Consider the following 72089-nt stretch of genomic DNA (forward strand, 5'->3'; position numbering starts at 1 on the left):
TATATAATTTTACATCACTAATATATATTAACTTGAGCTAAATATCCATATCTTGAATGTGTTTTCTCTTTACAGAACAAATAATGCATCCTTGTGATGAGATGTATTTTTCTATATGCAAATATCATACATACAAAAAAAAGTAGTTTAACCTGAAGTGAGGACTCATTCAGTTCAATTCATTTAGTCAATAACTTTACAGTGAATGTAGATTTATTGAGATGCTTGCTAATCTATACTATTTGTACTATATATAAATCATGAGTGTCATAAGTAGAAATATGACTGTACTTCCGGTGGGTAACAAGAAATGTGGCTTGTGCTCAAAAAACTTCCTCTGTGTAATGTGACAGGTGCAAGAATAGCAGCACATGTTCCGTAGTGCATCAACTACATAGAAACGGTTTACATCTTCATTCTTAAAAGATTTCTGGAATCTAATCTGTATATTAACTAATACTGAAGAGTTTTTGTGTCTCTTTTGGAAGTCTGAGCAGCTATGGGAGGTATTGTAGAAGATCGAGAGACGGCAGGTGCCCCAGATGGTGGATGGGGCTGGGTTGTTCTTTTAGGAGGTTTTGTCATCACCGGCTTTTCATATGCCTTCCCAAAAGCTATAAGTGTTTATTTCAAAGAACTGATGCATGACTTTGGCTGTGGATATAAAGACACAGCCTGGATTTCATCAATAATATTGGCTATGCTCTACGGTTCAGGTGAGATAATGTAAATTTATTGTTTTCAGATGTCAGAAGTCCTTTATTTCTAATGGTAAATTCATATATTGGATTTAACTCAGGTCCCATTTCCAGCATCATGGTCAACAAGTTTGGATGCCGTCCAGTCATGTTGGTTGGAGGATTACTGGCCTCACTTGGGATGATAAGTGCATCTTTTGCTACTAGCATTATCCATCTTTACATCACTGCAGGTGTCATCACAGGTAATTTAAATATGTTTATTATTTGATGATTAGTTCCAGGTCTTAAACTGATTGTTGAGTCTTTGTATTTCATTAACATAACACATTACTGTCTAGTAAGTCATTGAAATGTTCATTTAGCTTCATTGCTCATTTAGTTTGTTTATATACACAGCTCAAAATAATTGTTGTTTCATTTCTGCATAAATATATGAATGACAATAAAACACTGTTTCACCCTTTTTTGGGTGTGGTGAAACAAGTTCTTAAATTTAATGGGTTTAATAATAAATAAGTTATCCTATATTTACGTTTTTTCTTAATCAGTCTAATAGAAACATCACAGTCACAAATTTAATGATAAAATCTCTCTCTCTCTCTCTCTCTCTCTCTCTCTCTCTCTCTCTCTCTCTCTCTCTCTCTCTCTCTCTCTCTCTCTCTCTCTCTCTCTCTCTCTCTCTCTCTCTCTCTCTCTATATATATATATATATATATTTTATATATATATATATATATATATATTTTATATATATATATATATATATATATATATATATATATATATATATATATATATATATATATATATATATATATATATATATATATATATATATATATATATATATATGGCCTAATAAAGTGGCTACTCATGGGCCACTTTATTAGATAAACCCTACTAGTACCGGATTGAACCCCCTTTGCTTTCAGAACTACCTTAATTCTTCATGGCATAGATTCAACAAGGTACTGGAAATATTCCTTAGGGATTTTGGTCCGTATTGACATGACAGCATCACGCAGTAGCTGCAGATTTGTCAGCTGCGCACCCGTGATGCAAATCTCCCGTTCCACCACATAATTTTCTAATCTTCGATTGCCCAATCTTTGTGAGCCTGTGCAAATTGTAGCCTCAATTTTCTGTTTTTAGCTGACAGGAGTGGCACCTGGTGTGGTCTTCTGCTGCTGTAACCCATCTGCCTCAAGGTGTGATGTGTAGTGCATTCAGAGATGCTCTTTTGCATACCTCGGTTGTAACGAGTGGTTATTTGAGTTACTGTTGCCTTTCTATCTTCTGGAACCAGTCTGGCCATTCTCCTCTGACCTCTGGCATCAACAAGGCATTTGCGCCTACAGAACTGCCACTCACTGGATATATTCTTTTTTTGGTCCATCCTCTAGAGATGGTTGTGCGTGAAAATGCCAGTAGTACAGCAGTTTCTGAAATACACAGACCAGCCCATTTGGCACCAACAACTATGCCACATTCAAAGTCACTTAAATCACCTTTCTTCCCCATTCTGATGCTCTGTTTAAACCGCAGCAGATTGTCTTGATCATGTCTACATGACTAAATGCATTGAGACTGAGAATGATTATGTGCTGAAGGGTCCTCATCCTGTTCTCAAGGACTGGTATTTTATTCCATCCAATTTCTTAAGCAAAGATGCTGATGCCAAATTGTACGCCATTACATATTACTGACATTGTGCAGTACACTGTATTCAATGACTTCGTGGACTTGCTCCCAAATATTTCCATGCCATTTGTCTGTTATTTTCTTTATGTGTGCGTAATTTTCATCCATACTCTAATCATTGACCACCTTCTCAATCAATATCCTGTTCTGATCTCAAGCCTAGGCAAACAACTGAGAAAGCATCAATCTGAGGCCGCATTTTAATGATGTCATCATGTTCTGTAGACAAAATATTCAGCCATTTTTTATAAACCCTATCAAATACTAATTACAAAATACTATTTTGTATTTGAAATTCGTATTTGAAATATGTGTATCATAAATACTGCCTATAACTGAATGTAATATTTCTCATCTAACAGCATGACATGCAAACATATTAAAAAGGGATAAAGGTGTGCTAACAATCATGATAAAGACTGCAGCCTCTAAAATCAATAGCTTATGAGCATTTTAAGCCAGAGGAGCAGGTTAACCTGCACTTCTTATATTAACTGCACCGTTCCAGGTCACAGCACCAATGTTCTTATCTGACAAGATGGGAGTCAAGCATTTTAACAAGGATGCTAAAAACCGCAGTCAGTGGTGTCATGAGTTAGTATGCCTCTTGATCACTAAGAATCACTAACAATAACCACATTTGATACACTTTTGTATGTATTTGACCATTTAGACACACACCTTAAGCTAAAAGATAACTTTACATGGATGTGTTCTGCTAATTTCTGAGGCTGAGAGCATGCACACTCTAGTACAAGCACTTTTTTGTGCTTTTAAAAACATGAATGAATCAAATACACTTCACCAAAAATCAAGCATGTCCCATGATGCAAAAGTCACATCAAAGGATACAAGAAGGGGTGTGGGATATGATGCAATAATCTTTTTATCTCGATTAATGTTTTTCATAATCATTGTAAGTCCAAAATCTAGATTGAAAGTCATGTCATTGCACATCCTTACCTCACCAAGTTGTTGATGTCAGTTTCTTTGCTTCTGTTTTTTAAATAATGTGTCTCTTTAAAGGTCTTGGACTGGCATTGAACTTCCAACCATCACTGATTATGCTGGGGTCTTATTTTGACAAGCGCAGACCACTTGCCAATGGACTGGCTGCAGCTGGAAGCCCGGTATTTCTGTCAGTCCTGTCTCCGTTAGGACAATTACTGCTCGATCAGTATGGATGGAGAGGAGGCTTTCTCATTACCGGTGGTCTTCTGCTCAACTGTTGCACATGTGGTGCTGTTATGAGACCATTGAAGGTTAAAGAAAGGAAAGCCTGTAATCAAGAGCTGAAGGAAATGCTGCCTCATGAGGCTGGACAGGAGAATATAGTTTGTGAAAACAATAATGATAAAAAGCCCAATAAAAAGAAGCTTCTGGACTTCAGTGTACTTTGTGACAAAGGGCTTATTATCTATATTATCGCAAAATTCATAGTCGTTCTTGGTTTATTTGTTCCGACTATTCTGTTAGTCAACTATGCTAAGGACCAAGGAGTGCCTGACAAGGAGGCTGCCTTTTTGTTGTCTATTATAGGATTCATTGACATCTTTGCTCGTCCTACGTGTGGCGTTGTGGCAGGTTTAAAATGGGTCCGACCCAAGATGTCGTATTTCTTCAGCCTGGCCTTGCTCTTCAATGGCCTGACAGATGTGTGTTCAGCTACGAGCACAGACTATAAGGGGCTGATTATCTTTTGTGTGTTTTTCGGCCTGTCTTATGGCATGGTGGGAGCTCTACAATTTGAAGTGCTGATGGGTATTGTGGGAACAAGCAAGTTTTCTAGTGCACTAGGCCTAGTGCTCCTCTTTGAGGCAGTGGCTGTGCTGATTGGACCTCCCTCTGCTGGTGAGTCAGGCATTACAGTGAACCGTGTGTTAGAAAATGGTAGTTCTATCATAATTTGATCAATCTTTTGTTCTTTTTTTTCACCCACAGGTTATTTGGTGGATAAATACAAGAACTATGAACTGATTTTTTACATGGCTGGGGGAGAGCTGATCACTGCTGGAATATTTCTGGCCCTTGCTTCATTCTGCTGTATTAGCCAAAAGAAACGCAAAGACTCACCACAAACACATCAGACAGATGTGGAAGTCAATCCTAAAAGATAAGCAGTAAAGAGAGAGATTGTTGTTGTTTTTTGAAGTGGGACATTTTGTTTAGCTATTTATGTTATTGAAGTGAGTGTCTTGTTACATGAGCGTGTTTATGTTTTCTAATTCCTGCATATTAATTTGTACTATTTCACAAATCAGTGGAAACATATTGAATTATGGGTCAACGAATAAAATGTCTAAGGTAATAAAAATAAAAAAGCAAGAGTGCCATGTTCTTAGAAACGTGATTTTATATTTATGTTGCTTTGATATTCTGTATGTATAATATAATTTAATATACATACTTTAACATGGCCTAAGAGTTAGGCCCTGTTAGATTATGTGTTGCTATTGTAAAATAACAATTGGTTTGGCAACTAGACCTAAATGAAATAAGATTGTTAAAACACTAAAATAAAAAACTGGAGAAAAAAAAACACCCAGAAAAATGAACAAAATAATAAGACTGAAAGTCTCTCTCTCTCTCTTTCTCTCACTTCTATTTTATTTTATTTTATTTTATTTAAAAATTGCTTTATTGGCATGACAAATGTTACAAATGTATTGCCAAAGCATTTATAAAGTTTACATTAAAAAGAACTAATATGATAATAAATAAATAAAAATACAAAATAAATAATTAAAATAATAGATCAGAATATACTATACACTTAACAATCAACGTTTATGGATAAAACAGTAATAATAATAATATATTTGCGATGACTGAAATCTTCTAGATGTATGTGCGTGTGTTTGTAAGCGCATCACTGAGGTTTTCTCTGTTTCACTGACATGTTGTGGGATATCAGAGTTTTCATGGCACGAGAACAAGTTTAGTGGTTAATAGTTTCAAATAACAAAATGCTCTTTTGCAGATATACAAATATACAGTGCTCAGCATATATAAGTGCACCCTTCACAAAAATATCTTTTAAATTAATATTTTTAATAGGCTTTAATAAGCTTTACAATATTATATTTGTGCATATACATTAGATTAGTCCGTACTGAAGCCAAATCTGGAGCTTATCTAACAAAATGACTTCCAAAAGCCAAAAAACTAGTACAGCTAAATTTATATGTATTAGAAAATATTAAATCAAGAGTATTAAAAAATGTGAAAAATTTAGTTGAAATTTCATAGATTGTCTTTTTTTGCACTATTTTGCTTGAATTCAATTGTATTATCTTTCAATTTCTAAATATGTTTGGTGACTAAAATATTATTTTAATAAATAAATCTGTTTAATAAATCTGTCTTGTTTAAATGCACAAAAATACATTGCTTATTTCACTGAGAAATGGATAAATATATTCATTTTTAAAATGGGGTGTTCTCAATTATGCTGAGCACTGTAAATAATCAATAAATCAATCAATATAAATTGTCATTACTGATTTTAATTACATAACATTACGCAAATAATTTGTTTCTACCATCATAGATATAAAGAACTAAAGATCCAAAAGTAATACAAAAAATTCAAAGAATTCAAAGAATAGTCCAAGATAACAATATTGCACATATTACATTACCTGGATAAAAATAACATACTTTAAGTATGCATAAAATCAGCATGTAATCATTTAATATAATGGTAGGCTATTTAAATAATACTACAATACTTTGCATAAAATAAATTCAATACCATAAACGATTTTTTCCACTTTATTAATTGAATGCCACAAAAGCAACAGGTATTACATATTCAAATACAATACACGAATTTGGACAAACAACACTGACGTAGAAAGCGTCTTAAATTTTGATTGGCTAGTCCAGCAGTCAATCATCGCCAGTAAATTCGGCTGACGTCACTCAGGAAGCGGCAAAATAGTGCTTTCACGGTCAGGTTTTGCGTCAGCGAGGTTCAGTCACATTTTACTTTAAAACAGCCCAATTTTTAAGGAGTTGACAGAGTATAATAAAGTTATTTAATCCTTACGGCTATATGCAATTATAGGAGCGGAAATTATATTTTTCCTTTGAGTATTTTCATCGCCACAGACTATTTGCACAATGCCGAGAGGAGGTGAGTGTCGTTTGGCTGCGTGGTCGCTAAATTGTCTTTTCCAGCACACCAGCAGAGCCGGGGTTTTTGTAAAAAGACTTACGGAACGATTGAATGAGATTGAAGGTGAATTTAAGGACACCATTAGTGTTTACAGCTTCTCTATAATGTATAAATCACAGTGGAAGAAGCAAGTATGCTAAACTCAGGCCATGCTGGAGCAGAGCAGCCACATGTGATTGTCTGATAGTTTCAACGACTAAGTTACCGTTGTTCTTGTTTAACACAATAGTGTTATAAATAACCGTATATGTTGAATTAAGTGTGTTCGGGTTTTAAGGTGTTGCTCACTTTTCTTATTCTTAGGTAAAAAGGGTCACAAGGGCCGTGGAAAGCAGTTCAGCAACCCCGAGGAGATTGACCGTCAGATGAGAGCTCAGAAGGAGTTGGTGAGTTTATTGATGTTCAACGTTTCATTTACAGTTAGTTGTTACATTACTGTGATGTTTGCTCAGCATCAGTGTGTATGATAGAAACTGATTTTTTTGGATGCAGGAGGAGAATGGAGGGGCTGAACGTGGAAGTTCATCAGAATCTGAGGAGGAGACCAGCAGTGATGATGAAGTGAGTCACTGTAGTTGATTCTGGTAAACTAATATAGTAAATGGAGCTTTCTGACATTCACAAACACATCAACTTTTGTTTGAAATACAAATAAAGTCTGTGTTAATGAAAATGATCACTGTATCAAATCAGTCCATTCTTTAACTCTAGGTGATGAATTTTACCCTTTTTTGTAATTACTTTACTAGTTACTAGAAGAATAAATAACAGTTTCTTGTCTTTATTAATCCATCCATTTAAATTTATATTACCTAAATATAAAGATTCACAAGTGAGAGCAATCTCTACTTCAAAATGCTGTCTAAATGTATCTCTTTCCAGTATGGGGTTAATTTCTGACAGTCCAAAAAAAACATGATGGTTTTTAGCAACTTTTCCCCCACACATTCTCCAGCAGCTGATGCCCTTTCCTCTGTGTGATGAAAAACCTTAGAACATTTTCCCAACAGTATTCTCTCCACATGGTTGAGCTGGTCTATTCCATTGAGTTTTACAAATATTCCCCCAATCCTCATTTGAGATACTCAGATTTTCTTCCATTTATCTCCAACATATAGAAGAGACCCTCTTAATAAAGTAAATATTTATTTTGGGTTTGTGTTCACCTTTTAAATATTTTTAATATGTCCCTCTTCATTCAATTGGACAGGTTTACGCTATAATATGTCATGAAACATTGTTTCATGACAACATCTAAATTATTTTACTTTGTTCTAAACATTTGTGTGTAAATGTATCCTTTATAGGGTCCTATGGAATTCTTATTATTTCCAAGCTACTATTTTGCTCTGGGGTTATAGTAATCAAAAAGCATGTCTGACACTTTATTTTGATGACCCCTTTAACATTTTGTTGATTTATAGGATTCATTGGAATGACATACCAACTAATTCTCAGAGTATTAGTTTAGGAGACTGTAAGCAAAGTATCTATTAGTTAATTGGATGTCTGTTGGTGGAGCAGTGTCTGTAGACGTCTACTATTGATGATTAGTTGGCATGTAGTTAAAATGTAACTTGTCAAAAGGGACCATCCTAATAATGGGATACCAGCATTTCCAGTTAAGTGAAATCATGAAACTTCTATTTAACAATATATTTAGAATACAAAACATTAAACCTGAATTAGTTGTTCATAAACTGTTTTACTTTGTGATTGCTAAAAGAAGCTTTGTGTGAAGCTCAGGGGCTTTCTCATCAACTGTATGGAAAAACTAGAAAGGTTAATTACCTTACTATGCAATATGACATGCCTTACACTTGCTGTTTACACTTGATTCTGGTTCATCTTTTTTGTGACGTACACAAACAAAATAGTTCAAACATGTATTTAACCTTTAAAATGAACTATAGCTATAAATATATGTAAGTGTATTTGTGTTAAACAACATTACAGATTTTTATTCTTGTAAGAATCAGTCTTTAGAATATGGGAAGTTTTTATTGCTTTGAGAAGTACGTGCTGCTGATAAATTTCTGTCACGGTTTCATCAAAATATGCTGATCCAGTAATGATAGATCATACATTTTAATACAAATTATACCATGATCATTTTTTCTAATATTTTCTAACTGTTTCATATTAGGTTATGATTGTACTGTGGAGGCTATTCCTGATTTTTTTTAAATTCTTTTAATGTAATGATCCGATTTATTTATGTATTTTATATGTGTATGTGTGTATATATATATTATCATTCTCTTTTGAAGCAACCTAAAAGGAAAGGTGTCGAAGGATTAATTGAAATAGAGAATCCCAATAGAGTTTCCCAGAAGAGCAAGAAGGTTGTGGAAATCGATGTCAATGCACCTAAAGAGCTCTCGCGACGAGAAAGGTATGTGAGATAGCATATACTTAACCTCAAAACAATGAATTGAAAGGATTATTTGAGTCTGTGTATGTGTTTCCCTGTGGAGGGAGGAGATTGAGAAGCAGAAGGCTAAAGAACGATACATGAAGCTGCATCTCGAGGGGAAGACGGAGCAGGCCAGGGCAGACCTCGCCAGGCTGGCCATTATTAAAAAGCAAAGAGAGGATGCAGCTAAGAAGAGAGAAGAGCTGAGGAAAGGTGAGCTGGGCTTCTGAGGAGGGCGCAATCAACAACAACCTGTATAATGGATCAAATCGTTTAAAATTCTCTGTAGCTGTTTGTACATTAAAATGTGCTCAAGTATGTCAGTGGAGAAAATCTATATTTTAACCCATGCGAACTGCATTGTTGTCAAAAAATGCTGTATCATGCAAACCAAGCATGTAAAACACTATGCACATGTGCACATTATGGCCCTTTAGTTTGCAGATTACATTATTATTTCCTGTTTGTCAGATTTTTGCACACATCTAATCACTGAACACTTAATATGCATCTGCAGGATGTCACAGTTTCACAAAATAGCTTTCTTATTGTTTGAGATGGTGTTGTGTGCTTTTTTTAAAAGGTGAACCTGTCTTTAATCTTTTTCAGAAAAAGAAGCAGAAGAGGCAAAGTCGAAACGCTAACCTGAGCATCATGACACCGGACAGGGGCTTTTCTGGGGAGGGAGGGAGGGAGGGGTGCTAGATATTTAGAGGAAACAGCTCAGGGGTATCCATACATGTCATCCTTCCTCCATCCATTCATTCAATGCTGGAGGAAGATTTTGACATTTATAGGAAGTTAGATGGGAAGTGGTGTATGGTGTTGGAGTTTGGAGTAGTCTTTTTTTTTTTTTAGTACCACCAAACGTCACACACCTCACTCCCTTCGTTGACACATTCACTGTGCTCAGACTCTAAAGCTGCTGAAGTTTACTCTAAATGTCTACACTTTTATGATGTTTTCACCATTACATTAGATTGGGAGGTTATGGAAGAGTGAGGTGTGGGGTTGCAGGTGTTGCTCACTTTAGCTGTTGTTTTCTGACGGGGACAGATGAAGCAGGTTGTAGAACGGTCAAACACTAAACAGACATTCAGTGTTTATGTATAAAATGACATCAATCCTGGTACTGTCTTCAGTTTTGTCCACCTTTGTGGCCTCATTCTGTTTAAGTGCAAAACAATGCAGATGTTGTCATTTCAAGGGTATTGGTAGGGTGTTGCTTGAGATCAGGACGTGCATGGACTTAATGCTGCAGGTTTTCAATACTGAAAGACAATATAATGCAATTTAATCTTGGAACAAAGTATCGCTTTCATCAGGACAGTATTAAATAGCTGCTTCAGCACAGCCGACCGACTAAGTGGTTGCATTTCTCCACAACACCTCAGGATAGAGTATTCACTGTATCATCTTCTATAATGCCCCTTTACTCAGGGGTTTTATACTTCTCTTCAAGTGGGACCATTGTTTTGGCACAACCAGACACTGATGTGTCCTCAAACTATTTAGAAGTGTTTTATGCTTTAGCCCAATTCTGGGACCGGACATGCCTTGACTGTTTAAGGAAAGCAATATTGTATTGATGCTGATGGTGCAACCTTTTTTTTCCAGTTCTTAAACACAACTATTTACATAATGTTTTAACGTTTGTAAAGCATTCATCAGTACTGAAATATTTACATGGAATATTGATCAATCAGTGGAGTTCCTTATTTGAAACTTGTATAAAAATAAATAAATAAATTGGTAAATAAAATTGTTTCCTTTTTGTGAGTCAATAACTTAGCAGTTCATCACATGAATGTTGAGTTTGTTTGTTGTTCAGGAAGCTTTATTTTACTATAACCACATTTAATACTGAGGTCATATGTAGTATTACAGTATTAGTGATGCAGTGCCTTTAGACAAATCTTTATTTCATTTTCTATCTCTGAGACATGAATGAAACTGATGAAGAGATATTAGTTCATCATCTGTTGTGACCAGGGACACATTTAACCAATAAGCGAAGTAAGCAGCTGCTTAGCGCCCCAGGAAATTTGCACACACTTTTGTCTTAAACCCCTAATCATGGAGCAATCAATTATTTTCGATTAATTCTTTTTTTTTTTTTTTTTTTTTTTTTTTTTTTTTTTTTGCGGATTCATTTTAAGAAAACATCATTTAAAATGGGGAGATTTCATTAAGGTGAACCATAGAAAAGATGATGATGTGGATATAAGAAAAAAACTGCATAATAAATAACTTAAAAATTACTAAAACTGCAAAGGGTGCATTTTAGAAGGTGGTGAGAAAGTGCTTCAAAGGAAGAAAGCTGCATCTTATAAACTTATTTTAGCGATTATTAACAAACTGCGTTGATAAATTGCGTTTTTTTTTTCGACGTAGCGTACATCTAAGTCTGGTGTGTAAAGACCTCGAACACAATGTCACGTGACTCCGCTGCTTCTGTCAACGCGGATGTGGGAGGATGCTTGTGGATTATTGCCTTTTTCAATGTGTATAGTAACTAAACAATTAGTTTATTAGATTTATTTATTATATTATTATTTAAAAAAAGAATAGCATCTTAAGGTAAATATTAGTGACAGACCTGTATTAATATTTGTCTACATCTGAATCAAACATTTTATTCTGTTTGAGTTTGTTTTCCACTGCAGAAAAGACCAGTAGCCATTCATTGAGCCAGTAAGCAAAGATTACACAGTTATTGTTGTATATTAATTTATTCTGATGTTGTATTAAACTAGCCTACTGTTGTGTTCTGTAATTTAGAAGGCCACCTTTAGGAGTCCCTCTCTTCCTCATCATAGCGTGTTTATTTCTACGGGACATTCCGTTGGTTTCAGTTCGTAATTCTCAAGGAAATGATCTGTGTGACGGCACTCCTTATAGGATATAAAATGATTTCCCCTTTCACCTTTTTCACATCCTGCTGTTTGCACACACAAACAGCGCATTTTAAATAGCTGTTAGTATTAACGAAATTAAAACAAAGAAACAATATGGTACTCATATATAGGTAAATATTTAGTTTCTATATTTGCCCTAGTAGTCCTCTGGATTTTAAATTATTTTTCAAATATTTTATAAGTGATGTTTAGCAAGGTAATTTTCACCCTACTGAAAAAAACAGCTTAAACCAGCCTAAGCTGGTTGGCTGGTTTTAGCTGGTCATCTTCCAGCCTGACCAGCTAAGACCAGGCTGGAAACCAGCCTGGAATGACCAAAACACCTCTAAAACCAGGCTGGTTGACAAGCTAAAACCAACCAACCAGCCTAGGTTAGTTTAGGCTGTTTTTTTCAGTAGGGACATTATCTCCTATATTCTTAGGAAGATCTTATTTTGTTTGGCTGGAATAAAAGCTGTTTTGAATTTTTTTAAAGCAATTTAAGATCAATATTATCAGACCTGTATTCACAGGTTTGAGTAAATTAATATTTGACCAAACCAATTGATCAAAATTTACAGTATCACTTTTTTAGTTTAAAGAAAATCATCTATATAAAAATTATATACATAACATCTTCAAGGAAAGACTGTTTGTAGAACAATGATATAAATATTTTGATATCTTGATAATATTTTGATAATTAATAATTAGTACCTTAATTCCAAATGATCATTTCTAAATGAAATGACACAGAAGATGGCTGCTGAAAATTCAGGCACCATCACAACAATAAATGGGATTTCAAATATTAAAATATAAAAGTATATTATATTATATTATATTATTTTATTTTAGATTTTAAAATATTATATAAATTCAACTTGACAGGTCTTTCACAGTACCACAAAAACCTATTTATTGCATATAGCTACACTTAAAAACACTCAAATTCTAATAAAATATAAACTTATTAATAAAATGTAACTCGTTAAAATTTATGTTTTTAATATTTAGCAAAGTTGTTATATACAGAAATTGAAAGCTCTGCGCTTTGAAAATCTCCCGTGCTTCAGCGTTCTATGTGGCCAGAAAGCTCTGCATGACTTTCACAGCATGAAATGAAAATGTCTTTCCTCTTATGCTGTTGGTAACTTCCTCTTTCTCCGAGTAGAGAGGTGTGCGTACAAATGTGAAACAGTCAAGTGGAGGCTGCTGCTGACACGCGTCTGAATGACATGCCTGACTAATGAGTCCACAGAGCAATAATCTTCATCAAATGATACTAAAATACTCTTGAACTGCGTGTACAAATCAAGGAGGTGAAGAAGGCCACAAATTCTCCACAATCATGCTGAAGCAGTTTAACATCTTAAAGCAGTTTGGAAATGGGGGGAAGTAAGTACTTTCATTTGTTGATTTCAGACCATGTTTGTGGCGTTGTTTGTGACAGTGTTACTGGAATGTCATCACATGAGATCTTTTTATACTGTAGACCTGCTTATTTTATGTAGAAAAATATAATATTAATAGCTTTATTTCTACTAATGTGACTGAAATGAGGAAGGTGATTTTTTAAAATAGTGTGTTGTGCTGAAAATATGAATCTGATAACAGTGTGATTAGATCTTTACTATTTTTTATTACTCTGACTATGTTATTTTTGTCTTGTTTCAATTGTTCAAGCCTGAGGAACCTAAGGTTGACTGTGAAAATGAAGTATGACAATTTATGAAGTATGAAAGTTTAGTCACATTTACCCTCTCGTGCATGTTCTTTGACAATACATACTGCTCAAAAAAAAAAAATAAATAAAGAGAACACTTTAACAACACAATGTAACTCAAAATGTTCCCTTTATTTTTTTGAGCAGTATATTTCACTGCATATATTATTATGTGGTCTCCTTTATTATCTTATTACTTATCATTTCTTTTGTGAGGGTGGAGAGCATACATTGCAGGCTGCACAGAACAAGATGCTTGTTTTGCAAGCCGCCTTGTATGACGTTAACAGGATATTAATAAACTTCTAAAGCCCAGAAGCCAAGCACACACAATACCACACTGGTGAAATTGTTTTTGTGACCTTTGTAGCTGAATACGTTAAAAACATGTACAGTATGTGCTTGGTAATGTCATGTAGAACTGGCTGTACAGTATAATTAAATAATCTGTATTTTTAATTGATGTGTTGATGTACAGTAGCATGTAAATGTTTTAGGTCAGTTTGTTTTTTAATTGTTAACTTGTTTGTTTATTATTTTTATGCTCTGGTGCTGTTCAGAATTGTCAATCATGTTTTTTCATACAGTATTTAAGGCTTTTTAAGGGGATCTTAAATTATATTTATGCTTTAGATATCCAGTTATGATCTGTTTTAGCATATACTTAGCAGATAAATAAATAAGTAGACTTGTTTATAAATCAATCATTCATGCATAATATTGGTCCAAAGTGACAGTAAAGACATTTATAACGTTACAAAGTTTATTCATCAAATATTCCTAAAATCATACACTGTTTTCAAAATTGATTACAATGTTTTATTGAGTATAAATTTGCAAGAAGTATAACACTAAATACTGAAGCACTGTTTAAAAAAATCAGCTTTACCATCATAAAAAATTACACTGATTTTAGATTATAAACATATTTTATAATTTAATACGGCCTTTGCTAAACTGATGTCTTTCAAAATCATAAAAAAAAATACAACCTTAAACTTTTGAACTTTACTGGAGATTAAGAAAGTAAAATTAAGTACTTTAAGCAATATTATTTTCTTTTTACTAACCTCAGATCTTTTTTTTATTGACTAATAAGATGTTGATTCAGAATATAAAATCTGATGCAATAGCGGTGTAACCTGATCACCTCATCAGTGTATGTGTGTTTGTATGTGTGTCTTGGCTGCTTTGCGTTGCATACAGAAAACTGCACGTCACCTCGTCTTTAACAACTGTTCCGAACAGAAATGCAGATCCAGTTTGTGTGTTTATGCACAATAATGCATGCAGCACAAGGTTGTGGTTAAATGTGAGGGAGAGCTAGTAAAATGGCTTCAGTCAATACAGTCCACTTCCCCTCACTCTGGCCTTTTTTGAACAGCAGCAGCATCAGCTCTCTAATTTTAGTATAGTGTTGCTGTATGTTTCTGCATCTTAAAGTGGTTGATTTGTTTTTCAGCATGAAAACACTTTACAATAAAGTCTCATTAGTGGATATTAGTTAATGCGTTAAAATCAGCAACGTGAAAGAAGACAGATTTATTAGAGTTACTATGTTAACATTTGTAAAAAAACAACGACAACTGGATTTTATTAGTTATTTACTACACGCTTATGACTTGTAATGAGATTATGACTGATTTCATCACGTTATTAAGAATTAACCATGAAATGAATATCACATAAATTTAATAAAAGCTTTTGAAGTTTTCATGGTGAGTTTAGTTAAATTAATGTTAACTATTGGAGCCTTATTGTGTGGTGTGGAATAAGTACAACTACTCAGCAAAAAATGTAGTGCAAGTAAAGTAAATGTATCTGTTGTAAATTTTACTCAAACTATGAGTATAACGTAGCCCTTTTAAAAGGTAGTGCAAGAGTAGTGAGTATTACACCATGAAAGGTTGATGCGTTTGCATGTAGTTTGTGAAAACGTAACATTTAGTGCATTTAGTTATTGGTTAAGAATATTTGGCAATTTCAGTCATCATACGGTAGGCATCCGTCATCTTCTCATCAGTGATATGCAGTCTAATCAGTCTCCTGTTCATTGTGTGCAACGTTTTTTGTGTCTTTTTAAAATTTGTTTTATAAGAGATATATATCATTTACAATAACAATCACTACGACAAAAAAACGAGGAAAAAATAGCAAAAATCAAAACTAAAAACACAGAAATATCAATAGAATATATAATAGGTAAAGAAATTGAGATTGAAGAGGGCAAAATAAAAAAGACAACAGCGATTTAGAGATTTAATAGATGTTAAAGGTCTTGCAAACTGTTTACTTTTTCAATGTATTCTTGTTAAGTGAATCTGGAATTGTAAGTAATTTGTATTCTTTTGCATAAATGCAACAAAATGGGCTTGCAATTAAAAAAATGTATTTCTATGAATATAAAATCTACATAAAAATAGAATAAGGTGTATTATAAAGCAGACATGGGTGACACGGTGGCTCAGAGGTTAGCACTGTCGCCTCACAGCAAGAAGGTCGCTGGTTCGAGTTCCAGCTGGGTTAGCTAGCATTTCTTTTTTTTTAAAGATTTATTTTTGGCCTTTTGCCCTTATTAGATAGGACAATATTGAGACAGGAAGCGAAGCTGGAGAGAGAGAGAGGAGGGGAAGGGTAGGGAAATGTCCTTGAGCTGGGATTCAAAGTCAGGACGCTCTGACGTGCTACTGCACCATATGCCGGCGCGTTAACCACTAGGCTATTGCGCTGACATCAGCTAGCATTTCTGTGTGGAGTTTGTATGTTCACCCCATGTTCCTGTGGGTTTCCTCTGGGTGCTCTAGTTTCCCCCACAGTCCAAAGACATGTCCTATAGGTGAATTGAATAAACTAAATGGGCCGATGAGTGTATGTGTGTGAATGAGGGTGTAGGGATGATTCCCAGTACCGGGTTAAAGCTGGAAGGGCATCCACTGTGTGAAACATATGCTGGATAAGTTGGCGGTATATTCCGATGTGGCGACCCCTGATGAATAAAGGGACTAAACCAAAGAAAAATGGATGTATGAGGCAGACATTAAAATATTTTAAAAAATGTTAAAATAATTACTTTTGGACTCACAGAAAAAAATAATTAAATAAAGTGCTACTTTGGACTGTTGTAAATGTAGATGTAGTAAAAGTACCAATATAGCACTAAAATTCATTCAAGTGAAAATAAAAATACACATTACAAATACATGCAACTACTTAAACTAATGGACTATGCACAGCTAGTGTTTTTCAGCCAATGATGAACTTCTGGTGAAAGCTTTATGTGACTTTTTTCAATTTCACAAGGTTCCTTACAGCATCGATGTTGTAATGTAATTAGCCCCTTTAAGCTATATTTTTTCGATTGTCTACAGAACAAACCATTATACAGTAACTTGCCAAATTACCCTAACCTGGTTAACCTAATTAACCTAGTTAAGCCTTTAAATGTCACTTTAAGCTGTACAGAAGTGTCTTGAAAAATATGTAGTAAAATGTTATTTACTGTCATCATGGCAAAGATAAAATAAATCAGTTATTAGAAATGAGTTATTGAAACTATTTTGTTTAGAAATGTGTTGAAAACATCTTCTCTTCGTTAAACAAAAACAGGGGGGCTAATAATTCAGGGGGGCTAGTAATTCTGACTTCAACTGTACATCAATACCGTGGATGTTCATTATTACAATATATTGGCTTATTAATGTCGGCAATCTCTAATTTCACCGTACAATTGACTCTAACTTGAGTCATATTTCTCAACTCTTCTGCTTGAACTCAAGTGAGTAATTTCTTAAATATCAATATATTTTCAGCAGTCAAGGATTCAGCAACTTTAGTAACAACAATGATATCACTTTCAGTTTGTGTCTGATTTTAGGGGATTCTTCATCAGAAGCAGCATTAGTCACTGATAGATTATTGAATCATTCATTCTACTGATTCATTACATATTGATTCACCCGGAAACAAATTAATGGACATAAGATTTCATACTGACTGAGTAGGCATGTCTTTTTAACAAATGCTTGTGATAGTAATACTTTACTATCCCAGTGTTTTGTGAACCGCAGTAAAGAGGTGTAGCTAAGTCATGCAATGATAGAAACAATTAATACATCTCCTAACCATTTTTTGAAAATTGAAAGATAAAAATGCTGCTGTATTAATGCCTACAAAATATACAGTTGAAGTCAGAATTATTACGCCCCTGAATTATTCGCCCCTGTTTATTTTATTCCCCAATTTCTGTTTAACGGAGAGAAGATTTTTCAAAACATTTCTAAACATAATAGTTTTAATTACTCTTCTCTAATAACTGATTTCTTTTATCTTTTCCATGATGACAGTTAATAATATTTCACTAGATATTTTTCAAGACACTTCTGTACAGCTTAAAGTGACATTTAAAGGCTCAACTGGGTTAATTAAGTTAACTAGGCAGGTTAGAGTAATTAGGCAAGTTATTGTATAACGATGGTTTGTTTTGTAGACTATCGGGAAAAAATATAGCTTAAAGGGGCTAATAATTTTGACCGTAAAATTAATTTAAAAAAATTAAAACGGCTTTTATTCTAGCCAAAATAAAACAAAAAAGACTTTCTCTGGAAGAAAAAATATTATCAGACGTACTGTGAAAATTCCTTTGCTCTGTTAAACATAATTTGGGAAATATTGAAAAAAGAAAATTCAAAGGGGGCTAATAATTCTGACTTCAACTGTATATGTTTAGTAAATATATTTATGGATTTCCTCAATTCATTTTTATTTTTACTGTAATAATGTTCATGAATATGATTTGGTGTATCAGTGAATGATGAATGACAACTTATGATCTACAGGATTTATGTAAATGTTTAGTGAATGCTTATGAATTTTAGCATGGCTTCCAATATAAAAGTTTAATGGTGTCTACATCCAGTGTTTTAATTTCTGCTGTGCTACAGATCTGTTGTAGGCCTGTACATTTTACTCTGCTACTGTTTTGATAGCGTTTGACACTTTATAATATCATATAATATCATAATGATTATGGATTTTTCTAATCAAATGTGGGCTCTTCCTCTTTTTTGATTGCTGTCTTTCAGTTTAAGTGAAAAACAAACAAAAGCATTCCCAACAAACTATGTACCAAACTGTAAATTTGCAATAGGATACTAAATCATTAACCTCAAATTATGCAGAAATTAAACATAGTATTAGGGTCGGCACAGTGGCTCAGTGGTTTGCACTGTCGCCTCACAGTAAGAAAGTCAATGGTTCGAGTTCCGTCTGGGTCATTTGGCATTTCTGTGTGGAGTTTGCATGCTCTCCCCATGTTGGGTTCCTCCAGGTGCCCCTGTTTCCCCCACTGTCCAAAGACATGCGCTATAGATGAATTGAATAAACTAAATTGGCTGTAGTGTATGTGTGTGAATGAGTGTGTATGGATGTTTCCCAGTGCTGGGTTGCAACTGGCATTCTGCGCCTACTGGTAGGCACAGAAGGCTGTTATCATCCATCCACATAGTTAAACAGCTATACTAATGGAGAAGACTCCAGATCCAGATCTTATTTACAGTACTGTGACGGTTGGGTTTAGGCTTGGGGTAGGCGTAGATGTTAATAAAATACAATTTAATTTAAAAATGTAATAAATAATATAAATAATTCTTGTTAACTTCCAGCCGCAGCCATATGTGATCTATAGCTGACTAACCATGTGGATGGATGATAACAGCCTTCTGAGCCTACCAGTAGGTGCAGAAGGCCCCTATTGGTCCATATCTATCAGCTGATAACCACTGAAAATGCCTATTTAATCAAGTGAATAAATCAATTCTCAAGTTCTCCCCCCCAAAATCTTAAGATTTGTGTTTCAACTCATTTTAAGTAGTAGACTGAACAAACAACAAACTAATTTTTTGAGTGTAATTCTTTCTGTTTTGTAGGTCACAAGATGCAACTGACCTTCTCTCAGATGATCTGGTTTTGGTGAGCCATTTCTACCCTTACCTAACATTAAGTCATTGTTGCTGAGATATATTACATGAATACAGGTCAGTGTAAATGAATGCTCCATCTGGTTGCTCTAAGGTTGAACAGCGTGTGGAGCCAGCCAAGAAAGCTGCCCAGATCATCCATAAGAAGTTGGTGGGTTGCCTGCAGAGTCAGCAGGGCCTGGACTCAGAGAGACGAATGGTAAACTGACCCCACATTCAATCATGTGGTTTATAAGTGTGTTGGACCAGGCTTTGAAGCAGATTAAGCAGCGGCTGTGTATGAGAAATGAGTAATGCTCAAAAAGACAAATGTAACGGTCGTGTGATGAAGTGTTGTGGCTGTGAAGATCATCAGCATGGACCACCATCACAGAGAATGATGGAGGGGGATTTCTTCCAATATTCTGTCCTGGCATACTATTTTGTGAAGGATCTAAATTGTTGATGGAGAGTTTGTTTTTGAGGTTTTTGCTTTGTCTGCATGTGGATAGTTATGTCTGGACGAAATAGTTTGGATATGCTTTCAAAGTGGTAGCTGTTATGACGTGCTAAATACCAGACTTTGTTTTCTTTTTTTCATGAACATTCTTCATTTACTGTTTGTTTGCAAAACAGAATTTAAGTGTAATATCCAAAGTGGTGGTGACACGGTGGCTCAGTGGTTTTCACCTCACAGCAAGAAGGTTGCTGGTTTAAGTCCCGTCTGGGCCAATTGGCATATTTTGTGTGGAGTTTGCATGTTCTCCTCTTGTTCGCATAGGTTTCCTGCGGGTACTCCAGTTTCCCCCACAGTCCATAGACATGCGGTATAGGTGAATTGAACAAACTAAATTGATCATAGTGTATGTGTGTGAATGAGAGTGTGTATGGATGTTTCCCAGTGCTGGGTTACAGCTGAAAGGTCATCCGCTGTGTAAAATATGCTGGATAAGTTGGTGGTTCGTTACACTGTGGCGACCCCTGATGAATAAAGGGATTAAGCCGAAGGAAAATCAATCAATGAATGAATGAATATCTAACACAAATCCAATTCGTAACTTTTTGATTTAGTGGCTAATCTGTATAAATTTGTACGATCTCATTTGCACAATTTAGTACGATTTGCTTATCTCTCAATGATGTTGGGTTTAAGACCGGGGTGAGTACCATGCCACTAAACTGACAAATTGTAAAATACTTACATTTCCTGTGAGATCAGGCTGGAATATCTGCTCAATTTCTCTGATTCTTGGTTTGTTAATTTTCTTTTATTTGACTTTTTGTCAAAATTCTATGTTGTGTACTGAAAAACATTTCTGTGATTTCAACGGTAAACTGTAAAACGCTACAGTAAAAATCTGTTACCTGGTTAACAGTAAGTTTCCTTAATATACACTGTAATAAAAAAAAAAACGTAAAAAAACTGTAATTTTCTGGCAGCAGGGGCGCCAGAAAATTACCGTAAAAAAAAAACAGAAAAAACTGAGATTAAAAAAAGTAGATAATCTGTGAAAACAGTAATTTCTTGTTCCATAATTACAGGTTATTACTGCCATTTTACTAATTATTACTGCAATTACACAGATTATTACTGTCATTTTACAAATTATTATTGTAAATATATAAATTATTAATGTAATTATACACATAATTAGTGTGATTATAAGGATTATTACTGCAATTACACAGGTTATTACTGTCATTATACAGATTAATTAACGTGATTATACGGATAATTACTGTAATTATGCAGGTTATTAATGTAATTATACAGATTAATTTATGTAATTATGCATGAAATCTTTAAATATTCCATATTTTCCACTTTTAACATACCTCTATGACTAGAAATTAAAAACTTAGGTACAAATAATTGCTGTTGTCATAAAACACAGTAAAACATAGAAAATACAAAACTGTTATCTATCTATTTTTTGATTATTTTTTTTTACAAATAACACATTTGGTCATTGTTTAACAACAAAAACAAGGTTAGTGTCATGTGAGGAAGCCTGCACAACAAAGTTGAGGATCAAATAGAAGTTTATTAACAGAATCATCTTGCAATTAAAGGTTGAAACAGGAACAAACAGGTGCATACAGATAATCCCAAGCGTAAAGGCGGCAAACAAAATAAAGGAGTCAAACACGGCAAGGTAAGGCAAACCGCATCGTAATGCTCACTAAACAGTTTGACTCAGAAGCGATGTGTCTGTGTGTGCTGAGGTTATAGTCCTTGAAATCAGTCCATAACGATCTTCTGACTGTGTGTGTAATCAGTTAGAATTAGGAACCAGGGTGTGCAAGGTGCATGCTGGGAGTTGTAGTTCGTTAAAGTAACGTGTGTAGTTTTCCAGCGATCCGCAGCCGCTAGATAACTGGTGATTGTCACAGTTCTGTAAATATTAATGTAAAATTATGTGTTACTCTCTAAAAATACATAAAATTTCCTTTAAAAAGCAGAAAAATAAAGTAATACCAAATTACAAGTAATAACTGTAAATTTAATGTTAGAATTTTTTATGACAGAGCATGTGTAAAACAAAAGGTATTTCACTGTATAATGAAAAAACTGGAAAATTCTGGAAAATACTGACAATTACCTGTAAAATAACCTTTATTTTTTACAGTGCATATATGTCGTTTAATAACCGTAAATTATTTTTTGCAGAATTTGCTGTGTGACACTTCACTTTTGCTTTTTGTTAACATTACTATGGTCCTTTTTAGTTTTTTCTGCATCAGTTATATACATTAGTGTTTTACATTACATCTAATACTGATAAATAATGTTTATTTTATTAATTATTCCATTAATTTTATACTATTATGGTGTTTTGTAGTTGTGTGAGGCGACAGTTGTGTGTAGTTGTGTGAGGCAACAGTGCTAACCACTGAGCACTTCTATTTATTAGTATGTTTCCCTGCTTAGAGGAAAATATGCATTGGTTCTTTATACAACGTTCTCATAACTATATAGTTGTGTTTATGTGTGTGTAGCAAAAGATATGATGTGTAGATGTGAGTACTTCAAAAGATTTGTGTATTAACATTATTAGTTATGGAAATATGGTTGTTTAAGGTAAAAGTGTGAAAGTTTATTTTAGGTTTTTCATTGTATCTTTAACAGTAAAATACTGGCAACCGCAGCTGCAGTTTTTAATCGTAAATTTTACTGATTTTTTTTAACAGTGTGTTTTTGCCCACAATATTTCATATGTGGATGCTGCTTTATGAGTCATTGAATTATTCACTCCGATGAATTAATTCTGGAAAGAAGCACTACTCCTCTGTATTGAGTTGTTATTGTTTACTGAACTCATTGCTTCTAATTAACTGAATATTAACACTGTAACTGTAATTATCTGCAGCATTTTGTACATTGCTGTGGGTAAAGTTTCTGATTTAGTGTAGAAAATCTGGTCTATTTCTCAGATTTTTGCTTAGTCTAACTTTAATTTGTCTTTGTGTCTTGCGTTATGTTAGGAAATTGCACAATTATGTTGTCTTGCTCATGCGAACTATTATATGAGGATATTTTAAAAGCAGAACTGTCATAAACGTGACATGCAGCACACTTCCTGGTTTCCTCACTTAGTTTAGCTCATTCATACTTTTCATTATTTACAGAAAAAGTTACCCCTTATGATGTTGTCTGTCAGTATGGCTGAGAGCATCAAGGATTTCGATGGCGATTCTTCTATAAGGTGAAGGTTTGAATGATTAACCCTTATTATGAATTATGTTCTAAGTTTCAGCAAAATGTAGAAGTACATGTTCCCTCTTTTTAGGATTTTCATAAATGAGACCAAATTACAATAATAAAAATGTCAATATTATTTCATTGTTTTTTTGTCAGTTTCAATGGACATCAAGACAAAACACAGTTGTACTAAAAAACAATAAACAAACAGGAAATTCAAAATAAAATACTGCAATTTATTAGTTATTAACATTTTAACATTGAATTTGAAGTTTTGTTTTATAGACTGCACATTATTAGAACCAGATATATTTAAAGTTTAAATTCACTGTCCATTTTAATGAACAGACTTAACTTTTTAAATCCTGATTTAAAGCTTTTATACAATTTTTTAAAACTTTTAATCAATAAACTCAGTCCTTTTTCTCTATATAATATATGAAATATTGGCAAGCATATCAATAAATTTGAATAAAACCATAGTTTTCAATTTACAGCAGGCAGAACTATTTAAATCATTCATTTTAATGCAGCTTACTATAGAAGTTCTAGTAGATTGAAATGTTGTCGGTCCAGTTTTCAGAGTTGAAGTTCAGTTTAATTCAGTTTAGTGTGGTTTAAATTTCCCTGAAAGTACACTAAACTTCACTAAGTGATGAAAGTGAGGGGGGAAAATCCTTGAGAAACAATGAAAAAACTTCAAGAGACCAAAATGGCTGACACAAATATCTGTATAGGATACTTTTTAAAATGTTGATATACCTCAGGTACAGCTAAATGTAAATGTCAGTATTGCAGTTGCCTTGGAAATACACATTTTACAGTCAGTTTCTAAGCACAACTGACCTCTTTTTTTTTGTAGGAAAGTTCTGGAAATGTGCTGCTTCATGCAAAATACCCTGGCGCAGACTTTGGCTGACTTTGAAATGAAATTGGAGAAAGAAGTTCTTGTGCCTCTGAATAAGCTTAGTGAGGTAGTTATTTATATTTTGTTACTACCAAACCAGGTGAACTAAAACAGACATAATTAATGACCTATTTCTGTTATCTAATAGGAGGACTTGCCAGAAATCTTGAAAAACAAAAAGCAGTTTGCTAAACTTACTACAGACTGGAATAATGCTCGTACCAGGTGATTTTCTCTTTTATGTCAGTGTGACCACATATGAATTACACTTCTTTAACATAAATCACACCTTCATATCTTTGCAATCTTCTTTTTTATGAAGATGTAATTGTGTCGTGAACAGTTTTGCAAAGTTTGACTTCTGCATGTATTCTCACTTTCAGATCTGAGACCAGCACAGGCCCACAGGCCAAGCAGCACGGACTGAGGGAAGATGTGGAGGAGGCCTGGAGAAGACTGGAGTCTATTAAGGTTAAACTTAATTAATTCTGCTTTCTTTATTATTCTACCTTAGACAGTTTATAAATCTTGTAAAGTCATGATAGGTCCTTTACATGCTATCAATCACATAATTTACAACTTGGCACAAGCAGGTTTTTTTTCTGCTGATTCTGCAGTCAACAGATCCTTGCTTAAAATTTAACTCTTTCCCTGACGTCGTTTTTAAAAAAGCATTTTTGATTTTTTTCACATATTTTTGACAGCACTCAGAATGTTTTTTGCAATGAATATATGAGCGTATTATATATCAAAATAGAAAAAAAGTTTGGCATTTTATCACCACTAGAATGCAGATAGGTTTAATGAAAAATTTAATCTATTTTTTTAAACAAATAAAATAAGATCCCGAACATGAGTGATCAGAGTTAGAGTCAACCAACGTCTGCCTCTTTAGCTGTGCACCTTTTCATTTTTACATGCAATCTAATCTGCACTTTCATTTTCATATGCTATCTGATACCCTGATTGTTTTTGTATTTCCCACATGGGAGAACCAGGAGTCCTTTAACTCATTCTAGACATGTGCTATTACTTCCCTTACAGTAATACTCTTTGAACACGGATTGCCATAATAACTCAGTTAATAATGGTGTGAACCTATACAGTTTGGGTCGGTTATGATTATCATGGGGTGACCATGTCATCTTTTTTCCGGAAATGTCCTCTTTTGGGACTAAAAAATGTGTATGGACAGGATTTCTAAGCCTCCTAAAATGTCCAGCATTCTAAAAAAAAATTATTTACTCGTTAATGACTTAGAAAAAATTAAGCAGTCTGATTAAACCTGGTCCTGCAGTCCACACTTAGACCCAATTTCACAGACAAGGCCTATACCAGGACTGGACCTTAGTTTAAATCGTGGTATTTAAGTCCACTTGAAATCAGAATTTATAGTGTTTATTTTGCTAGCTTACATTGGTATTTTTAAAGTAAATTTGGTAACACTTTATTTTGATGGTCCATTTGAGTTTTATTAGACTGTCTGCTTAATATCTGTTGATACTGCTGCTAAACAGACATTTAACTGACTATAAGAAACTTTACAAGTACATATCAACTTACACTAACCCTAACCCTAACCCCAACTCTAACCCCAACCTAACAGTCTACTTATGATCTAATGAGAATTAGTTGGTATGTAGATGCATTGTAACTTAAATTCAACAAATGGACCATCAGAATAAAGTGTGACCACAAATGATTAATTGTGTATATTAATCCAGTGAAATAAATGTTTGTTTTGGTAATCTTCGATCAAAGTCTGTCCATTTGCTTTAGGTGGTCCTATGTTGAAGTCAATATGAGGGCTTCCATAGCAAACGTATTATTAATATCCTTACAACCTTAACTGTATTATTAATATACGATTAATATCCTTAACCATTCTCCTCTTAATAATGTTAGTTTATTATGGGGAAATGATGCACAAAGAAAACCCCGCTCTACTCAATACTCCAATATTCAGTTGGAAGTACATCAACATACTGAAATAAAAGGCTCAGCAGCTTCCAGTTCACGCATACTTTAAGCAGCTTTTCTAAAGATGCCTTTGAGAAACATTACTGGTGTACATCTAGAGCCAAAACTTTGCTGTTGATGTATATTAAGTTATGTCACTGCAACTTATTTTCAGTTAGGAAAGCAATTTAGCACACATGCAATTTGGTCTGGGACTAGCCTTACGCCTTGTCTGTGAAACAGGAGGTTAGAGTTTCTCCAAAACCCGCCACCTCCCCCAGCACCACCTGTCTAGATCTGCTAATCAGCCAATCACATGACAGCAACTCAATGCATTTAGGCATGTAGACATGGTCAAGACGATCTGCTGCAGTTCAAACCAAGCATCAAAATGGGGAAGAAAGGGTATTTAGGTGACTTTGAACGTGGCATGTTGTGCCAGATGGGCTGGTCTGAGTATTTCAGAAACTGCTGATCTACTGGGATTTTCACACACAACCATCTCTAGGGTTTACAGAGATTGGTCCGAAAAAGAGAAAATATCCAGTGAGCGGCAGTTCTGTGGGCACAAATGCTTTGTTGATGCCAGAGGTCAGAAGAGAATGGCCAGACTGGTTCCAGCTGATAGAAAGGCAACAGTAACTCAAATACACTTGTTACAACTGAGGTATGCAGTAGAGCATCTACAGCAGCAGAAGACCACAACGAGTGCCACTCATGTCAGCCAAGAACAGGAAACTGAGGCTACAATTCACACTGGCTCACCAAAATCGATAATACGTTGCCAGCTCTGATGAATCTGTTTTTCTACTGTGACATTCGGATGGTAGGGTCAGAATACTATCTAAAAGTATATGTCCATCCTGCCTTGTATCAACAGTTCAGGCAGGTGGTGGTGGTGTAATGGTGTGGGGGATATTTTCTTGGCTTACTTTGGGCCCATTAGTACCAATTGAGCATCGTGTCATCGCCACAGCCTACCTGAGTATTGTTGCTGAGCATGTTCATCCCTTTATGACCACAGTGTACCCATCTTCTGATGGCTACCTCCAGCAGGATAACATGCAATGTCATAAAGCGTGAATCATCTCAGACTGATTTCTTGAACATGACAATGTTGACTGTACTCAAATGGCCTCCACAGTCCCCAGACCTCAATCCACTTGAGCACCTTTGGGATGTGGTGAAATGGGAGATTTGCATTATGGATGTGCAGCCGACAAATCTGCAGCAGCTGCGTGATGTTAAGCGTGATGTTATCAAGTCAATATGGACCAAAATCTCTATTCCAAAATCTCCGGTCCAACCCGGTACTAGTAAGGTGTACCTAATTAGGTCTGTCTTTCTGTCTGGCTGTCTGTCTATTAGCAGAAGCACGTCTACATTTGCTGAGTAGCAGCAGCAATGAACAGATCTAGTCTATCAAGATCATATAGACTAACAATATTTTATCCATTAAAGTCCCCCTGAAATCAAAATGATTTTTTAAAGTTTTATGTTCGCCTTAAGTTTATCTATAGGCTAATTTACATGTATTCATAATTAGAGGATAAATAAATCCAAAACATTTAGTCTCTAAATTCCACCAATATAGATTAGTGATTTTGATGACATCACTCTGCGCTTAAATTTTCTGTACATTCGAATGCTCTCAGAATCTGGACGCCTCCCTCCCACTACATAGCTGAAATCTGTCATTTGCTGACACTATCTGTGACCCTGCACCACAAAACCTTGTGTCGCATGGGTATTGTAAAATGCATTTTAATTTGACCTGTGAAGACACGCGAGCCAGTCAAAGAGCTACGAGTACTCTAGCGTGCAAGTCTACTATCATCATTTTAAAGAGAATGAGATAAAAAAAAAGTCACAGGTTTATTTTGGCAATAGACAAAAATATATTGGTTCAAAATGACAGATTTTTCATTTTTGTGAAAAATCATTAGGATATTAAGTAAACATTATGTTCAATGAAAATATTTTTTATTAATTTTTTAATATAAATACATAAAAACTCTTTTTACTATTAGTAATGTGTATTTATAATTATTATACTAAAACTACTGCATTTTGTCATTCCTACAGGGATAGATCATACTGAAGTGATGATACCCTCCATTTGGCCTAACCTAATTGATCTTCTTTCTCCTGTTGAACACAAACAAAGACATTTTGAAGAATGTTGGAAACCTAGCCATTGACTTACAAAGTATTTCTGCTATGGAAGGTAAAAGCTAAAGGTTGCCAACATTCTTCAAAATATCTTTGTTTGAGTTGATTTGATTTGATTTATTTATTTTCGAACAAAATATCATACATAAAATATCATTAACAAAAAATAAATGTCAACATGGTCGAAAATGGAGTGGGATGAAGCACAAGCTTATTATTTTCCCACCACATTACCACATACGTCATTCGTCTATTACTTCAACTTATTTCTTCTCCTACTTATCTCTTCTTTTTACATGAAACATATTTTATCCTTTTGGCATCTTTGACAAATTATATGTTTGGTTCCATTTGTACCTTTATATTTTGTAACATAAACCCAGAAAAAAAAAAAACATAGTACTGCAAATAGCCATTAATTAAATTTTATCATACCTTTCTCTTTTTATACTTTTTCAATCACCTTCATCATTATATTCCTTTAATAATATATGTTTATACAACTTTTTAAATTGATTATTATCCTGACATTGTTTGAGAGTCAGATCTAGACTGTTCCATAGTTTTACACCACAGACAGACATACACAAACTTTTTAAAGTTGTTCTTGTTTTCAACCTCCTAAAATTTTGCTCTTCTCTCAGATTTTATCCCCCTTGTCGTTCTTCAAAATACGTTTGTTTGCATTTTGGAAGTAGTTTATTCCTAGCTTTAAAAATAAATTGTGCTGATTTAAATATAACCAAATCATTGAACTTAAGTATCTTTAATTTAAAAAATAAAGGATTTGTAATAAAAATATATAAAAATATAAAAATATAAAATAAAAGGATACCCCACATTTTCTATGAGTCTAATTACTTTTTTCTGAATTGTACATACGTATCGTAAATTAGATTTATATGTATTTCCCCATATTTCAACAATAATAATTTATATATGGCAACATAAGCGTGTTATATAATATATACATTGATTTATTATCCAGGATAAATCTTGCTTTATACACTATTGCTACAGTTTTGACTAATTTTGATATCACATTATTTATCACATTGTTTGTGTTTGACAGAAGAAATCAAATCTTTATTAACAGATGAAAATTCTTTATTTTGTGGTCATGATAAGTCAGAATCATGAAACAATTTCTTCACATGGTTGTACGTTAGGCTGCTTTTACAATTGTTTGTGATAAAATCAAATTTGGCTACCAGTGGAAACTTTACAGCTTGTTTAAATCAAGCTCACATTATGTGCTGATCTCATTTCCTCCTGCTGCTGTTCATACTGTCTAAAAAAGCACGTTTCAATGTGCTGTAAAAAAAGTCAGTTAAACAATAAGCTTTATAAATTATAACATTATAAATCATTACATTCATATTTTCAAAGAATTCACAGGAGGGCAACGCAGTGGCGCAGTAGGTAGTGCTGTTGCCTCACAGCAAGAAGGTCGCCGGTTCAAACCTTGGCTGCGTCAGTTGGCGTTTCTGTGTGAAGTTTGCATGTTCTCCGTGCATTCGCGTGGGTTTCCTCTGGGTGCTCCGGTTTCCCCCACAGTCCAAAGACATGTGGTACAGGTGAATTGGGAAGGCTAAATTCACTGTAGTGTATGAGTGTGAGTGAGTGAGTGAGTATGTATGGATGTTTCCCAGAGATGGGTTGCGGCTGGAAGGACATCTGCTGCATAAAACATGTGCTGGATAAGATGGCGGTTCATTCCGCTGTGGCGACCCCGGATTAATAAAGGGACTAAGCTGAAAAGAAAATGAATGAATGAATGAATTCACAAGAAGGAAATCAATAATACAATACATTTTCTTTCTCTCAGGATCAGTACTCTGCAGACCTCTATCATTTTGCCTCTAAGGAGGATGACTATGCCAGCTACTTTACCCGTGTGAGTAGATGTATATTACTCTGTATATTTGTTTACCTCCACAGGCCCATTCAGTAATGCCGAAAAAGGATCTAGTTCATTTTAAACTCATATTACACTATATATTATTCAGCATTATCATTAATATTCAAAATGGCTTAATTATTATATTATAAGTAGCATTTATGTAACAAAACACTATTTTGATGTTATGGTCCCTACTTAAAGAAGACATAATAAACAGTGGCCAACTGAATTATTTATTAATATAAAATAATCAGTAAAACAATCCAAAACGACAAGAGATGGGGAGGCCAACAACATATTAAATAAATAACCAAACAAACCTAAAGCAGATTGGGACCCCCCACTCCAACCTAAAGCCAAAATGAAAATACAAAGGATAACACAACAACAAAGCTGTCAGAAACTGATGGCATGGAGGAATGAGCAAGAGCAAGAAATCCGCTTCCTTCCATTTTAAAAGTCTGACATCACCAAATCAACCAATAGAAAACTGAAAAGGGAAAAAGACAAAACAAGATCAATTGAAAGTAATAAAGGGCCGCACTTTAATGAGGATCTCTCCCTCATTAGCATAGACAGCCCTGAGTGAGAAGCAGCCATTTGGAATCTGCTGCTATGCTAACACACAGGCATTTTTAGCCCTGGGCACTTTTCAAAATAGAGCTGGGAGAACAATCGCACTTGAGTTTAAAGTGACAGTCACCTAAAAATGGCACAATTTGGATCAAAGCCTAAAAGGGGCATTTCAAAGAGTTATTAAACACTATTTATGGGGTATTTGAGTTGAAACTTCACATACACACTTTAGGGACATCAGAGGCTTATTTTGCATCTTGTAAAAAAGTGCATAGATCCCTAATAGGAAAAGCATGTGACTTGCTTCAAGTAATTACACTTTTTCTGGTGGGAAACTCTGGAAAGCATTGATGTGTCATTATTCTACTCTTAATAATTTGTAGAAAATGTTTAGGATAAAGCAATAGAGCAATGAATTATTTTCTCAACTGTTATATTGTGAAATATTGTGATTTCAGTGAATTTCTCATTCACTTTTTAAAAGGAATATCATGATGAATATGCAATTGTGTTTTAGACATGCTATGTGGTATCTGGATTGAGGTTAACATCTTGAGCTAAAGCACAAAATGGCGGAAAATGTCAACTTTGTTATTGTTAACTGTGGTAAAACCAAGTATGACCATAATTTAAACAGCATTTAGTTACACAATCAAATGTTTCCTATCGCATTTAGGCATATTGTATTATTTATTACAATTATAATCTATTCAGTTTACTGTAAATTAAATATTTTTTGTCATTCCAGTTTAAGGAAAATAGGAATGGAAAATGTTTTAAATGTACCCCCAATTCTGTAATCTGTCACAGGGGATAAATGAGAATATCAATACTAAAAATAAGAATGAAAAACTTATTAGTTTATAGTTGTTGAGTAAATGTACCATTAGTATTTATTTTTTTGAGTTTGTTTTACAAGAAAATATTATTTCAGTTCTTCAAGTTTAAATTAACCTGTTAATGTATCTATAGTGATTGGCTCATTCTGAAAACGTACCATTATATACATTTCTGGAGAGTGCCAAATACGTCCCAAGAGCTAAGTTTTTTTTTGCAGATTTTGTTTTCGTAAATCCACCAGAGGTCGTTGTGTTCGCTTTTTGAGGTCTCAAATTCAGATCTCTCTCACGAGTGCCATTCTCGCTTGCTGTTCTCATGTAAATCAGACTGACTGACTGACCGATCGACACCCACCCTCCTCTTTCCCTAAACCCCACCAATAGTGTTTTCAAAAGCACTGATTGACTCGCCCACGACTTCCCTAAACCCAACCGACAGTTTTAAAAAGCAATCCAGAAAAAGAAAAGCCCTCACCTGATTTTTACCACGTTTTCAGATTTTACCACATTCTCACCCTGTTACTTGCTTATTTTATTTTTTGTCTTACCCGCATTCTGGAACCTTTCTTCACTGGACGCGAATGCTATCGTTGTGGTCAACTCGTCTCACGTCTCAAGTCTCAAGTCCGCTGACATACATGGCGAGCTAACTGGACAAACTGGTAAAAGCTGGAAAGCCGTCCATACGGAGGTAAATGGTCGGCTGGTAAGCACGAAAAGGAACAACATCATACCGCCCTGAAGCGTTCGGTTTAAAGACGAAATGCAGCCATACATACGTACTTCTGGCTATATGATTCGTGATCTCCAGAAATGTATAGGGCTACGTTTTCAGAATGAGCCTATGTTACAACAACCTGTGTGATAGTGTCAGTTCTTGATACACCTCTTTTTTCCCAGAAATTCATACGTATATATTTATTATTTCAATTCAAATGTCTTGACTTATTTGGAGTAATTTATATTAATTATGAATCAATTACTTGATATTAATTGTAATAATCAGTTCATTTTTCATAAAATGTTTCTCCACGTTAACTGAGATCTTCTGACAGCTTCTAGAACTACAAGCTGAATATCACAAGGCTTCATATGATTTCCTGGAGAGAAACATAACTGAGCTCAAGGAGAGTCACAGCCACACAGGTGAGCTGAAGAAAAGGATATTTACTACCCGATAGACCTCAGCGTTACCACCATTTTCATGTGTGTCTGTTTGACTACAGAGACGCTGGTGAGTTCCTCCGAAAATAAGGTATTTGGAGAGCCGCTGCTGTCTCACCTTCAGAGCTGCGGGAGGAAGATTGCTGTCCCCATTGAGGAGTGTGTGAACATGCTGTTACGTACAGGACTCAGGGAGGAGGTAAGTACACACATACGCATCTGAGATCACATATGCAGCTTTGCACTATAACACAAATAACTGCACACCCACTGAGCAGCACGCCTTTTATTTTCAGCATGTTGTTTCACTTTCTGACTCATATTTGCTATATATCTTTACAATTGTCATCTAGGGGCTGTTCAGGTTAGCAGCCGCAGCGTCTGTTATGAAAAAATTGAAAAGCAGTCTGGATTCAGGCACAGTCGACCACACTGAGTTTAGTTCTGACCCTCATGCTGTTGCAGGTGAGACTTATGCTAACATTTTTGTTGTTGTTTGACTAATGTTAAATGTTCTGACTGAGTTTTTTTGAGCTTTTGCATGACTTTCCACTTAAAAATGGCAAACATTTTTAGCTTTATTTTGTTTTTGGCCATTCATTTACATGAAAACAGCATTTTGAGGATTCCTTAAAACAAAAAAGTTATTTATTTATTTTATTTAGAAAAAAAATTTATCGTCTATTAGATTAATATTTCAGCCAACATTTAGTGTATTTTAAAACTGAGCAAAATATCAAAGCCTTCTGTTCTTTGTTTTTTTCATACACTGAAAGTAAATGGGCAGCACGGTGGCTCAGTGGTTAGCACTGTCGGCTCACAGCAAGAAGGTCGCTGGTTCGAGTCCCGGCTGGGTCAGTTGGCATTTCTGTGTGGAGTTTGCATGTTCTCCCAGTGTTCTTGTGGGTTTCCTCCGGGTGCTCTGGTTTCTCCCACAGTCCAAAGACATGCACTATAGGTGAACTAAATTTGCTATAGCGATTGTATGTGTGTGAATGTGAGAGTGTATGGGTGTTTCTCAGTACTGGGTTGTGGCTGGAAGTGCAACCACTGCGTAAAACATTTGCCGGAATAGTTGTTGGTTCATTCTGCTGTGGTGACCCCTGATAAATACGAGACTAAGCCAAAGGAAAATGAATGAATGAATGAATGAATGAAAGTAAATAAGGGGCACAGCAAGAAGGTTGCTTGTTTGAGTCCCGGCTGTGGAGCTTGCATGTTCTCTTTGTGTTTGCAGGAGATTTCTCTGGTTCCTTTAAAGTTCAAAGATATGTGGTATACAGTAGGTGAATTGGAAGAATATTAGCTGTTGTGTGTGTGTGTGAGAGATCTTTCAGGACACAAATTTCTATAATGACGTATTTATTACAAGGAGAAGTTGATTTATGAGTGAGGATATTGCCTAAGTCACCATTTATGAAAGCATTAACAGATTCTTGTGAGGATTGGGTTTAGGGATAGGGCTGGGTAATAGAAAATGCAGTTTGTACACTGTAAAAAAAGCTGAGTTCCACTCAATCAATTTTTTTTGGGACAGCATGAAGGAATTAAGTTGCTTTATTAGGTTTTAGAATTTTAAGTGGATTGAACAAAAAACAATTATGTTGTCGCTGAAAAAAACGTAAGAATTGTGTTGTTTCAGCTCATTTTAAATAAGTAGTTTGAACAAACAGCAAACCTCATTTTTTGAGTGTACAGTATAAAAACAATGGAAACCTATGAAAAGTCCCCTAAATTACACACACACACAAAAAAACATATGACATTATGTACGGGTTTAGTTAGCTACTTCTGATGGCATAAATGTCTTCATTTATTAAGTGAAATATGAAAAAGACCCACTGGTGAGGACGTTTTACTGCTTATAAATGCTTATAAATTGACCAGAACAAGTTTTTATTGACCGACATTTGTTTCTGTGAGGGGATGTGTTTAGAGGTATGGGTGGGTAAGGCTTTAGGCAGTATCATTGACCTGATATGAAAAAAATGAGCGTGTGTGTGTGTGTGTGTGTGTGTGTGTGTGTGTGTGTGTGTGTGTGTGTGCGCGTGTGTGCGTGTGAGCTAGTGTGCGTGTGTGCGTGTGTGTGTGTGCGTGCGTGCGGCGACCCCTGATAGAGGAAGGAATAAGTTGAAGAAAAGTGAGTGAAAGTAAATGAGGGCTGATGTTGTTGAGCTCAAAAAAAAAAAACAACTAAAAAGTGCACCATAAACCTTTGTGTTCTATAAATAAGGCCAGTAATGCTATAAAATAAGATCTAGTTTCTTAGTTTTTTTATGCCTTAATTATATATGATATAATATATTACAGCATTTATTCATATTTCTTAATGTTGGCTAATAAAAAAGTAATGTATCATTGTTCCGGTTGGTTTAGTGCTCTAACTAATGACAGATTGCAAAAATGTGTTAACGCTAACATAACATGACATATGCTAATACCTAATGTAGTAACTTACCAAACAAAACTTTGTTGTAAAGTGTTATCTCAAAGTCTTCTGAAGACATCTAGCTTTATGTGGGGAACATTTTTAAAAGCCAGAAGTCACGTCTTACCACCAAAATCCTTCCTCTTTATTGTAGCAAAAAATATATATTTTATGTTTGTCTGCATATTTTAATCATGTCAGTGACTAAATGTTTATGTAAAAACTGCCTTGGCACATCTAACATTTTTATTTTAGCTTTTAAATATTGAAATAAAAATGTTAGATTTTGTACGTTTCAGCTCCTATTCACCTTCATTGTAAAAGAAAAAGATGTTATGCTAAAAAAACAAGCTGCTACTCATGTGGGTTCGAAACAGCAAATACATAATTACTAAAAGATATTTTTGGGTGAACTATTTCATTTTGTTTGACTGGCATACAGTTGAAATCTTATAAAATATTATATCCTCTTAAGGCCCAAGGTGTTTTTTACATGGATTTTTTTTTATTTCTCTTTGCTATTTGGTCTAATTAGAACCTAATTTGAATAAAAACGTAAGTATCATCTTTTGATACGATGTACTTTTAGAGTAAAATGATGTCCATATATGTGCACTCGTGGTCCGAATTTACATTAAACACTTTTTTCTGAATCTTTGTTAATGCATATTTAACATAGAATTTTTTTTTATTTGCTTTGACTATCAGAGAGTAAAAAAAATGTCCCCATTTTGGACAGTTAAAAATAGTGTTTGGGACATTTTGTAAGCTGCAAAACAGTTGCAGGATGACAACATTGAAAGTATTTTAAATAGCCACTTAAGAGCTAAAATGTGCTGTCCACATACAGTATGTGGACACTCAAGCCCTAGAAGGTCATATTATAAGATATTATTTATTTATTTATTTATTTTATACAATTGAAGTCAGAATTATTAGCCCCTCTTTGATTTTTTTTTTCTTCTTTTTAAATATTTCCCAAATTATGTTTAACAGAGCAAGGAAATGTTCACAGTATGTCTGATAATATTTTTTTCTTCTGGAGAAAGTATTATTTGTTTTATTTCGGCTAGAATAAAGTTTTACATTTTTAAAATCCATTTTAAGGTAAAAAAATATTAGCCCCTTTAAGCAAATTTTTTTCCAATAGTCTACAGAACAAACCATCCTACAATAACTTTTCTAATTACCCTAACTGCCCTAGTTAACCAAACTAACCTATTTAAGTCTTTAAATGTCACTTTAAGCTGTATAGAAGTGTCTTGAAAAATATCTAGTAAAATATTATTTAGTATCATCATGGCAAAGATAATATAAATAAGTTATTAGAAATGAATTATTAAACTATTATGTTTCGAAATGTTTTGAAAAGTCTTCTCTCCGTTAAACAGAAATTGGGGAAAAACATAAACAGGTGGCTAATAATTCTGACATCAACTATATATATATATATATATATATATATATATATATATATATATATATATATATATATATATATATATATATATATATATATATATATATATATATATATATATATTAATTATTTTCATTATTTTATTTATTTATTTATTTATTCATTTGTTTATTTTTTGCTGTCTTTGCAGGTGCTCTTAAATGTTACTTGCGAGAGCTGCCTGAGCCGCTCATGACATTTGAACTATATGATGACTGGTTTGAAGCTGCAGGGTGAGTCTGTATGGCCTTTTTTTCTTTTGTATGGATGATGTTAAAACACTTCAAATGCTGAATTTGCATTATGATTATCTGTCTTTTTAGAGAAAAAGAAACGGATGAAAAACTAAAGCTGCTGCGGACAGCATTGCAAAAACTTCCCACAGAAAACTATAACAATCTTAGGTACTGCGAATACCTCGAAATAACTCTTATCTACCTCACTGTTTGTGTCAAACCAAACCATTACTCTCTGTGCATATAAATGGCTTTGTGTCTCCATCAGATACCTTATTCAGTTCCTGTCACAATTATCAGAGCAGCAAGCAGTGAATAAGATGACACCCAGTAACATTGCCATTGTGCTTGGTCCTAATCTGCTGTGGCCTCGCTGTGAGGGGTCAGTATAGTGAAATCTTAACCCTTTCATCTTTATTTCTATGGCTCTTTTACAATGTAGATTGTGTCAAAGCAGTTAACATAGAACTTCTAGTAACTGTGCTTCTGCAGTTTAATCTCCTACAACATTTCTTTGCCTTATATTTTTGCTTCAGAGAGACATCATTGCTGGACATGGCATCTGCTTCTTCAGTGCAAGTTGTGACTATCATAGAGCCGCTTATACAGCATTCCAAAAGCCTCTTCCCAGAAGGTACAGGAACATGACATAACATAAAATAACATAACTGTTCAATAAAAAAATATAAAGAGGAAAAGCATTAGCTTTATTTTTATTTCTTCAATATGGTTAACACTTCCAAAATGGGCTTTCAGTTTATCTTTGTTTGTGTATTATTGTATGGCTATTGGCTATCACGTTTTTTCAGTCATTGCATTTAGATGTTATATACTTACAAAGATTAAAGTACGATTTATTATTGTATTAATAAATATATTAACTACTCATTTGATTGCCAGGATAAATTTATGTATACACTACCTGACAAAAGTCTTGTCATCGATCCCAGGCGTAAAAGCAACAAATAATAACTTGACTTCTGGTTGAACATTTGGAAAAGTGGCAGAAAGTTTTTTTCGATGAGTCTTTTGTTGAACTGCATCCCAATCATCAAAAATACTGCAGAAGACCTACTGAAACCCACAAGATTCTCACAGAAATCAGTCAAGTTTGGTAAAGGAAAAATCAAGGTTTGACGTTACATTCAGTATGGGTGTGTGCAAGAGATCTGCAGAGTGGATGGCAACATCAACAGCCTTAGGTATCAAGACATTTGTGCTGCCCATTACATTACAAACCACAGGAGAGGGCAAATTCTTCAGCGGAATAGCACTCCTCATACTTCAGTCTCCACATCAAAGTTCTCGAAAGCAAAAAAGTTCAAGGTGCTCCAGTATTGGCCAACCCAGTCACCACATATGAACATTATTGAGCATGTCTGGGGTAAGATGAAGGAGGAGGCATTGAAGATGAATCTTGATGAACTCTGGGAGTTATGCAAGAACACTTTCTTTGCCATTGCAGATGACTTTATTAATAAGTTATTTGAGTCATTGCAAAGATGTATGGATGCAGTCTTCCATGCTCATGGGAGTCATACACAATATTAATTATTTTTCCACTGCACCATGACTTTATATTCTATACTGTACACTATTAGGTGACAAGACTTTTGCCTTAACAAAGTCAGTCCTAATTAAGGACTAATTAAATATCTAAAAATCAAGGCATGATCATATTTTATTTTGCTAAAACAAGCATAATCTAGAGGCCTTTGCCTTTCATATAAGCCAGTTCAAATACAAAATTATCAACTAGAAGTAAAGTTATTATTCGTTGTACCTAAAACTTGGATAGGTGACAAAACTTTTGTCAGGTAGTGTATGCGTGTCTGTAAAATCTATTGTGTTTAATGTTGGAATACAGACTCAAAACGTTTTTCATGGTATGTTCGTTCTTGTCTTTCATTTATCATGTTTTTTTGTTATAAACCAAAAACAACCAAACAAAAAAAAAAACACTTAGCATCCATATTGTCAACTTTAGGACTGAATCAAAGCGTACAACACAAAATCAAAACCTTTTATGGTGTAAATATAAGACAGATCTTACAATCATAACAATTATGTGTGCTGTGCTGATTATGTGTCTCCATGGATTTTCCATGGAGAGCTTGTAAAATGTGCATAGTCAAAAAAGCACCAGGAAATACTATGTTGCACACAAATGAAGATTTGCTACAAAATGTGTCTTGATATCCATATTGAAATGTAATGGGTGGCACTGCAACTACGATATGCTCGAACTTGGTATGCTTGAATCCTTAATGACATCGTGTCCTGTTTTTGACCTTTTTGCTGTGCATCAAGTTTGGATGGCAGAGGAATCCTGCTAGAGTTCAGTTTAACCACAACCTAACCAGCCAAGTCTAAACACACCCTTAGTTGTGATGTTATCTCATTTCCCTTTGAGTTCCTTTGAAACAGGCAGACCAACAGACTTAGTTTTAATCAATTGACGGACACCCTGCAAATTCCTGATAAACAATAGTCAGGGAAATCAAGCTTTATTTATGCATTTAATATAAAATAGTGAAACTACACACCATAAACTTCATTTTCTTTCAGAAGCTGATTTTGAGGTCCCAGAACTCCCTGAAAGCCCGCTCTCAACAACATCCCAAAGACCTCTTTCTGACAGCATCCTACCTTCTCCCCCTTTTTCCTCCAGTCGACCATCCTTATCAAAAACTGACAGGTATTTAAATCTCCTTTGTAGTTTCTGAGATGAAACCTCTCTCCTTAAATGAGACTCACCGAAATCTTATCTCTTATTTCAGCTCAGCCTCCTCTGATGACTTTGGGGTGACAATAGTTGTTAAAACGGCTCCTGTGAACCGCGATGCTGTTGTGTGGGACAACGATTCTGATCCAATCGATCAGCCACTGACACAGGATCACATGCCCACAGCACTTCCTCGTTACACTCCGGTACTCACTCTGAGCCAATCACAGGTTATGCCAGAGATCTCCAGCATATCGGAGCCAACTCAGGATCTGGCCTCCCAGGAGCCCACATTGAAGATTGCTGCTCCTTATAAACGTAAGTCTAGACTTATAAAAGCTTTTGCTTTAAGGTATAGTAGGAGAAACTAAATTTCCAGTTGATTTCTACAGCAAGGAGGTCATTCATCCAACACAAGGCACCAAACTACACCAAAGGCCTTCTTGTAAGCCCAGCAATGTCATTCCCAACAGCCCAGACAAAGACGCCCCCTGTTCCATTGCCTAGAGGCTCAGAGATAAAACCACCACTTTCACCCAAGCCAGAAACCACGTTAGTACCACTGCCTACATTACCTGAAGGAGGACCACCAAAGAAACCCCAAGGCAGAAGACCCAAAGTTCCTCCTCCACAACCACCGCAAGCACTGAACAAGCAGCTCTCATCCCCAGCTCAGTGAAGCCCAAAGGATACTTCATTTCTTTATCTGTATGTTAGCATATGTGTGCAGTAGCTTGCACAGCCTTTCAGAATTACTCTGTGTGACAGCGTGCACACAGACACTCAACCCATGTGCAAGAGAAAGATTCATGTCAGTGTCTCCTTGTGTGATTAATGGCCAGTTAAAAAGAGATTTTGACGCCATACATTTGGCATCGGGGATGTATAACTCTAGGGATTAAGTCCAGCTCAATCTCAACCCAAACACACCTGTAAATTATGGGTGCTTCTCAATGTCCTTAATCATTTTCTTATTCCTCTGTCCTACGACAGCAAACACTGATCAAGTTCCGCCATCTTGTAGGTGTCTTGTAGCCATCTTAATTCTCTAAATGCACCTTATGAAGTCATGAGAGAGGATTCTTTGGGGATGTTTTATTGACTAAACATGACCCGGTTATGTTTTCAAATTTCCTTTTTTAGGGCACAAATTAAAAGCAGTTAATGACATATTAATTTGTTCATTGTTGAAGTCTAAAAGTTGATGCACTTCCAAATTAAATGGAATTTTAAATAGGGGGCGGGGATTTCTTTTTTGCGCATCATTGCCTCATAGCAAACACAACGAATGTTGTGGCTAAAGCCGTCAAACTGAAGTCAACACAGAAGGACCATCTCTCCAAACTTTGATTGAAGATTACCAAAACTAAAAATTTTTTGTGGATTAACTTGCACTGATAAATTGCTCAACAGAAGAAAATATTTTGATTTCATAAATTTTTATTTATATAACCGATTTTAGTTAAACAGGTTTTGTGGAGGTTGAAACCAGTACAATATAAATGATAATCTTTAATATTCAAGAATCCTGAAATGCAACCAAAATCAGTGGTGTAGGCTATTCATTAAATGAGGATGCCTTGAAATGATGCTAAAAGAAAGTGAGGATATATCACATCACTTGATTAAGTTCCTCTATCCTCGCATCTTTTCCTTAGCTCCACCCCTTCAAGGACCCAAGGTAATGACGCAAGACACAAGGAAAGGAAATGAGGATATACAAATAAGATTTGAGAAGCACCCTATGTTTGATAAGAGATGAGGCTAAGCTCTTTGCTTGTTCCAAATGTTATATATCGCCTTTCAAGTGGCACTTTGAAGAAAAAACTATCATGGCCGCCATATTAAAGTGTCATTACAAACAAATGTGCTAAAACCTGGCCACTTTAAAGGGCCAATAGGCATTAGGGATTTCAAAGGGTACAGCTAATGGACACTTATGATCCTTTGCACAGAGAAGATGTTTGGTGTCACACACTGCTTTCTATTCGTATGGGCTCATCCCTATGCCTTAAACTATTCAAAGCTGTCCCTTTGGAGGGTAAATGCATTGAAGGCACAAAGGCATAGGGGTAAACCCTTCTGAATGTAATACAGTAACTGTATAGCACAGGAGCCAAACTCAGTTCCTGGAGGGCTGCAGCTCTGCACAGTTTGGTTCCAAAACTAATTAAACACACCTGATTAAACTAATTGAGTCCTTCACTCTTGTTTGAAACCTCCAGGTAAAGCTGCAGTCACACTGGGCTTTTTCTTCCATAGACTTCCATTCATACGCACGCGAATGCGTCAGACAGGACACGCAGGGTCATGCGTTAAGTTTCGCAGTTTGCTGCAGTGCAAAGTTCAAGCTTGGTGAACTCTGACCTGCAAAATCGCATCACTTGACTGAGTGAGAGCAATCGAGGATCAAAACACAACCTCTCTGGACAGAAATTTAAAACTTGGAGCAATCGCTCGCTTTTTTTAATGTCTAATCATCTTGTTTAATCCCACCCCTTTTCGCAGTGCCGCACGACAGTATTTCGCACACACAAAGCCCAGTGTGACCGCAGCTTAAAGGTGCGGTCACACTTGACTTTTCTTCCCATAGACTTCCATTCATACGCACGCGAATGCGTCAGACCGGAAACGCGGGGTCATGCGTCGAGTTTCGCATGTTGCTGCGGTGCAAAGTTCAAGCTTGGTGAACTCTGACCTGCGAAATCGCATCACTTGACTGCGTGAGAGCAATTGAGGATCAAAACAGGACCTCTCTGGGCAAAAATGTAAAACATGGAGCAATCGCTCGCTTTTTTAAATGTCTAATAAGCTTGTTTGATCCCGCCCCTTTTCGCAGCGCCACACGACAGAATTTCGCACACACAAAGCCCGGTGTGACCGTAGCTTGAGTGTGTTGAAGCAGGGCTGGAACTAAACTGTGCACGGCTGCTACCATTTCAGGAAGTGAGTTTGACACCCCTGCTGTATAGTATAGTGACCCTCCAGTATCTGGGTTGCCATAGAGCAGTGGTTCTCATTTTCAGTCCTGCGTATTTTAGCTTCAAACCCAATCAGACACACATGGGCTAGCTAATCAAGCTCTTACTAGGCATTCTAGAAACATCCTTGCAGGTGTGTTGAGGCAAGTTGGAGCTAAAATCTGCAGGACACCGGACCTCCAGGACCAAGTTTGAGAAGCCCTAGGGTGTCATGGTGGTTTGTTAACAGGTTCTGTGACATTGACCAAAAGGAACAAAGGTTTTCCATACACCACTTTCAGACTTGATGAAAAGAGATAACGCTGCTATCTGGAAACACAACGCATTAACCATTGCTTGTTTTCAGAAGTTACTCATTAGTTCCACCTTCTCATTTACATCATCAGCAATAATTTGCCAAGATGCAATGTGTTATCTGATTCTGAGATTTCATTTTAATGACAGAACAAGATTTTTGTAATCAAAACCACATAATCTGACACAATTGTAACTAAGTAGGTGCTACGTTTAAATTGGAGCTCACTTCATTGTTCCATATAGTATGACTATCAATAGTGTAAATCAGGGGTGTTCACTCATGGTCCTGGAGGGCCATTGTCCTGCAGAGTTTAGTTCCAACCCCAATCAGACACACCTGGGCTAGCTAATCAAGTTCTTTCTAGGCTTTCTAGAAACATTCTTGTAGGTGTATTGAGGCAAGTTGGAGCTAAAATCAGCACCGGCCCTCCAGGACTGAGTTTGGACACCCCTGGTGTAAATGAAATTCTGACATACTAAATACACCATGTTGTCCTTATCACATGACTTATTGTACCCAATATTCTTTTTTTTTTAGCTCCTCTCTCAAATGTGCACTTCAGAATCTCTTTGGAAGTAATAGATCTCTCTTGTCTAGTAGTAGGTAGTGTACTCCTCTGATGTTTTTCGATGCTATGCATTTGGACATACTAATAGTCCTACATGCTGATTTTCCTGATATTAGGGAATTTAGTGCACAAAATAAAATTACTATAGTCTGAACGCAGCATTACACATCCTAAAAAGTGAAGCCAAAATATTTTGATGGTGGCTGGCTGCATTAAAAATCATTACCATCCTAGTATACACATAAACACAGAAGTATGCTTTGGGTCTGAGTCTTGGAAAGTCGACTGGAAAAAGCACTGGTTTGTTATGACATCTAACTCTTTGCACTGCTTGTCCATGTGCACATGCATTTCATTCACTACTGTTTAAAAGTTTGAGGTCTGTTAGATTTTATTTTTTTTTTAAATGTCCCATGTGTTCATTAAAGCTAGATTTATTTGATTAAAACTACAGAAAAAACACAATTGTAAAATAATACAATTAAAAATAGCAGTTTTCTGTTCATCTTAATTTTAAACAGTCATTAATTTAGACTTTAACCCTTAACTGTTGGATGTTTTCACCCACTCTGGGGTGATTTTAAAGGGCACTTATGGTGAAAAATCTACATTTCAAGCTGTTTGGACAGAAATGTGTGTAAGTATAGTGTATAGACAGTCATATTGGGGTGAATTAAACACACCCAGTCCTTTTTTTCAAATTTAACAACATAAAAACGGTGGACCAATTGAAGTGGTTCTCAGATCGACCGCAACTTTATGTAGGAGTGCGGTCCCCCCGCCAACCAATATTGATTGACAGCTGCGTGCATTAACATGTCCGGTAGTCACATGTATAATCATATCATCAAGAGAGGACGCGCGCAAATCAACCGGGAATAAAAGGTGTGTTCAGTTCGCTAGGATCATCAATCATCATCAAACGTGATCAAGAGTGAAGGTGCGGTCACACTTGACTTTTCCTTCCATAGACCTCCATTCATACGCACGCGAATGCGTCAGACCGGAAACGCGGGGTCATGCGTCGAGTTTCGCAGGTTGCTGTGGTGCAAAGTTCAAGCTTGGTGAACTCTAACCTGCGAAATCGCATCACTTGACTGCGTGAGATGAATCGAGCATCAAAACAGGACCTCTCTGGACAGAAATTTAAAACATGGAGCAATCGCTCACTTTATTAATGTCTAATCATCTTGTTTAATCCCGCCCATTTTCGCAGCGCCGCACGACAGAATTTCGCACACACAAAGCCCGGTGTGACCGTAGCTTGAGTTTTACAAGTTTAAAATGTCTTAAAACAGTGCACGTGTGTAATGAATTACAGCGATTCACTTCAGATGCACTTAATCAGCACAGCTGCGTCAGAACAATTATAAAGGAAGACGCTTCAATCGCGGTTTGTGGACGTTAAATCAGGTTTATTTTGTACATTAATATAAGAGATATCCATACAGCAGTGGAGATTACCAGTATCATGTCATATATGCGTGCAAAACGAGTGCAAAGCTTGCTGTCTCTTTCTCTCGCTCTCTGTGTGTGTGTGTGTGTGTCTGTGTGTCTGAGCTATGTGTGCGTATATATGTGTCTGCGCTGTGTTTGTGTCCTTGCTCAGCAAGGCTTGCTGTGTGTGTGTGTGTGTGAACTTTGTAATGACATTGTGTGTGACTCATTGTTGCAAATCCACAAAAAAATGCATCAAATAGTGATTGTTAAAGTTCTTACTGTAGTATTTCTCACACACGTTACGTGAGATCTGCTTCCTGAGTCAGCCGAGGGCGGCGATTGCTGACAGGCACGTGGGAACGATGGGCAGTGAGGACTAGCCTTAAAGGGCCAGTACATAAAAACAGCGAAACTTTTTTTCCAGCTATAATATAGACACTTCTAACAGCTATAATAAATAATCTGATGCGTGTTTTGAGCTGAAACTTGACAGACACATTCTGGGGACACAAAAGACTTATATTAAATATAAAAAAAAGGGGTAACCTATGTGCCCTTTAAGTCTTAATTCGGCCATCACTTTTTCTGTGTTTCAGCTGATTTTAGGTGACAAATCGTATCTTGCTATGTTAGGGATGAAAACATCCACTAAATTAAACTGCTGTAAAAATGCATCAGACAATTTAGTAGTTTTGATCAGGACTCAGGTTGATTAATAAATATATGCAAATAAATTTTTAATCAACCTGAGTCCTGATCAAAACTACTAAATTGCTTAGAAAATTACAGAATTTTAACTTGTTGTCAAATTCATAAATGATGTCACTGGTTTGTTGAAGAAGAAAAAACGCAACACAAAATAATGTATTTTCAATATAAAAAGTAATTGTGGACTGGATTTTTTAAAACCATTTATCACAGTCTTGGACATGTGAAACAACATTGCCTTTGATCAGTGGTCTCAAACGGAATTCCTGGAGGGCCGCAGCTTTGCAGATTTTAACTCCAACCACCTCCAACTCACACCTGCTTAATAGTCTCTAGTAGTCTTGAACACTTTGATTAGTTGGATCAGCTGTGTTTGATTAGTGTTGGAACAAAACTGTGCAGAGCTGCGGCCCTCCAGGAATAGAGTTTGAGACCTATGGCTTTAATGCATTGTTTTTGATTGATTTTTATTTTTCCTCCCTAATTTACTGTTTGTGGTTGTTTTTGCCCCATTGACTTCCATAATAACCACATTTTTTGCGTACAAAGCCTTGACGCCATATAATCAAGCATTTTTGATTGTTGGTGGTTTTCCCTTTGGGGGATTGGGAAAAGAGGTAAAATTTGTAATTTGTACTGTTGATTATCAGTTGGCACCATTAACACTTTAGATAGGCCTGTGCAAAAAAGGTTTACTTTCTGGATTTTATATGGAGTAAAAAGCAAAATAAAGTGTGAGTATGTGTGGGTGAGTGACGTTTGTGCACTTACCTTGATGTGTCTGAGAAAATCTAAATATGCATCTTAGCTCTCAGAACTACACGGAGTAAACAAAAACAAAGACTTTATTTATCAAATGTGGTAAAATGGAAGCCAATGGGGAAAAAAATCCAGTTCATCTACTTTTTATATTGAAAATACGTCATTTTGTGTGTTGTTTTTTCACCAAATCATTTGAAAACTTGGTAATTAAAGAGTTAAAATGCTGTAATTTTTAAAAACATTTAGTAGTTCTGATCTGAAACTCAAAATTGATCAGGACTGAGATTGATTAACAGATTTATGCATAAGAAATTTTAACAAATATTTATCTGATGCATTTTTACAACAGTTTAATTCACTGGATGTTTTCATCCCGAACAGAACAAAAGGGTAGTGAATTTGAGCAGTGCACAAGGGTTAAATAAAAATAATAATACATTTATTTTGACGATTCTCATATAAAAAATTCAAAACATATTTATGTTCAATTTTAATTTCAGTTTAAGGTTAAAATGACAACCACAGACCCACAAACCTTTAAACACTAGTGAGTGTCTCTTCGATCATCCGATGAGTTGTTGAGACATGGGTTTGGAGACCTGTTAAACACAAATATAACACAGCAAAATCTGACTTCCTTTGGTTTTATGCTGACATGCTTTCCATTAGCTATTTATATAAAAGCTTATTCTGAAGCTTGGCATTCAAAAACACCACATTCAAATTGTGATCACACTTGTTAAACCGTTTCAAGGCTGATGTTGTTCATAGCTTCTTTTAATGAAAACTTTATTGCTGTCATAACATACAATGCAATTTTGTAAATTTCTTGTGCAAAGTCGCACAGATGTACGGTATGTACATATTATATTGTGATTAAAGGAATTGAGACGTCAACCCCTCTGTCATAATAAACAAAATTCAAACAAAATTTATATCAATATTTAATCAATTTCATAATACATTGATAAACGTTGGTAGCCATCATATAATATACCTGAATACTGTGTTGAGCTATTTATCATGTAATAAAGTAAAAAAAAAATATGCTGCTTGTTTTGTTTTGTTTCTTATGAGAAAGCATAAAAGCACATCACAGTTTTTTCATCACAGTGACATAGATCTTGTCTTGTTGGTTTCTCAGGAAATGTGTTTAAAAAAAGCTGTCACACAAAGTCAGCCACAAAATGAATGATATAAACTATTAAACTACATGCTTGTGTTCTGCATATATACAAGTTAGCCAGCAGGTATATGCTTGTATTTCTACATGGATCTCTGTACACTGTATAAAATAGAGGTTTACTTGAATTCTAAATAATTGCATATTTGAATGGCGTATTGTTACCATTTTATAGCTAGCTGTGCTTATTGTGCATTATTGTGGCAGATTCTATTTCCCTGGATCATGAAAAAGCTGACAAAACAGGTGAAAATTGTAGACGCTAATATTCCTTTTTCATCCTTGTCCAATATGTCTTTGGAGATCTACTCCTATTTCAGGTAATTCTGCAGTTTTTTCCCATGTTCTGGCTGTTTTTGTACAGTGTGTGGAAAAAATCAATCAATTAGTTGTCATTTTTCCCATTGCAAAATTGAAAATTGTTGTTAATTAAACATTTAAACAAGTGTCACTTTCTTTAGTGAAACATAAAAAATAACAGTTTAAGCGTTTTGTTTTTGTTTTTTGCCATATAATGAACCTAAATAAGAACTGGGCCTATCAAACTTATAACTGACAAAATAGTCCACAAACTCAGGGTTAAGCTCAAACTCTTCTTGAGTCGTTTCATAATTTGCATGAGGAACAGACCAAATTTCCAGCCGATTCGAATGTTATTAATGGATTGAATAGGCGTTATCAGTGGTTATCAGCTGATAGATATGGGCCAGTAGGGGCCTTCTGCATCTACTGGTATGCTCAGCAGGCTGTTATCTTCCACCCACATTGTAGCTGATGTTGATCGGTCAGCTTGTGTTTTGTTTATTGTTTTATATTTCATTATTGAGTGTATATTGGTTTATGTTATAAATTTCCTTGTTTCCGGTTGGCTTGAGTCAGAGGTCACATGATCTTTCGTGATTGATTTAACCTGTGAGAGTTTGTATGGATAGCAAAGTGAGATCTCAACGCAGGCACTGGTTTAATGCTCCTGCTTATTCTACAGCTGGTTATCAGGCCAACACGGTAAACTACACTTTTTTGTATATTATTTGTTTATTTTGATGTCCCTTTTGATTTGTGTTTGTGTAAAACATTGGGTTTGTTTATTTTTTAGTTTTCACGGTGTTCAATAAAGAAAACACATATGGACATCAGTATCTGGAAGCGTGGATTATTTTAATAACCGGCGGGTAGCTACACACATGGTTAATCAGCTATAGATCACATATGGCTGCGGCCGGAAGTTAACGAGAATTATTTATATTATTTATTACATTTCCTATTAGTTGTATTTTATTAACTTCTACCCCAACCCTAAACCCAACAATCACAGTAATGTAAAAACAGATGTGAATCTGGAGTCTTCTCGATTAGTATAGCTGACTAACCATGTGGATGGATGATAACAGCCTTCTGAGCTTACCAGTAGGCGCAGAAAGCCCCTACTAGCCCATATCTATCAGCTGATAACCACTGATAATGACCGATCAATCGAGTGATAACATTCAAAGCGGGTGAAATTTTATTACATTTAAATTACAAAATGTAATTATTATTAATTTTAAAATCTTTAACAACCAAAAATACTGACAAAAATATGATGTTCTTTAAAATACCTTGCCTTTTTTCCAAAGAAAGAAAGTCATGGGATTTTGGAACGACAGGGTGAGTAAAACAATAATTAATTATCTTGAATTGTGTTAATGATTAGAAAATTCTGATCCTGATTATTCTACCTGAAAATGTGGTAACACTTTACAATAACAGTACATAAATAATGATGTATTAATATATGAATTAAACATTATTTTATTTTAAATTAATAATGAGTTAAGGTGTGCACTAATCATGTGTGAAAAACAGCTAACTTAATTACTTGTTAGTACATGTTGTAAATTCATGTATTAATTAACATTTAGGTTTAAGCTAAATGTGATCAACATGCACTCATGAGCTGTTAATGTATAATTATATCATGACTTTACTTGGAGGGACACATCATCATTAACCCCTCCTTAACTACTCATGAACTCCTGCGCTTAAACTGTTCATGCTGATGTTGACTGAACACTTATCTGTTGTTATTCAGTGTAAATGCACTTGACAGACGTGCAAAAGGAGTTCATGAGTAGTTAAGAATGGCTTAATGATGATGTGCCCCTCCAAGTAAAGTCATGATATAATTAAACATTAACATATCATTAGTTCATGATGCTTACATTAAGCATAACCTAATGTGGTAATTAATACGTTATTTAACAAACCATCATTTACTAACAAGTAATTAAGGTAGCCGCTATTTACACATGAACTCATGTGACTCATTCCGTAGTTAAAGTTAGTTCATGATTAGCATGCATTAACTCATCACTAGTTCATAATAAAGTAATGTTTAGTTTACATATTAACATCATTATTTGTGTACTGTTATTGTAAAGTATTATGGAAAATTTTCGAAATCTCGTTAAATTAATTGTAATAATAATACTGCTGCCTTTATAACAAAACAGTTCCACAGAAGAAATATAATTTTGACATTACAGTAAATAAATGAGGGCGTCTTTTTAATTTCTGATTGAAGTATCCTTTTAAAAGTGCTGTGTGAATTAGACTTTTCATAGTGTTAGACCTTGATCTCCTCATCCTCATCAGGATAGCAGTATGGTGCTCTCCTGTGAGAGTTGTTGGTGTTTGTATTGCTGAGTCTTCCACTCCCGTAATGACGTGCCAGCACATCAGCGGCCCTCTGGAAACTCTCTGGCTCCATACCACGATCCTCAATAGGGAATGAGCGTAACTGATCACCCGTTGTAGATTTTTTAGATGACTCGCCATTCACAAAGTCTGAATTCTTCCATTCGCCTCCATAGAGCCGCGTCCGACCGTCATCGTCTTCTCTCAGCAGGGAATCAACCAATGAAGTGGTTGCATCCGAGTCAGAGTTATACTCAACCGATTGTGCTTTTTCACTGATGGGATCAGGCTTCTCACACATAGGGCTGTCAATCAAAGCAAAGACTTCAGACATGAGGGAAGGGCCCAGATCAAGAGTGAAGGAGTTCATGGAGTCGGAGGGACTGATGGAGTCTGAACAAGGGAAGGATGGGATGTTTATGTCCGTCAGCGAGCCTCTGTGGATTTCAGGAGGGCAGGCTGATGGAGAACTACCCTGGGCTGGACGCTCAGTGCGGGACAGTCTCGGCAATGTCACAAAGCCAGACTCCAAACCTGCAAAACAAAGAAAAACAAACCGCTTTAGTTTTACCAATAGAGGGCAGTAATGACCAACACATCACATTTAGCGCTTCTCAACTTCAACATGAGCAAAAGTAACAAATCATTTCTGCCATATGGTTAGACTAGAGGCTTTTAAAGGGATAGTTACTCTAGCCCAATGTTTTTGTGTCTGTACTATGAAAGTCAACGAGGTCCAAATGTTATTTTAGACTCTTGACTTTTAATGTATGGACATAAATCCTGTGTTCTACCGAGTAAATATAAATATGTAATTAAATCAAAACAGAATTTTTATTTTAGGTGAAATTTCCCTTTAAAATGTGTTATACTGACCACATTGAGCTCTTTAAAATGGATAAAAAAATTAAATATCTGCTACATTTATATTCTTTCTTCTGTTGAAGGAAGTTATTTTGCAGAATGCTGTTTGCCCATTGACTTTCATAGTAATTTTGTTCTACTAAGTGAGTCAATAAGCCAGCATTTTAAAAAATATATCTTATTTTGTGTTCAACAAAAGAAACACATAAAGGGTTAAAATCACATGAGGGAGAGTAAATGATCAGGTAATTTTCATTTTTGGGTAAACTATTCCTTTAAATGTGCACATTTACATTAAAAAGAGCAGCAAATACAAATTACAGGAACATTTTACATTTCATGGATCAAGAAAACCTTCACATGATTGAAATCAGGGCTCTAAAATGGTATGTGTGCTCAGCACTAAAACATCCCATTCATTGCTTCCAGTCAGAATAGCTTTGGCATTAGGTCATCTGAAGTAAACACTTAGTTTGCATACTAATACTTTCCATATATTGATAATTAAGCTCAGGAAAGTTATTATCAGACTGTTTGGTTTGGGATAGAGTTTATGAGCGTGTGGAGGTTTGTTTGTGAACAGGCTCTCCCGTGGAGCAGTCAGTGAGGCATGTTTGAGGTATTTGAATGGGTGAGGCAGATGCTGATCACTGAACTGTAATGTCTAGCTCGAAGAAGTCTGGGATTGCCACAGGTGTTTAGATGGTTTGTCAAAGACTTTGTGTTTGTCTAAAAGAGAGTAAAGTTTGTAAACAAATATATTTGATTCAGACAAAACATGTCTGAAAATATGTCTAAAAGTTTGAAGTCGGAAAGGTTTTTTTCATCAATCATGTCATATATCCTCTTATATCTGCAGCTCCCACACACCCTTGACCAGTGAAATTCTTCATTTTTATCGTATTTTTAAATAAATCTTAAAATCATTATCAGAAATTGCTAGCTTTCAATATTCAAGCCTTTATGCAAAGTGATCTTCAGAACTGGCTAAATTTATTGATTTCATTTTTTTAAAGATTTATTTTTGGAGCGTTTGTGTTTGCCTTTATTATAATATAGATATTGACAAGAAGTGAATTTGGATAGAAAGAGGGCGTAGGCTATCGAATCTGACACACAAATTAATCAAATTTAGTTATTCCTTACTATATATTTATAAGTATCTTTACAAAATGACATCAGCTACTGGTGTGGTATGCATAATGCCGCCTTTATAAATGTTTTTTGGTGGATCCGTCTGAATGGGGATCATTCTGACTATGCTGTCACCTGTACACAGAATTCTTTTTTTTTTATTTCAGATTTTAGTCCATCTTGGTTCTGTACACACCATAAAATGGTTCACACTGATTTGTAAACAAATTACACTTATCAAAATCTAGCAAATAATATAGTATAAAACAAATCAAAACTATAACAAAACCGTTCATGACTATCTTCTTTTCCAACTGACTAACCTTAACCCTTATAGGAACACTCCACTTTTTTGGAAATAGGCTCATTTTAAAGTCGCCAGGTCCATCTGGAATCTTCTGGGTATAGTGGGAGCATGTTTAGCTTAGCTTAGCATAAATCATTGAACTATGCAGTGCTTGAAAATAGTCCCCAGATAGGGAACACAGATGCATAATATAATAGCGGCTGCTGTAGCCATGGTATGACAACAAAGTTTCTTGATTATGCCAGAATGAGAGTTGAGTTTCTAGCCATATTGAGCTAGCTCATTTTCCCAGCAGCAGAGAAGCCAAGCTTTAAATAGGAAAATTATCAAAACACTTTTTTGAAAAATTTTGAGCGAGATGATGATAATAGTATAATCCGATTCAATGATTTATGCTAAACTAAGTGCAAGTTTGATTGGCTGATTGGATTTTAAAAATGGGATATCTCAACAGTTTTCTGTAAAGTGAACCTATTTAAAAAAAAATTTAAGTGTTTTTAAAAAGCTTAGAAAACCAATTCAACCATGTACACAAGTGTATAAACACTGCATTTGAAGCTAGTAGACTTACCATACATGTAAGTGGAGTTCTCTGGTGTTTTGGGTGAACTGGGGAAGAGCACTTTCACAGGACAGCCATTGGGCGAGTCCACGTCCAACCGAGGGAGGGAGATGGCATTCTTTATGATTGGAGAAACGGCTGGAGGTGGGGGTGAAAGGTCTTTGGAGCCACCACGGGGCCTGTCGGGAGTCTTGCGGACATGGCGAAGCGTGCGGGTGAAGAATCCCTCATTCTTCTCTGAGGTGGAGGACTCTGCGTCTGCATTATTTCCTGCTCCACCATGGTTGCTGAGGAATGAGGTATCCCCGAACACATCCCCTCCACGGCCCACATGCATGGTGTGGCGAAAATCCCCCAAAGGGGGGCTGATCATTTCTGGGGTGAGGTCACCTTTAAAACGACGCTTTCCTGAGGAATGGGAAACCAGGCCCTTCAGGCCAGACAACTTGCCCAAATTCATGGCTTCTCCGGGTTCAATTGGTAAGTTTCAAAGGAGGTAGAAAAAATCCACAGCAATTATTTTGAAAAAGGCGAGAACGGCATAAGAAAGCAAATTATACACGTATCAAGCTTCAAAATCTCTCAGCAGAATAAAAACCGCAGTCGAGTGGAAAGTTTCTCCAAAGACAGACACATTCAGCTATGTCCCGTTTTGGCCATCGGTCTTTGTTCATATCCAGAATGATTCGGTGAAGATAAATGTGAGCTGAAAATATGCATGACTCCAATTCCTGAAAACCTCGGCTGCATATGTGGTCAAAGATTCTGGGCTTCACAGTTGTTCTGGGTTTGTGCTTCTGAAAAAAAAATCAGTTCAGAAATAAATTCAGCTTTGGCTGCAGATATCTCTGTGGTTTAGGACCTAAACCATGTGCTCCTCTTTTAGAAAGGCCAAGAGAGTTAGCAAAATGTCTGTAAATAATTCAGTTCTTTAAAATAAAGTTTTGCAATGGTTGTTGAATAAGATGCAAATATGCCTGTTCTATAAAAATGTGATAATATGAAGTTTTTAATCAGTCTTTTAATAATTATTGAGTGCAGTGCCCTTTAAATACTTAAATTCAGCTTTGACTCTTTAGTCATTCACTTGCACCATACAAGCACTACTAAAGTATGCATATTTACCAGAGCATTTTTCTAGTGCCAGAATGTAAAAGCAAAGAGACACTGAGGCTGCATTTCACAATGGCAGGAAGTTTAAAAAAGAACGCCATTTTTGTTAAAATAAACGTTCTGTAATAAACTGTATTAAAAATCTAAACAAAACAGTAAATAGATAAATAAAAAAGAAAAGAAAAAAGGGTGATCCATTTAACTTAAAATAAAAAATAGCCCAATAGTTAAAAAGTAATTCAAAATTGAATTTAATAATAAAAAGCCTTTTTAAGTACTCTTATAAGTTAAGTTAACTTATAAGTTGGAAGTAAACTATTATCACTGTTCTCATATTCTAGTGTACTACTCAGAACTAAATTGACCCATTTTGTTAATTAAATATAACTTTAGAATTTACTATTACTTTTATTTTTGTATATTATAATTATAGAATAACTGGTTACATACATGGACACTTAAATATTTGCTTAGTAAAATACTAGTTATACTGCAAGTGTACCTTACACTTTACATCTTTTAAGTGTTATATATATAATTTTAAGTATTTATACTAAATATTTTGTGTTTATATATATATATATATATATATATATATTTAATGAATAATATATATTGATCTGTACTTGAAGCATATTTGAGGCAAATTCATATGTACACTGCAAATATACACAAATTATACTTGTACTATTTTTCTATCACTATAACTCACAGAAGAACACTAAAATTAGACCGAAAATACTACTTTTAAAATAAGAAAGTTATTTCATCATACATTTTCAGTTTAAAAGAACTTTATTATTAGCAAGCTTAAATAATCCTCTTTTTTGTAAGGTAAACAAGGAGTGAAGTCTTATGTCTTATTCCATCAAACCACAACAAATTTTGCTTTGGCTGAGTTGCACATTTCACGCTAAATTGCTACCAAACTATGTGTGATAAGCACAAGTCATCCAGCCAAACCCTTTACCTGATTAGTGTCAGGTCATAAATCATATCCAGCCTGCTGTTTGAGCACTAAAATGTAATACTGACTACTTAAACTAATAAAAGCAACATACCTTCCTTTCTGTATAATCAATATGACCACATGCTTTTCCAGAACAAGTTCATTCGGTGACCTCTGACCTGCACCCTGCTGGAGTGTGAGGCTGCAAGGAGGCTTGTTGCTTTATCCCTGCGTGTATTTTCTCCACATGCTCTTCTATTCCCAGCAGCCTCTGCTCCTGAGCCTTTGTTTTTAAAGGTACTCAAATCCAGCGGTCCACTCGCCAGGAATCCCCCGAGGGAGATAAAGGGGCTTTAAAAGCCAATAAATAAATTAAATGTAATAATCTGGGCAATAGTGCAGCTTGACGGAGGCTCCTTAAGGATTGGTCATGTTCAGGATTAGCCCCTAATCCCTCTTGCCTTCCTTCCTTCACCCCCAAATCTCCCCGCTGCTGGCTTGAGTCCACTTAGATGTCCCCCTTTGAAGGGGTTCTTGTAAAATCAACAAGCGTCCTGTGTGAGAGAGCGAAACAGGTGGATGTTTAACACAGATCTGGATCAAAGCAGGCCAAAAATCCCAAATCCAGCACATATTTCAGAATGACAGCATTTAGTTTGACCCTCTTTTTCTTTCAGATTTTCACATTTGAATTTGTTTTTTTAAGTATATATACAATTTTATATACAATTTATATACTTTCACAAAATTATTCTTCCAGTCATTCCTTCATTCATTTTTCTTTGGCTTAGTCCCTTATTTATCAGGAGTCGACACGGCGGAATGAACCCACCAACTATTCCAGAATAAAGTTTATGCAGCGGTCAGCCATAACCCAGTACTGGGAAACACCCATACACTCTTACATTCACACCTATCACACCAATTTTGTTTACCTAATTCGCCTACAGCGCATGTGTTTGGACTGTGGGAAAATCAGGATTTTAAGTATTTATATACTGTTACCTAAATTTACAGTACCGGTCAAACGTTTGGAAAATATATGCTTTTATGCTCTCCAAGACACCAATTATTGATCAAAAATCTTGTTAAAACATTTTTTTTTCAACAGTCACTAATACTATACTCAAGTCTTGTGTTACAATTAGTGTTGCAAAACAAATTCTATAAACATTTCAGGTAAATTTTCAAAAACTTCCCAGAAAGTTTCCACAGGAACTTCATCTGGAAATTTTCCAATTTGGATTTTTACCAGGAATTTAGAGGAATTTATGGTGATATATAGGATTTAATTAAAAACGTACAACATGCTAATTAGGAATGTACATATGCAAACATAAACATTTAGTTTCTAATACAGATACAGAAATACTGCTACATTTAGCATATCTGATTTATTGGCTGGCCACAACTGTTTATAGTAAACTAATAACTAGTTTTAGTAGTAGTTTTCACCGTTATGGTAATGGAATGTAAACTTGAGACAGGAAAGTGTGGGAGGCAGAGAGAGGGGAACAGGATTGGCAAAGGACCTTAAACCAGGAATCGAACTTGTGTCGCCGTGAGCATCTCAGAGACATATGTCAGCATGTTTAACCACTAGGCTATTCACGCCTACAAGCTACTTGCCCAAGTAATATCAATTGCATTACATCATAAGTCATTTTAACCCAGATTATGCTGCAAGATTATTCCAACTATATTTAACTGCATTTCTTGTTTTATGCTATTCTGTTTTATGCTAAAGTTTTGTAAATTCTCAGTTAATTCCCATGGAAACGTTCCATTTTTAATGGTGTAACCTTAATCACAATATCATTCAGATACACTGATATGTTTCAACAGCATAATAATCAAACCATTATTAATAAATAGGGATCAGTAATAATGAATTATATACAATTAATCAACTTTGCCATCACAAAAATAAATGTCCTTTAAAATAAACTAATCAAATCAAAAAGGGGTTTTAAAATTATGATTTTCCCCTCGAATAAATACAGCCTATGTATAAGCAAATATGAAAACAATAATTTTTTATTATTATTAAAAAAACTATTAACCAGTAGAGTAAATCATATCAACCGATATTAATTTCAGTTTAAAAAGTATTAGTACTAGGTCAACATTGTATCAACGATGGGATCCAAAGGGATTTACGAAACATGGTTCTTAAAGGTAATTATATATTCCACCATCTTCTGAGAAACTGTCATATAGTGTGCTAAACATAACAGAACCATCTATTCCTCTGACATTCAGCAGAGCTCCTGTGGCCTCTTGACATGACAAACGGCAATAAACCAAAACACACTGTCACATAATTCTTGCAGCTGTTTCGAGTGGATGCAAACAATGGCATTATTTCTGTGGAAATGGCTGTGCATTGTTTGAAAGAAGGAGATGCTCACATCAACCCGTAAACCGCAGACTAATAGAAGCCGTGTGTGTAAATGCATTCCTGGGGGAAACATCTATGTCTATTACAGACATCCACTACAGTACCCATATCCCAGATTGGAAACATGTTTTTTTCTCTCTCTCTTCTTTCTTTTTGTGGGACTGTCGGCTTTTCTTCATGTGGGCATAAAAGCTGATCTGTCTGATCTTTGCTTTTTGCAGCCGTCCACTCTAGAGTCATATGATGTCATTAAAACAAGTGATCTGACCATCAATCACACTGAGCATTTATTCTTTTGAACTAAAAAAATGTTTTTTTTTAAGAAATAGTTCAGCCAAAAATAGACATTCTGTCATCATTTACTCACTGTCAAGCTGTTGAACACAAAAGAAGACATTTCGAGCAATGTTAGTGACCAAACAGATCACAGACTTTTATAGCCTAGTAAAGTTTCCATACTATGGAAGTCAATGGGGACCACCAACTCTTTGAATACAAGAACAAATTTAGCTTTGGAACAGCTTGGAGGTGAGGAAATGATGTCAGGGTTTTCATTCCAGAGAGAACTATCGCTTTAACATATTTCCCTCTTTCCTTGTTCGGCTAGGCTATACTATAACTTAGCTAACTAGATGAACAAACATTGGAGATAAGGCCTCATTTTTCTTTTTCACCCAATGCCCTCAATGTTTTTCTGGCATTCGAAGGGGTCTAATAATCATTTTAAAAAAGTGACTGCTTAGGCGTAAATCTTGATTACAGAAATATACTCATTTCATCATCTGAACATATCCTATTTTTACTCAAAACACTCAGCATGACTGTCTGGCAGACTTGAGTCCATGATGGAAAATACCAGCAGTGCAAACATAATCTCAGAGGTTTCATGTGAGAAAATACAGTCTACTGCAACTGGCTGAGTCTGTTTTATTCATGTTTATTATCTTATTTGCACTTCTTTATCTTTAATCAGATCTTGAATCTATTTAAACTTTAAAAAAAAATCCTGGTTGCCTTAAATGTTTAAACTTAATCAAATTAATCTTATGAGTCTATTGAACTTATATTACGTTAAACTGACTTAAAACAGCTTGTGTAACATAAAATTAATTTAGAACATGATTAATTTAGTTTATAAGTTACAATGACCTAAAACATATGATGTCAGGACTAATTGATCATATAATGTTTTGCTGTGTACATGGTCTACTGAACTAAACACACACATACATTTTTAACAAACATATTAAATATCATTTTTCAGTTAAGGATTTTTTTTCCAAACAGAGTAACTTAAACCCAGATGAAAACAAACTATGGTTTTATTTAAAAAAAGAGTATTAAACATGTCTTTGGAACATTGATTACTATTTGTACATGTTTTTTTTTTTTTTTTTACAAAGTATCATGATTAAACTATGATTTAGTGTAGCAAATCCACTGTAATTTGTATTAACAATTTTTGGCATTATATCTGTAGAAAAAAAACAAGGATTAATTTTTGTAAGAGAATCTATGAGACAGAGATCAATGTTGATGTAACAGTATTCACTATACAGTCCAGTTATCCTGTCATTTGTGAACTTTGGATATCATTGCTTCATAAAAATGTCCCTCAATTTTCTATGAAAAAGTAGCAAAAAAAGTGCATGACTTGTTGTTGCTTGCGAAACCAAATCCTGAATAAAGTTGAGTGAACTTAAAATCTAAGTTATAATGACTCAAAACCCTTATTTGTCAGCGCTCATAACGGATATGAAGTGCAAGTATGCGATGGCGCGCGCAGACTAATTTTACAGCAGCAGAGATTAGGTTTCATCGGTCGTGCACGCACAATAAGCAATAACACACGACTAGTCTCACTTATTGATCAAATTAGCACTAGTTATGCGATTATGGCACCCACTACTCGCACACTTAAACTTAAATTAGTTGATTCAATTCAAAATAAGGAGACAAAAATAATCTGTCGTTACTGTGACAATTTAGTATAGTAAATCAATAAAACTCACTCTGTGGGTAGATGAAAAAACGTTTCTCGTGCCCCAAAAAGCCCCGACTGAGATTTATCTGAACAAAAGGTAAGATCCAGCAATCCAGCGTGAAACTTTCCTCCTTTGTACAGTGTTGTATTTGAGAAGCAGCGGTCAGTGTGTGGAGCTCCGTCAGTCTCGAGCTGCTGGAAGCGCGTTTGGTCAGATTCTGGGGGCGTGTTTTCTGAAGAGTTTCTGGACAAGATCCATGTTCCCAATATGTGTCCATTGCCACGACTCTCAGTCGAAGAAATTCTTGATTCAGTATTCTGACATTTTATTGCGTTTAGACTGACAAGGATTCATGTATGTGCTATTTTTTTTTTTTACAAAGTTTTAACTGTTCAGTTACATTGGTTGGACAATGAAACTGAAACGCGTGGTTGTGCACCACAATAATTAATTTGTATGGTGTAGGGCCTCCTTTTGCAGTCAATACAGCATGAATTCTTCATGGAAATGACAGATACAAGTCCTGCACAGTGGCCAGTGGTATTTTGCACCATTTTGCTGAATAGTGGCCAGGTGATGTGATGCTGATAGAGGAAAACGTTTCCTGACTTGCTCATCCAAAACACCTCAAAGTGGCTCAATAATAATTAGTTCTGGTGCCTGTGCAGGGCATGCGAGATGTTCAACTTCACTTTCAAGAGTTCATATTTAGCTGATGATTGATAATAAAGCTAGTTTGGCATGCTGTCCGGCGAGAGAGCCCTGAGCTCAAAAGATCCTTGAGCCCGGGGCTCCCTCCCGTTTGCAGGGCGAGAGGGGAGTTTGAGCTCAGGTAGATCTTGAGGATTTGGTGAAAAACAGGAGAGTTGAGGTGCACATTTACAGTTTTTCAAATTATAGCCTGCTCTTTGTTCCTCACACACTACCCCTGTCAGCATCTTTGTCACATTCTATCACTCTTCTTTCCTTACCAACCTGTATTTACAGTTTTTTTTTCTGATTGCTTAAGCACAGTTTTGAAATTAAGGCTCATTTTGTCCAAACACTACACACAATTGAATTATCCATACACACAAACAGCAGTACTTTTGCAAAATGAAACCCTTCATCCAAAACTTTACAACACTATAACAAAACACACTTTTAAAGAGCCCATATTATGGGTTTTTGAAAATGCCCTTCCATGTAGTGTGTAACACAGCTCTAAGTGAAGTGAAATATCCTGCTAAGGCTTAAATCTGTAAGTGTACAGTGTTCAAAACTATTGATTCATCTATAAAAGAGTCGACTCATAGTGCTTCAAACGAGTCGTCTTGATAACGAGTCATTAGGTGTTTCGTGATGACACGACTACGAAACACAAGTAGTTGCGCGCGCAAACCTGGGAGATTTGAAACCTGCAGCCCCGCCCACTAACACAGAAAAAAGCCACACACACACACAGAGAGACAGCGGTCGAATGAAGTCACGCTGTGCAGATGGATATTATTGACAGTCTACCCAAAGATGAAACCTCAGCATTATATAGCCCAGCCTTGAGCAGTTCGAGTGCTTCTGGAAACTACATGCTTACAAAGAAGACTTCATCGGCTGTTTGTTAAAGGAAGGTTCAGTAAAGACTGTCAGAACATGGATCAGTGCATCATGGACCAGTTTCTTACCACATTTCACAAGTGTAAGTACATGCGATTAAATTTGTTGCCTCGTTTACTATATCTTGCCAATTATGTATTTAGTTGTGTTTTGTTACTTGTAACAGCGTGTACTGTGTCAGGTTAACTCTTTATATTCTCATATTGCGTGTTAAGCCACGTTGAAAACGTGCCGCTTTGTTTACGGATTGTCAGCTGTTCCTACACACATGTAACGGCCAAGTTTCAAAAAAGTTCAGCTCAGGTTCGAGGTGAGTTGTCTAAATTGCAGCCAGCAAGCTGATCTGGCGCTCTAGGCATGTGTGTGTGTGTGTGTGTGTTGTGTCCTATGAGGAGGAGGGTAATGTGTGTGTGTGTGTGCGTGTGTGTGTGTGTGTGAAAAGAGCAGGTAGAGTGTGACAAGCTAGGAGAGCTCTCGCCAGTTCTTGGAGTTTTTGCTCAATAAAATAGTTAGTCGTCTGTATTTTTAAGTCCATCGTCTGTATTTACATTTACCCACTGACAGCCAAAATCTACGCCTTACACTATGAAGCGTGTATGCACTCTGACTACTTTTATATTCTTAATTAGCTGCTGGGCATTTCACTCTGTCTCACGCTGAAGGCTGTCAGTGTCGACCAATCGCAGCAGGCTATCATCGGTCCAATCAGCGCAGATTAGCTTCGCGCTGAGGAGGGGGTTGGGAACAAATGAATCACTGAACTAATCATATGGGAGTCGCTGGGATAATTAGGTAAAAATAAATGCAGATTATAAGATCATGAAAGTGTTTTTTGACCTTGCATGCATATTAGACTGTTGTTGGAGACCCTTACAATCAAAATATGACCCTATTTCATGTATAAAAGGGGCTCTTTAACACCGTACAGAACACACACGCCTCATTCAATATTAATCTGTTTCCTTCATTTACACACTGCTGTAATCAATCTTAATCTTAAACACTTGTATCATTTTTAACTGACTTATACTGATATAATCAGGGTTTGAGAGATATTGCTATAAAGTACAAGAACATACTGTATTCACCAAACAGTGATAGCTAAATATTGCCCTATCCTAACAAACCATACAACAATGTAAAGCGTATTTATTCAGCTTTCTGGTCATGTATACATTTCAATGTAAAAAAAATTCCATCCCCTGTCTCCTGTTTACCAATCTTCCTCAATTTTGTGCTTCCTCTTCCATACTGCAACATTGGCTTATTTATTGAAGATTAATATTTATAGCTCCTGTGAAACACATTTATTGAAGACTGCTATTTATAGCTATACCACTGTAAACATGTTTATTGAAGACTAATACTTTATACCTATTGCTTTTTTTATTGTGGTTACAGCTGATTGGTATGTCTACAGTTTTGCAGCAGTGTGTGTGCACACCTGATGGCTGTGTTTAGCCTATGAAAAAATTCTGTGTCAAAAGCATCCAAGTGGGTTAGTGATTTGCATATCACTTTGTGTAATGTTTTGCAAAAAGTGTGAAGCTAACAATGTGCTTACAGTTGTGTAGATCTAGCCTTGTGTTTTGCTCCTTGAGTGTACGGTTTTGCTAATTGTGGGAAAAGTTTAATTTTAGTGTGTTAGCAATCATGAAAAGCTGTGATACAGTATTTGATATTTCCTAACACAATAAGTTTCAAGCTATCCCTTTTTACAAAAATAATTGTAACAGCAAAGCAGGAATCCTGAGTAGGCTTTCAGTTGATATTTCAGTCAGTTTGTTATGATTGTCATTTTGTGGTTTTCTATATTTCAAACATGGCAACAACAAAAAAAAGTGAATGGAAAAATTGCAATTAGTCTGTTTTCAAATGGTTGTTAACAGTTTTGTTAGCATGAGACTAAAGTGCTGAAAATGTATCGCTTTTTGACGCTTGTAGAGTATAAATGGGAAAAGTGTTTGAGAATTTTGAACAATGTGTTTATTGCACGCATTTTGTGTGAAAGCAATGAAAAATGATTAAAAGTTTGCTCCGCATAAACTCATGTTTGAGTGATTATGTGATCAATTTGAACTTGTGGTTTCAGTACTGCACATTGCTTGTTAGCGGTTGAAAAAACTGTAATCAAATCATTAAAATGTATGAAACATTAAATATTTAATATAAACAATTAAAATAGAAATATAGAAATATTTTATTTTATTTGCTAAAAATCCCAAAGTTTTTCAGGTTTTGAATGTGTTGATATTTAATTTAAGAGAATCAGAATCAACTGTTATGGAAGATCCCAGCATGATGATGACATACTATGTTGTGTCACGGCTACATCCATGTTTACTGTGTTGCATTTTTTTCATTCATGATCAAATTGCTTGAATGCTGCCTTTTCCACGCACATTCATAAGCATGGATCAAAAATGTGTTTTGTCAGATAATGTGATTATTAAAATATAAATATGACACTTGGTATTAGAAAGGAAACTTTAAAAGAGATAAAAGAACTAGTGATGAAAAATGACTCTCATGTGTGAATATGTAATCAATAAAGGGTATCTGTAATCTGATTTTGAGGATGTTAAAATGAAATACAATCTTAATCTGAGAACTGAATTTTCTGACTCTGAATACGTAATCCAGTCTACATTGTATCCTAATCAGTTAGTATCCAGCCCTCTTGCTAAAATCATTTTGAAATGACATGACCATCCTGTTTACGTTCATGCCATGTCACAGCTACTATAATTATGAGATAATTACTATATATATAGTTCAAGAATAAGAAGAGAACAACTCTGAACAAGAACAACTCTGAACTTGAAATTGTTGCAATCATGACATGGAGTGATAACAGCATTTATGCTACTTGTTTTTAACCTTAAATTTGAAAATAATATGTTATAATGGTTGGGATTGTTTGTGGGTGGAAATCTTATTTATAGTTTAAATTTATATTTCCAATTCAAAAACTTACAATGCTTTTACCACATTTAAAAAAGTGTTTTATTAAATATAATATTATATCAGATATATTAAATATATTATATATTACTATACTATTATATAATATTATTATATTAGGCGACACGGTGGCTCAATTAAGACTGTCACCCTTACAGCTATAAGGTCGCTAGTTTGAATCCCGGCTGGGCCAGTTTCCTCCACATGCTCTGGTTTCCCCCACAGTCCAAAGACATGCGCTATAGGTGAATTGAATAAACTAAACTGGCCATAGTTTATGTGTGTGAATGAGTGATTAAGGATGTTTCCCAGTACTGGGTTGCAGCTGGAAGGGCAGCCGCTGTGTAAAACATATGCTGGATAAGTTGGCGGTTCATTTTGCTGTGGTGACCCCTGATGAATAAAGGGACTAAGCCGAAGGAAAATGAATGAATTACTATATTAAATATATTATTTTATCATTTATTATCAAAGCATGAGTCAAATTTTAGATTTACAAATTGAAATAATGCATGCCTGTCTGAGGATGTTTGCTTTCAGCAGGGATTGCATATACTGCAAAAGGGCCTGTGATCAAAGTCTGGATGGCTTTCATTCTGGTGTCACCATTGGGTCAAAATTTTTCATAACCCAGAGCAGTGTTGTTGATGTAAGCAGATCAGTAGATCAATGAACATCCGACAGTTTGTATCCAAGAGCTATGCTGGAGCATCAGTGGGAAATCGATTGTGATTCAGAGCAGTCCTCTGGTGTATCGAGAGAGAAAATAGACCGGAATAACACGCTGATCCATTCAAAACCACTGCTGCAGTTAGTAGGAATGAGAGATAGATTGGTCTAAAAAGTCATTTTGGGCAGATGAAGTTTCTAAAGTCTTCATGGATTCTAAAAGAGTCAATATATCATGGAAACAACTGCATTTGATATAAGCAGCTACAACCATTTTGACAGCATGTTTATCTTTACATCTTTTTTCTGTGTTTTTCTCTCTGCTCTTTCATTGTCCCATCAGCTGCTCTATCTTGTTCTTCCTAGAGTAAACAATCCCCTCTGCTCAAGCATGCCAGCTATTTGCTGTGAATAACATCTTGCTTTTGGATACTTTTCAGATGTTGGTCCCAAAAGGGAGGCAGGGATATAATTTTAGGTTTTTCTCTCCCTCTTCTGAGTTCACAACAGTCTGACTTTTCTTGTTTTCTTTGTCCACCCCAGTTTTTCTCTCTGTTTCTATTTCCTCCTAGTTCCTCCTTTTCCTTTCTCAGAAATCCAATGATGCTTAGTTTACCCAAAAATGTAAATGTGCTCACCCTTAATACTTGATTCACTCTGAAAACGAGATTCTTTTTTCTTTTTTTTAATGTAGGATTTAATTATTAGGTTTTCAAATCCCACCCATAACCCTACACTCATGGAGGATTAGCAAATCGTACTAAAATGCACGAATGAATCATACAAATTAATAGGCATTAGACGCTAAATCAAAAATGATGCGAGAATGCATTGGATTTTCACAACGGTTAAAAAAAAAAACATCCAAAAATCATCCAACCCACAAATTAAACGCTAAAAAAAGTTTACAATAAGCACAACAGAGCACAAATTCAAAGAAAGACAGAAATGAGTCCTGGAAGTTGCGAATGCTAACATGGTGCAAAAAATAAATTAAAATTAAAATCAATCAAAGGTTAAAGAAAAAGTTGTTCTACAAAAAAGTAAATTAGTTTGACTTAAATATTGTGTATTTCTAACATAACAAAAGGTACAGGCTAAAAGTGCAATACCATGGGGTTATCCTGAAAGCAGGTTTTGGATATACCCTGGTAAATTTAAGGATGTATAAGCAGATAACCTCAGCTTTTGGTTCTAAACACAGAGGTACAGTAACTTTCAGTGTATGCAAGTAGGCACAGCAACTGCTCTGCACATTATAATTCATTCATTTCTTTTAGAATATTTTGTTATAGTTACTGCAGAAATGAAAAGACAAAGAAATAAGGTGGAATCACAGCCAATCCCTGTAAATGTTTGTGGATAAAATACCGGACCTGCAGATCTTTTTTTTTAGCAATCTAAAAACATAGTGCAAACATTAGTTGTTTGAATTATGCAAATTTACCATCAATATAATAAAGTCAGCATGAAATCAAAATTTACAATGATTATTTTGTTAGCGCAGATTGTTATTTTTTAGTTGAACAATTAATCTGTGCAAGTTAATCCACTGAAAAAAAGTAATCATTTGCTTTTGTGTTTAGAGTGGCAGTCCTTCACTGTTGACCTCAGTTCTCATTACAGTTAGAAGTACATCAAAATACTGACATAAAAATCTCAGCGACTTCTGGTTCATGCAGACTTTAGTGCATCTTTAATGCAAAATCAGCTTTTGTAAGCTGTTTGAACAGAACTGTGTGTAGGTACAGTGATTCCACTGTCATATTGGAGTGATATAAACACAAGTCTTTTTTTTTAAATTTTCGGCCTTTAAAATTAGATCAAAATCCCAGTAATTTTAAGGCCCACCACAACGTGATGTAGGAGTGCTGTTTTCCCCACCCACCCATCTCTACAGAACAGGTTTTGCAAAGAAACTGGGATTAAAAAATCGTTTCCAACTTTCTGCAGCTGCACCTCATGAATAAGTTTTACAAGTTTAAAGCAGTGCATGTTCATAATAAAGAAAAAACAGTAAAATCATGTTATTCATAACCGCTAGAATCACCACAGCTGCACAATGTCACTACAACTATGTAGGAGGATGCTTCAAACACATAACAGTCCAGGTTTGTGAATGTAAATCTGGATTATTATGTAGCATAATGAATATCCATACTGCAGTGTATATTAACTTATATCCTGTCACGCGAGACATGCAAAATCAGTGCAAAGTTAAACGTATGTGTGTGTGTGTACTGACTCATTGTTGTAGAAGGCTTGAATATACTCTACAAGAAATACATCAAAAAACCTTACTTGGTACTTTGACTTGTAAACTGAGTCATGCTTCATCCATGTCTGTCTCTGTCACTGACTGATTTTTATCTGAGATGACGAGAGTACAATCAGACACTCATGCTGAAATGGTCTGTGGGAAAACCAGCTCATTTGCATTTAAAGGCACAGGCTACAAAACAGCTACAATTTCCTCTGACTCCAAAATTCACATTTTCAGCAGGGTTTAATAAATGGTCTGATGGGTATTTTAAGCTGAAACTTTACAGACACTTTCTGAGGACACCAAATGCTTATCTTACATCTTGTAAAAGCAGTAAAATAGGAGCCCTTTAACAGAGACAATCTCTTCACCCACCCAGGTTGCAAAGGCCCTGTCACTGACAGAGAGAAGGAAAGAGTGGACAGGGCATGAGTTTCTTTATTTTAAAGAACACAAAGAAATGTTGAAAACAGACCTCTGCATTGGTTCATTTTCAAAAGGTACACTTTTTTTTACCTAAAAGGTCCACATTGGTAACATAAAAGTACACTTTTGTAAACTTTTTTGTACACTTTTACTATTAAAAAGTGAACTTTTTGAAAAGGTATTAGTACCAGTCAGAGCTTTTGTACTTTTATTTCTGAAAGTTGAATCTTTTCTGTCATATGTTTTATTTTAATTTTATTTTAAACAAGGCAATAATGAAAAAACAAATATTACTTTAACAACGTTGTTGTCTGTATGTGGCAATTTTCAAACGGTAAGAAAAAATATACCGTTGTAAAGTTAAAATATTTTTACTACAGTAAAAAATATACAAACAAAAGTGTTTCAAAATATGCATGAAATATTTGTGTCCTTCAAGTCCAAGTTTTTTGTGTTCCTGGATTTTTCCTGCAGTCTCCCATGATTGCGTGGAAATGGCTGGTGTCGAGGCCCGTTAACTGTGATTCCTGTCTCGAGCTCAGTGCCAAAAAGGGAACAGATCCAGCAGAGAGTTCTTAGCTTATCATGGCAATGTTTACGGAGCTCAGATTTGAGCGATGTCCCGGGGCTGGCTTTCCTCTATGTAGGCTACCTCCTAATGAACTCTGGGTTAACAAATAGCGAGTGTTGAAGTTTGTAATATCACGTTTCGCTTCAAAAGCTTCAAACAGTCCACAAAGGCATTTAAACATGCACTGGGTTATTTTCACACATGATCTGATGATGACAAATGCCTCTGAGCAAACAATGTGATTCTTTCTTTCCCACACTCGATGCTTGCTCTTGATAGTGAGGTGATTATTAAGAAATGTAAGATAAGCTTGTAATTGAGGATAGTGTACACATTGTTACAAGTCTAATTTTATCAGAGTTTCCTCCCTCCTATGTTGTTTTCTGCTTCTTTTTTTGTTTTGTTTTGACTTTAAAGGGATAGTTCACCCAAAAATACAAATTCTGCCATCTTTATGATCACTTTCCACTTGTTCCAAACCTGTTTGAGATTCTTAGGGTTAACAAAAATTATTGACGCAATGATTGCTTTTTTCGTTCTTCAGAACATCTTGTTTTGTGTTCAACAAAAGAAGGTTTGGAACAAAGTTTTGAGTGTCAGTAAATAGTGAGTGAAATTTTCTCCTTTAAATAGTGGGTTAAAATTTCACTTAAGTCTCATTTTAAGCTTTAAGATAAAAGATGGATCTTCTTGTATCACTTCATTGCAGAAATTGCCGTTTTTGTAATAAGCTACATTAAGTCAAATCATTAAGTTAATCTTACATTCAGTCAAAGTGGTCTTTATTAAGAAATAAAATCTGTCGATTAAAGAAGCAAAACTGACTTGATAACTAACTGAACTAGACAAACATGCTCAAAACTATAAATTTTTTTAATAAGCATTGCACATTCAGCATTTTTATTAAATCAAGATATTAGATCAAATTTTTAAAAGAGTTTTTGTTTAAGATTTTTATTAGCATGTAAATGCATTTTTTCACTTTACTTAAAGTGAGTAAACCCATTGCCTTAAAAGCAACAAACCCTCTTGTACTTCAAGCGGCATTTGTGTGAGACTCATCATTTCAGAAAGACTTGAATAAACTCCACCACAAATACATCAAATAAACTTACTTGGTATTTTTGACTAATGAGCTGAAACTTTACAGACACATTCTGGAGACACCAAAGGCTTATATTACATCATGTAAAAGGGATAAAATAGGTACCCATTAAGCTTGTTGTCAAGATGCAAACTAATATATTCTTTTAAAGAGCCCCTATTATACATGAAATAGGGTCATATTTTGGTTGTAAGGGTCTCCAACAACAGTCTAATAGGCATGCAAGGTCAAAAAACACTTTCATGATCTTATAATCTGCATTTATTTTTACCTAATTATCCCAGCGACTCCAATATGAATCGTTCAACGATTCATTTGTTCCCAAACCCTTCCTTAGCGCGAAGCTAATCTGAGCTTATTGCACCGATGACAGCCTGCTGCGATTGGTCGACACTGACAGCCTTCAGCGCGAGACTTCCCAGCAGCTAATCAACAATATAAAAGTAGTCAGAGTGCATACACGTTTCATAGTGTAAGGCGTAGATTTTGGCTGTCAGTGGGTGAATGTAAATACAGACGATGGACTTGAAAATACAGACGACTATTTTATTGAGCAACAACTCCAAGTTAAATCTGTAAACGAAGCAGCACGTGTCGCGTTTTCAACCTGGCTTTACACGTGATATGAGAAAATAAAGAGTTAACCTGATACAGTACACACAGTTACAAGTAACAAAACACAATTAAATACATCATTTGCAAGCTAGAGTAAACGAGGCAACAAATTTAATCGCATGTACTTACACTTGTGAAATGGAGGAAGAAACTGATCCATGATGCACTGATCCATGTTCTGACATAGTGCCTTACATCAGTAGTCTTTTCTGATCCTTCCTTTAACAAACGGCCGATGAATTCTTCTTTGTAAGCATGTAGTTTCCAGAAGCACTGCACAAGGCTGGGCTATAATGCTGAGGTATTTTTGCAAAAATAAACCTCAACCACTGACTCTTCACAGTTTCATCTTTGGGTAGAGACTTTCAATAATATCCATCTGAGCAAAGCGTGACTTCAATTCAACCAACGTCTGCTAAGTTACAGTGTGTGTCTAGCCGCAGGTTTCAAATCTCCCGGGTTTGCGCGTGCAACTACTGGGCGGGGCTTTTGTTTCGTAGCTGCGTCACTGCGAAACACCTAATGACTCTTATCAAGATGACTCGTTTGAAGCAATATGAGTCGACTCTTTTATAGATGAATCAACAATTTTAAACAGTGTACACTTACAGATTTAAGCCTTAGCTGGATATTTCACTTCAATTAGAGCTGTGTTACACACTACATGGAAGGTCATTTTCAAAAAACCATAATATGGGCTCTTTAAACGAAGAAACAAACAACAGATTTGAGAACCTAGCACTGTAAAAATGTTGGGTTCCAGATAATATATTCATGTTGTCCCAACACAAATCAATTAAGTTAAATTAATTGTTTTTACAAATCTAAGTGAATTGAATATACATTCTTTTTGTCCCAAATAACTTAAGAATTGTGTTGATTCAGCTAATTTTAATTATGTAGTTTGAACAAACAGCAGAAATTTATTTTGCCTTCTAAGGCTGAAACAAAAACAAAAAACACAAATAGCTGAAGCAAAAGCACAAATCAAGGGCAGTTATTAAAAAAAACTGTGCTTCAATTAAATCTTTGTCTTTTCTAAAGATTCTTGAAATTGGAACTTTTAGTTGTGGTCTTATTTTTAAAACTGGCACAGGAAACTTACTAAATTTAATCAACAGCTTGATTTTATTAAAGCTTGTTTTTAGTCAAATGTAGCTCAAAATGAGTTCTGATTTACTTGGCGAGACCAATTTTCTTTTAATATTAACTTTCAAGTATCTTTTTATGGCAATAAAACAAGGCTGAAATAAGTTTTTGACTTTCTTGTATTTCAGTTTGTGCTGTGTTTTTGTCCTACTACTATATCACTCTCCTTCAGTGTGTTTAGTCTACACTATCATCTCTTTGTAGAGATACGGATCATCCTGTATTTTCATGATGAGAGCTTGATGAGAGGCTAATTACTGCAATCCTCAGAGAAACAGCAGGGCTTATCTTTAAGCATAGGTTTCATAGGTCATAGGTTTGTGTCTCAAATGGATAGATTCCCCCTCCCCCCCCCAGTATTTTACCCACGTGACTGGGACTGTTTCTTGCTTACAGCAAAATACCATAAGGCCATTAGAAGTTGAAATTTTATCTTGTAGATCAGTGTGGCAGGGCTTTAGGTATATAAGTCCTGCAGGTAAATATACATTTGAAAGAGAAGATGCACAGCGAAATCACTGAAAGGCAGATGTTTCAGGTTTCAAGAAGCAGGTGGATAATTCAGCGTTAGGGTGAAGGATCAAGAGCACTTTAAAGTATAGTGGGGGCTGAGGAAGGGAGTCTGGGGAAAAGGGACTAGTAAAACAGGATAAAATTTTCCCCGGTGAAAAAAGGATGTCTCCTCAGGAAATTACTTTCACATAGGTTACAAAGCCTGCCAAGGGTTTAAACTCTGTCAGCACTTTATTCTTTTTTAACGCAAGTATGTAAGCTGCATGAGCTGATAATATTTGATAGTAGTTACCATTACAAATCTTTCTTCTGTGTTATAGAAAAATATGAATACTATGAAAAAGTTAATGTAAATGAAAATTACAGTGCATCCGAAAAGTAGCGCTTCACTTTTTCCACATTTTTTATGTTACAGCCTTATTCCAAAATAGATTAAATTCATTTAATTCCTCAAAATTCTACACACAATAACCCATAACGACATTGTTAAAAAAAGATTTTTTGAAATTGTTGTAAATTTATTAGAAATAAAAAAAACCTGACAAATCACTCGTACATAAGTATTCACAGCCTTTGCTCAATACTCAAGTCTTTTAAAATATGATGCCACAAGCTTGGCACACCTGTCTTTGGGAATTTCTGCC

General features: G+C 35.3%; 4 protein-coding genes across 5 annotated transcripts; 3 read left to right on the forward strand and 1 right to left on the reverse strand.

Annotated features, from left to right (window-relative positions):
- The first annotated feature begins 465 nt into the window (after positions 1-465).
- On the forward strand, positions 466-4679 carry slc16a8 (solute carrier family 16 member 8). Its single transcript, XM_056469713.1, has 4 exons — positions 466-716; positions 800-943; positions 3429-4253; positions 4344-4679. The coding sequence occupies exons 1-4, from the start codon at positions 500-502 to the stop codon at positions 4517-4519; spliced, it is 1362 nt and encodes a 453-aa protein (XP_056325688.1). The 5' UTR covers positions 466-499; the 3' UTR covers positions 4520-4679.
- A 1632-nt stretch (positions 4680-6311) lies between these two features.
- On the forward strand, positions 6312-10760 carry pdap1a (pdgfa associated protein 1a). Its single transcript, XM_056469714.1, has 6 exons — positions 6312-6540; positions 6886-6968; positions 7075-7143; positions 8853-8977; positions 9060-9211; positions 9608-10760. The coding sequence occupies exons 1-6, from the start codon at positions 6528-6530 to the stop codon at positions 9640-9642; spliced, it is 477 nt and encodes a 158-aa protein (XP_056325689.1). The 5' UTR covers positions 6312-6527; the 3' UTR covers positions 9643-10760.
- A 2333-nt stretch (positions 10761-13093) lies between these two features.
- Positions 13094-45635, forward strand: sh3bp1 (SH3-domain binding protein 1). Of its 2 annotated transcripts, none has more exons than XM_056469937.1 (18): positions 13094-13293; positions 19546-19588; positions 19691-19795; positions 23206-23282; positions 24141-24252; positions 24334-24410; positions 24569-24656; positions 30145-30213; positions 32690-32780; positions 32861-32997; positions 33152-33263; positions 36837-36918; positions 37009-37089; positions 37190-37303; positions 37458-37555; positions 39490-39619; positions 39702-39964; positions 40039-45635. In XM_056469937.1, exons 1-18 carry the CDS (start codon positions 13247-13249, stop codon positions 40323-40325), a joined length of 2013 nt encoding a protein of 670 aa, XP_056325912.1. In that variant the 5' UTR covers positions 13094-13246; the 3' UTR covers positions 40326-45635. The 2 variants fall into 2 exon arrangements, with proteins under 2 accessions (XP_056325912.1, XP_056325913.1); XM_056469938.1 differs by having other exon boundaries at positions 39493-39619.
- Positions 45636-47150: 1515 nt separating this feature from the next.
- Positions 47151-59777, reverse strand: cdc42ep1a (CDC42 effector protein (Rho GTPase binding) 1a). The gene is made up of 4 exons (XM_056469462.1): positions 59605-59777; positions 55304-55745; positions 53139-53926; positions 47151-50796 (listed from the first exon to the last, which is right to left on the reverse strand). Exons 3-4 carry the CDS (start codon positions 53587-53589, stop codon positions 50192-50194), a joined length of 1056 nt encoding a protein of 351 aa, XP_056325437.1. The 5' UTR covers positions 53590-53926; positions 55304-55745; positions 59605-59777; the 3' UTR covers positions 47151-50191.
- Between the last annotated feature and the right edge of the window lie 12312 nt (positions 59778-72089).

Source organism: Danio aesculapii, chromosome 12 (genome assembly GCF_903798145.1).
Source record: "Danio aesculapii chromosome 12, fDanAes4.1, whole genome shotgun sequence".
NCBI lineage: Eukaryota > Metazoa > Chordata > Actinopteri > Cypriniformes > Danionidae > Danio > Danio aesculapii.

Excerpts from the sequence above, each read along its gene's own strand:
- slc16a8 (XM_056469713.1), top strand. The coding sequence starts at position 500 with ATGGGAGGTATTGTAGAAGATCGAGAGACGGCAGGTGCCCCAGATGGT. Across the intron at positions 944-3,428 it reads CACTGCAGGTGTCATCACAG|GTCTTGGACTGGCATTGAAC; the intron begins GTAATTTAAATA and ends GTCTCTTTAAAG. Across the intron at positions 4,254-4,343 it reads GATTGGACCTCCCTCTGCTG|GTTATTTGGTGGATAAATAC; the intron begins GTGAGTCAGGCA and ends TTTCACCCACAG.
- pdap1a (XM_056469714.1), top strand. Across the intron at positions 6,969-7,074 it reads TGAGAGCTCAGAAGGAGTTG|GAGGAGAATGGAGGGGCTGA; the intron begins GTGAGTTTATTG and ends TTTTGGATGCAG. Across the intron at positions 8,978-9,059 it reads GAGCTCTCGCGACGAGAAAG|GGAGGAGATTGAGAAGCAGA; the intron begins GTATGTGAGATA and ends TTCCCTGTGGAG.
- sh3bp1 (XM_056469937.1), top strand. The coding sequence starts at position 13,247 with ATGCTGAAGCAGTTTAACATCTTAAAGCAGTTTGGAAATGGGGGGAA. Across the intron at positions 36,919-37,008 it reads GACTGGTTTGAAGCTGCAGG|AGAAAAAGAAACGGATGAAA; the intron begins GTGAGTCTGTAT and ends CTGTCTTTTTAG. Across the intron at positions 39,965-40,038 it reads GATTGCTGCTCCTTATAAAC|CAAGGAGGTCATTCATCCAA; the intron begins GTAAGTCTAGAC and ends TGATTTCTACAG.
- cdc42ep1a (XM_056469462.1), bottom strand. The coding sequence starts at position 53,589 with ATGAATTTGGGCAAGTTGTCTGGCCTGAAGGGCCTGGTTTCCCATTCC. Across the intron at positions 50,797-53,138 it reads GAACTCCACTTACATGTATG|GTTTGGAGTCTGGCTTTGTG; the intron begins GTAAGTCTACTA and ends TTTGTTTTGCAG.